General features: G+C 36.5%; 1 protein-coding gene across 1 annotated transcript; it reads left to right on the forward strand.

The window, feature by feature from the left end:
• The first annotated feature begins 36,286 nt into the window (after nucleotides 1-36,286).
• On the forward strand, nucleotides 36,287-41,681 carry LOC118063390 (probable disease resistance protein At4g27220). The gene is made up of 4 exons (XM_035077406.2): nucleotides 36,287-36,472; nucleotides 36,810-40,865; nucleotides 40,982-41,325; nucleotides 41,466-41,681. Exons 2-4 carry the CDS (start codon nucleotides 36,824-36,826, stop codon nucleotides 41,514-41,516), a joined length of 4,437 nt encoding a protein of 1,478 aa, XP_034933297.1. The 5' UTR covers nucleotides 36,287-36,472; nucleotides 36,810-36,823; the 3' UTR covers nucleotides 41,517-41,681.
• Nucleotides 41,682-68,882: the final 27,201 nt, after the last annotated feature.

Raw genomic sequence — 68,882 nt, forward strand, 5'->3', positions numbered from 1 at the left:
CTTTTTCAGGTGGGAGAGGGCAGATTTGTGGCTGTTACTGGGGAGAAGAGAAACGAAAATGGCCGGGGGGGGCTGTTTTCTTTGTTTGTTTCTCAAAAGGAAGAAGGAGATGGGGCTACGGTGTGGAGGATTGAAGGGGCGGCCGAGAGGGAAGAAGACCGGCGATGGGGCTTGGCCAGCCGGCTGGAGAAGAGGAAGAAGAAAAATAAACCAGGGGGTTTGGGGGCTGTTTTTTGCCGTGTGTGGGGGAAGGAAGAAGAGAAAAATAAACAATCAAAGGGGCTGGGGGCTCCGGCGGCTGCCTTTGGGTAGAGATAAGTTTAGGGTTTTTGTGTTTCTCCCCTCTTTACAAAATTGTCCCCCCTCCTTGAATGTGTTGAGGAAACCAGTATTTATAGGCAAAATGTTGCTAGGTTTTTCAACTTGGTCCCTCAACTTTTTTTTTTTTTTGTAAATTTTGATTTTTCTTATTTTTTTGTATTTTTTGAAAACGAGCAATATCAACGTCGACTTAATGAGGAAAATCAATGCTTTTAAAAATGACGCGTGAAAAGTCGAACGCGTTTAAAAATCTTTTGAAAATTTAAATTCTTTTTTTTTAGACGACGCTGAAAATGCTAAAATGACGAGAATATATATAAAAAAACATATTTTTTGGATTTTCATTGTTTTTCTCTATTTTTGGATTTTTTGAAAAATTTATCAAAAACATGGGTCAAAAATTGGGTAGCAACAGCATACACAAACCCTATAGTGCTTTTCCTACTATCAATAGCACTGGCAAAATGACATTCACATAACCTTGAAGCTTCAAGTTTGAATTTGTGAAACAAAGAGGTATATCTGAAGAACCTTTCAGATATCTTAAAATCCATTTGATCACTTCCCGGTGTTGTTTGCCAGGATTACTCATGTATCTGCTCAAAGCTCCCACTGCATATGCAATGCCTGATCTTGTACAAACCATGGCATACATAAGACTTCTGATTGCTGATGCACAAGGAATTATGCTCATGTTTATCAAGGTTTTATATCATCATTTTGCACTTGAAGTATCAATAACTCCTTAACTTAAGCATGTTTTATAATAACATATCTAATAATATAAGATACCTTTAATTTATGGTAAATGTTTATCTTAAGTTGTAACCCATTTTTGGGTCCCACATAAAAAATAATAAAAATAAAAAATTCAAAAAAAATATATTATAAAAAAAAAAAAAACGCAAAACGGTGCCGTTTGGAAAACGGCACCATCGTCTTCTTCCCCTGGACACGCAGAGAACAGGGGAGAAGAATCATTTTTTTTTCTTCTCTTTTCGCCTAATTTCTTTCCCGGCTTTAGCGCAATAAGACGCCCACAATTCACCCACTTGCCTGGCGTTGTTATCCGTTGAAGGTAGTGGAGGGGGCGGCCAACAGTAGCCGCCCCAACACGTTCTCCCTCCCCTGTTTCCTATAAATACAGGGGAGGGCTGCTAAAAAAAAGAGAAAAAAAAAGACCCAAAGAGAAGATAAGGGAGAGCAAAGAGAGGGGAAAAGAGAGAGAAAGGGAGAACATAGAAGAAGAAGAAGAAGAAGGAGCAGCAGAGGAGAAAAAACGAAAAAAACAGAGGAGAGAGAGAAGGAAAACGCAGAGCCACCGCCGGCCACCCCACTGTCGCGCCACTTCCTGTCGCCACCAGCAGCTCCGCCATCGACGACAGCCACCACAGGTCAGCCCTCAACCCCTTATCTCGTTTTACTATTCATCTTTCTTGCTTGCAGAACGTGCACTGTGCACGTTCTGCATGCAAGAATTAATTACCCGGTTACTGTGCATGTGCACAGTAACTTGGCAAATTAATTCACGGGTTACTGTGTGCACAGTAACCCCGGTTACTATGCACGCTAATTAATTCTCTGGTTACTGTGCACACAGTAACCCGGTTACTATGTGCACAGTGACCAGCCCATGCATTTGGGCCATGTTCGGCCCAGCCCCATGTAAAAAGGGCCAGGTTTTGGCCCAGCCCATGCAATTGGGCCTGATCCGGCCCATAAAAAAAGAAAAAAAAGAAAAAAATATTATTGTTTTAAAAAATATTTATGATGTTCCCATTTTTTTATTTATGTTATTTTATTAATATCAGGTAGTATTTTTATGTCGTAAAAATACAAATCGGGTATTAAAATACCCGGTTTTTTGTCACAAACTTCCAAAAATACAAAAAAAATTTAAAAAAAATGTTTTTGTGCATACGGCCAAGTGTCTCAAAGCTAAAAACGTATATTGTATTTTTCATACACCAAAAAAACAATATTTTAGCATGCATTTGGCTTTAATAACCAGTTTATTAAAGTCAAGAGAATATTGGCCAAAATTTCAAAAAAACAACAAAAATTTTATTTTGTTTGTCTCTTAGTATCCGGGGTATGACATTACACGTAATGCATATTCTGGATATTTAATTCTTTTTTGGACAATAGAACCTCGGGTATGACATTACATGTAATGCGTATTTCGAACAATTAAAAACCACAACACGACCTTAGATTTTATCAGACATTAAAACAATGCAGCCTACCTTAGGTAGGGCGTAGTTGGGGTGCTAATACCTTCCCTTTACGCAACCAGTCTCCGTACCCGATCTCTAAAGACCAGTTAGGGTTCCTAGTAACCAGAATACTAGGTGGCGACTCCCAGTCCATATTTTCACATATAGAGACAAGAATTTCCTTGTCTCTCCCTATTTGCCAGGAATAAATATTCCGATTTTTTCCTTGAGGGTGGACGATCGCCGCGCCGCCGCACACGTGCGACAGAATGGCGACTCCACTGGGGATCTTATGGACTAAGCTTTGTTTTTGTCTGATTTATTGTGTTTTTTGTTGTGGTTTGCGTGTTTATTTTTAAATATGCATTTCCTTTATTTATTTCTCACGCGCTTTAATTTTGTACATATTTGTTCATGCATTGTATAGAACTGCCTCATGTATCACATGCTTTATATTTGTCAAGCACACACAAGCTTCTAAGTTAAGTGGGGAATTAACGATCTGCCTTATGACTATTGGTCGGGTTCAGATGCGTGAAACACCCAACTCATATCTGAGTGCCTGCTTGGTAATGGTGGGCATACGTGCCTTAACTGTTCTTTGCAACGCCCCCATACTGCCTTTACGAAGGACGTCACTGGGCAGATATGAGACCCTTTTGAGACCAGGTAGAAAACCTATTCATGAATAGACCCTGTCTTTAGTTTGTATGCGCTATCTTTCTTTACAGAACATGTCATACAAAAATAATAAAAAAAAAAACCATGTCACCCCTTGAAGGGCAAGTGCATCATATAAATTACATGTTCATACATTTAACATGCATACATGCCAGATTGAAATATAGGTCCCCAAAAAAGTCTACAACACCCGACTTCGAGCAAGAAACATGGAAGATGAAGAGCGTGCTCAACGTGAGGCCTATTTGCACGACGAGTTGGAGTCTCTGAAAATAAGTGTGGCTCACCTCACTAGCTTACTTAAGCAAACATTAAGAAATACCTCTGATGAAGGTCCTTCTAATCAACCGATCACCTTTGATCCAGCTCCTACTACAGTTCAGCCTGAGGAAAGAATGAGCGAACATGGTCAAGAACCTCAGCAAAATCCAACATTTGTGCAGTCAACGACACCTGCACCATCCCCAACAGTCGTGAAGGCATCTGCTAATGAGTCCCACAAGGTTAAGTTATCTGATAGCATTGATCAAGCTAAGATAGAGGCGCTGGAAGCCAGACTTAAAGCCATTGAAGGGATAGACTTATATGACCCGGTCCGGGCAGCAGAGATGTGTTTGGTCCCAAATGTGGTTGTCCCAAAGAAATTTCGTGTTCCTGAATTCATCAAATACAGTGGAACACAATGCCCCATGACTCATCTCAAGTCCTACTGCAATAAAATGGCTGAGGTAGTACATGATGAAAAACTACTAATGCACTTTTTCCAAGACAGTTTAAGTGGGGCAACTTTGAGTTGGTACATGAGATTGGATAACACAAAAATTCGCAACTGGAAAAATCTTGTGGATGCTTTCGTCAAGCAATACAAGTACAACATGGACATTACGCCCGACAGAACCAGTTTGTCCAATATAGAGAAAAAGGATAAAGAAAGCATAAGGGAATATGCTCAAAGATTGGCGAGAATTAGCTGCTCAAGTACATCCCCCACTTCTGGACAAAAGAGATGGTCTCTTTATTTTCCAATTACACTCAAAGCACCATATTATGAACATATGATGGGTAGTTCAGCCCAACAATTCACTGATGCTGTGATAGTGTCGTGAACGCATAGAAGCAAGGTGTCAAAGAGTGGTAGAATTGCTGCTCCAACCGAGAAAAGAGGCGTCGAAAGAAAAAGATGTTCACCATGTTGAAGATGGCTACAAGGGTAAAACAAATACATCCCAAAATTACCATACTCCATCCCAAATTGCCAACATCAAAAAACCTGAACCCCAAAACTTTCAAGCCAAAAGCCAAATTGGAAATTTCCAAAGGTTTCAAGAACAACTACCTCCACTACCGTTACCCCTGAATGAGATGTATCAAAAGCTATTGAGCATCGGGCAAATAGCTCCAGAACCTCTGACACCTCTGCAGCCACCTTATCCTAATTGGTACAAGCCAGAACTCAATTGTGAATACCATGCCGGTATTACTGGGCATAGCATCTATACCTGCAACGCCTTCAAGAGAAAGCTTCTGCAATTAATCAAGGCTGGGTGGATAGAGTTGGAAGACACCCCGAATAGGAATACAAACCCGTTGCCTAATCATGCTTGAAGCATATTAGGATGGAATATTTGGGGAATTGGAAAGCATCAATGGTCCAGCATGATAGCTTGAATTTTGTAGAACTCAAATTTTGACCGTGGTGTTGTTCCGCATTGTCTTTGAGTTCCTTGCACAGAACTTTGGAGAGGAGGCTAGCCTAAGAGCAAATTCGCCAAAATAGAGGAATGAAGCCTGCTTTGTTATTGCCTTTTATTAATGCTTTTGAACAAGACTTTCCCTGTTAATGAGCTTCTCTTGTGAAATAAGATCATGTGTTTTCTTGTGTTCACATCACACTCTTCTTTGTTGTTATTCCATGTAAATAACATTTGAGCACAACTTTTCTCACAACACTACAACATGAAGAATCCTTTGGTGTTCCTTTCTTCCAAACCCATACATTAATCTCATATGTTTTCAAGCATATTTTTTTGGGACCTCCAAAGTGAGTACAAAAACAAAAATCGTGTTAATATTTGTCCAAAACAAATGCATTTTGAAAATTCAAGTGATTCCTTAAATAGGTACACATATACCTAGAAAACTTGAAACAAAAAAGACAACAAAGACAAACAACACTATGAGGTGACTCAAAAGCTGAGTTTTATTTGACTGAATAAATCATTTGGCATACGCGCATGAAAGCAAGACCTATCGATCCTCAATGCATGAGTTTGAGATGAGGAAAGGCCATCTTTGATAATCCTTTCACAAGGCTAAAAAATATCCGTTGCAATCCCATTTTGAGCCTAGTAATGTTTTTTGGAAATAACCTTGACTAGGATCACACCCCACACTGGGGGGCAAAATAAGAGAGTTTTTTTGTTTTTTACCATCCAGACAAAGCAGTGAAGATGGGTGCTGGAATTGATCATGTAATGTTTACTCTTTCATTATCATCTAAATGAAGTAGTGATTGGTTAAGAAAAGAAAAGAAGAAGATCTAAAGGATCTAAAAGATTTGAGCTTCTCATACAAACAACTGATATGATTGTGCTCAACCAAACAAAAAACAAAGCCCAAAACCGACACTGGGGGGGGCAGGATAAATCATTTTGAAAAAAACAAACAATTCAAAAGACAAAAGGTCAGGAAACAAGCACAAGTGATCCCTAGTCTTGAAATCCCTTAAACACCTTTGAGCCTGCAACATATCCATTTTCTTCATAACCAATAGCCAAAAGCCTACATTACATACCTGATAAAAGCCCTTTCTGATCAAAGGCAAGTAATCTGAATCGGTATGCAGTGCTTTCTCGTGCGAGTCAAATCATTATTCATGCAAATAAAAAAATGCTTTGAATTATTTCGGTTCTCAATAACCCTCAAATTGAAATTTCAACCTTTTATGACCAACCAGATGTCACTTCATCTTTAAACCAAAAGCAAAAAGCTTTCATCACTTCAAGAAACCGGTCCATAGGAATCACTTCAATTTTTGAGAACAAGTTTATTTTGAACCAATATCAAAATCATTTTTGTGATTGGAATAACTTGGAAGTTCCAAAAATTTTGCATGAAAACATTTCATTGTACAAAAAAACCCAAACCTACTTTCACATATCCTCACCCCAAACTAAACCCAAGTTGAACACTTGGGGGCATGATTAAGCTGGGGGGCAATCAAAAACACATGGTAGGGCTGGCTCCATGATTCCCTGTTCTAAGGAAAATATCAGGCAAATTGGTAACTCTTGAGATAAAGGGTGAAGGACAAAGATGTATGATGACATCAAACCCTTCCCAGAGGTCAAGATCACAATATGTAACCCGAGTAAGCAGAAGTGGAAAAAGCCATCGAAGTTTACTACCAACATTACAACTTTTGAGAGAAAAAAAGACACCATGAAGAAATGGGGGCCTATATTTCTCAGGTAAGTATACATGCATATCAATCATAATGCATTTTGCTTTTTAAACATTGACAATCATTGTTTCAACATCAACTTTTGGGTAATGCGTTTTATAACCCTACTTCCCTTTGAGTGCGCCTTTGAGCCCTCACCTCCATTTTGAGTGCGCCTTTGAGCCCTCATCCCTTGGTAGTGCGTTTTCTAACCCTACCTCCCTTTGAGTGCGCCTTTGAGCCCTCACCTCCAGTTTGAGCGCGCCTTTGAGCCCTCATCCTTGGGTAGTGCGTTTCTAACCCTACCTCCCTTTGAGTGCGCCTTTGAGCCCTCACCTCCATTTTGAGTGCGCCTTTGAGCCCTCATCCCTTGGTAGTGCGTTTTCTAACCCTACCTCCCTTTGAGTGCGCCTTTGAGCCCTCACCTCCATTTTGAGTGCGCCTTTGAGCCCTCATCCCTTGGTAGTGCGTTTTCTAACCCTACCTCCCTTTTGAGTGCGCCTTTGAGCCCTCACCTCCATTTTGAGTGCGCCTTTGAGCCCTCATCCCTTTGGTAGTGCGTTTTCTAACCCTACCTCCGTTTGAGTGCACCTTTGAGCCCTCACCTTCATTTTGAGTGCGCCTTTGAGCCCTCATCCTTTGGTAGTGCGTTTTCTAACCCTACCTCCTTTTGAGTGCGCCTTTGAGCCCTCACCTCCATTTTGAGTGCGCCTTTGAGCCCTCATCCCTTCGGTAGTGCGTTTTCTAACCCTACCTCCTTTTGAGTGCGCCTTTGAGCCCTCACCTCCATTTTGAATGCGCCTTTGAGCCCTTGCCAACATTTTTCTAGGTAGGTCACCCATTACAACGCGACCATTTCTCCATGTTTTTTTACCTGGGTAGGTCACCCATAAGAATGAGACCACTCTTCCTCCTTTCCACTTGGGTAGGTCACCATTATAATGAGACCACTTTTTACACATTCCTTGGTTATGGTTAAAGGGGATCGACGAAAGGATCTCAGTTTAACCTAATTGGAAAGGATTTTGGTTCTGGTTGAAGGGGATCGACGAAGGGATTTTAGTTCAGCCCAACCACACAGACCTTGGTTATGGTTAAAGGGGATCGATGAAGGGATCTCAGTTTAACCTAATTGAAAAGGATTTTGGTTCTGGTTGAAGGGGATCGACGAAGGGATTTTAGTTCAGCCCAACCACACACACCTTGGTTATGGTTAAAGGGGATCGATGAAGGGATCTCAGTTTAACCTAATTGAAAACGATTTTGGTTCTGGTTGAAGGGGATCGACAAAGGGATTTTAGTTCAGCCCAACCACACACACCTTGGTTATGGTTAAAGGGGATCAACGAAGGGATCTCAGTTTAACCTAATTGAAAAGGATTTTGGTTCTGGTTGAAGGGGATCGACAAAGGGATTTTAGTTCAGCCCAACCACACACACCTTGGTTATGGTTAAAGGGGATCGATGAAGGGATCTCAGTTTAACCTAATTGAAAAGGATTTTGGTTCTGGTTGAAGGGGATCGACGAAGGGATTTCAGTTCAGCCCAACCACACACATACACAAGGATTTTGGTTCTGGTTAGAGGGGATTGCCGAACGGAATCTCAGTCTATCCCAACCACACACAGGATTTTGGTTCTGGTTAGAGGGGATTGCCGAAAGGAATCTCAGTCTATCCCAACCACACACAAGATTTTGGTTCTGGTTAGAGGGGATTGCCGAAAGGAAATCTCAGTCTATCCCAACCACACAGGATTTTTGGTTCTGGTTAGAGGGATTGCCGAAAGGAATCTCAGTCTATCCCAACCACACACAGGATTTTGGTTCTGGTTAGAGGGGATTGCCGAAAGGAATCTCAGTCTATCCTAACCACACACACATAATATTTAGGTTCTGGTTAAAGGGGATTGGCGAAAGGAATCTCAGTTTAGCCCAACCACACACAGGACTTTAGGTCTAGTTGAAGTTTTAGGTCAATCAATTTTTGAGACGACCCGTTTTGGAAAACCAATTTTATTTTATCTTTACAACACTTACTATGCACAAATCTTTGCTCCGTAAGCATTGTAAAGAGGGGGGCAACTGTTGTAACCCATTTTTGGGTCCCCACAAAAAAATAATAAATACAAAAAAAAAAAAAAAAACAGAGAAAGCTCAAAACGGTGCTGTTTTGAAACGGCACCATTGTCTTCTTCCCCTGGACGCGCAGAGAACAGGGGAGAATAATTTTTTTTTTTTTTTCTCTTTTCGCCTGATTTCTTTCCCGGCTTTAGCGCAATAAGACGCCCACAATTCACCCACTTGCCTGGCGTTGTTATCCGTTGAAGGTAGTGGAGGGGGCGGCCAACAGTAGCCGCCCCAACACGTTCTCCCTCCCCTGTTTTCCTATAAATACAGGGGAGGGCTGCTAAAAAAAAGAGAAAAAAAAAGACCCAAAGAGAAGATAAGGGAGAGCAAAGAGAGGGGAAAAGAGAGAGAAGGGAGAACATAGAAGAAGAAGAAGAAGAAGGAGCAGCAGAGGAGAAAAACGAAAAAACAGAGGAGAGAGAGAAGGAAAACGCAGAGCCACCGCCGGCCACCCCACTGTCGGCGCCACTTCCTGTCGCCACCAGCAGCTCCGCCATCGACGACAGCCACCACAGGTCAGCCCTCAACCCCTTATCTCGTTTTACTATTCATCTTCTTGCTTGCAGAACGTGCACTGTGCACGTTCTGCATGCAAGAATTAATTACCCGGTTACTGTGCATGTGCACAGTAACTTGGCAAATTAATTCACGGGTTACTGTGTGCACAGTAACCCCGGTTACTATGCACGCTAATTAATTCTCTGGTTACTGTGCACACAGTAACCCGGTTACTATGTGCACAGTGACCAGCCCATGCATTTGGGCCATGTTCGGCCCAAGCCATGTAAAAGGGCCAGGTTTGGCCCAGCCCATGCAATTGGGCCTGATCCGGCCCATAAAAAAAGAAAAAAAAGAAAAAATATTATTGTTTTAAAAAATATTTATGATGTTCCCATTTTTTATTTATGTTATTTTTATTAATATCAGGTAGTATTTTTATGTCGTAAAAAATACAAATCGGGTATTAAAATACCGGTTTTTGTCACAAACTTTCCAAAAATACAAAAAAAATTTAAAAAAATGTTTTTGTGCATACGGCCAAGTGTCTCAAAGCTAAAAACGTATATTGTATTTTTCATACACCAAAAAAAACAATATTTTAGCATGCATTTTGGCTTTAATAACCAGTTTATTAAAGTCAAGAGAATATTGGCCAAAATTTCAAAAACAACAAAAATTTTATTTTGTTTGTCTCTTAGTATCCGGGGTATGACATTACACGTAATGCATATTCTGGATATTTAATTCTTTTTTGGACAATAGAACCTCGGGTATGACATTACATGTAATGCGTATTTCGAACAATTAAAAACCACAACACGACCTTAGATTTTATCAGACATTAAAACAATGCAGCCTACCTTAGGTAGGGCGTAGTTGGGGTGCTAATACCTTCCCTTTACGCAACCAGTCTCCGTACCCGATCTCTAAAGACCAGTTAGGGTTCCTAGTAACCAGAATACTAGGTGGCGACTCCCAGTCCATATTTTCACATATAGAGACAAGAATTTCCTTGTCTCTCCCTATTTGCCAGGAATAAATATTCCGATTTTTTCCTTGAGGGTGGACGATCGCCGCGCCGCCGCACACGTGCGACATCTTAAATGCAGGCTTAACACATAAATGAAAGGATTGATTGATGAGTTTAAGTATTGAAAGTGAAAGGACAAAGAGATGGCCAAACTTAGAAAGGAGATCCTGGTGCAGTCCAAACCGGAACATTGCTCGGTAATTGGATCATATCTGGAGCTCTAGATCTCGGAGTTAGGTCCACTTTATATGGATGGAAAGGTAAAACATAGGCCTACAACTTTCATGTGGAACCCAAGAATTAAAAAGGCCTTTTTGAAGTCCAAATTGTTGGAACAACAAAGAAGTCTGAATCTGTCCTGCAGCCTAGACACTGTTCAGTGTTCAGCCCATATCTTGAGTTTTAGAAGTTCAAATGACCTCATCTTTTTTTTGTTGGAAAGCTGAGACAATTTCCTAGAAGTTTTATGGAAATTCTATTCAAATTATGATGTCAGCAATGATGTTTTGTTCAGACAAGAAGATAAGAATTGTTACCAAGTCAAGATGTGGCCACCCACTCATCAATTAGTCAACAAATCAATAGTTCCAAATTTTGGCCTATAAAAGGAGGCATTTACCATGTATTGAGGCATCTTGGTTTCTAGATCAAGATCATGCTCTTGCTTTCTCTCTTTGTATTGCTTATGTTTTGCTTTTATTAATATCAAGTTTATACACTTCATTTCCTTTTCTTTATTTAGTTAACTTCTTTCTCATTTATGTTCTTATCTTGTTCATTTATGTTTCTTTCTTTCATTATGTTTAGCTAAGTTAATTATGTCAAGGTGAAAAGGGTACACTAATGGTGTAAGAATAAGTATAATATAAACTTAACATGGACCTTAATGTTGGAAACTAACATGTTTTATATTTGTTATCTTGTTCACTTTTAATACTTTGCTTATTAAATGGTTAATCTAGATTTATGTTGCATAACACTTGGTACAACAAATACTTGGCACTTTCATAGCCCATATTGTATGGTATAACCGACACTTGAGCTATGAAAGGAACTTGATTTGTTGTTAACATAAGTTATAATTATGAATGCCTAACAACATTTACAAGTATTATCATTATTCGAATAAGATAACTAATGTAATAAAGTTAACAATTTACAATCCGATTGGAACCTCCTTTGTGTGTGGTTTCCAGTTGAGTAATAAAAAGAGTTTATATTATACTTGTTTGAAGTACCATTAGTGGATCCTCTAACCTTGATAATTATTTTATGCTTGTTTAATCCTTACATCAATATCACATCCCAAAGCTCTCTTTATCTTATTATTGTTGTTGTTGTGTTGTTGTTGTTTATAGTTTATATAGTTAACCTCCCTGTGGTTCGACCCCGGTCTTGCCGGGTTATTTATTACTTCGACGCTCCTGCACTTGGGAGAAGACATCAATCTTTTGGTCGTGTCATTTAACATACTCTTCTTGTGAAAGCTTTAGGGTACCATGCATTAGCTCTGTCCCTGGTGATTCTCATATTAAGGATTTGTTTTGCTGCTCCCAAATCCTTTATTTCAATGCTTCTTAATTTAACTTATTGATCTCATAGATACTAGATCCCGCAATTAGCACATCATCCATATATAGCAATAAGATGATACAGGAGTCGTCAAAATTCTTCATATAACAACAATGGTCTGCTTGCAGTCGCATGAACCCATTATTGCACATAAAGTTGTCAATCTTCTTATACCATTGCTTAGGAGATTGTTTCAAGCCTTACAAACTCCTTGTCAGCTTACAAACCATATTCTCCTTTTCTTTTTCTAAAAAACCCACAGGCTGCTTCATGTAAATGTCTTCCTCTAAGTCTCTATGAAGGAAAGCAGTCTTCACATCTAACTGCTCAAGATGTAGATCTTCTGCAGCTATAATTCCCAGGACCAATCTAATTGTTGTAAGTTTCACCACAAGAGAAAAGATATATGTGTAGTCAATACCTTATTTTTGTTAAAAATACCTTCACGACTAGTCTTACTTTGTAGCATTTGCTACCGTCGTGTTCTTCTTTTATCTTATACACCTATTTATTATGCAAAGCTTTCTTTCCTATAGGTAGTTCAGATAGCTCCTATGTCTGATTCCATAACAAGGAATCCATTTCATCTTTCATAGCCGACTCCTTCCTCCTTGATTCTTCAACTTGCATGGCTTCATCATGATTTTGTGGCTCACCATTATCTATGTCAACAAGATGTAATTCAATAATGGTGAGAAACATTATGGAGGTCTGATAGTTCTGGAAGATCTTCTGACTATCGTTACTAGAGTCTATGACTCTATATATGGATCAACATTTTCTTTGTTTTGAGTCTTTTGACCATTATTTTGCACAATGCTTTCAACAATATCATCCATATCAACTACCTCAGCTGTCTTTGTTTCTGGTTTAGGCCTACCTGAATCTGCTGCACCCTTATCCCTGTACATCACCTTCTCATTGAATATGATATTTTTACTTTTGATAATTTTTTAATTTTTCTCATCCCAAACCGATATCCAAACTCATCAGTTCCATATCCAATAAAGTTACATTTTCTAGACTTTGGATCAAGCTTGCTTCTAGCTTCAGAATCTATGTGTACATAAGAAACACAACCAAATACTTTGTAGTGTGAAAGTTTTACATCCTTTCCTGTCCAAACCTCTTCTGGAATTCTAAAATTTATAGGAATAGAAGGTCATTGATTGATCAAGTAGACTGTAGTATTAACAAGTACTCCGGACCAAAATGATGGGGGTAGCCCAGCATGTAACCTCATGCTTCTTGCATTCCACTAATGACGTGGCCGATAAAGATTTGGTAGATGATATGGTAGATGGTGTGTCCTGACATGTGGCGGGTGATGCGTCAGGTGACATGACAATGATGTGGTCACTGATTGGGATAAAGATGTTTTTGCATATTTAGTGGAAGGAGAAAGACAAAGGGTTTGTTTGTTGGAGTTCTTGGTCTGATTCAGTCCTATCTAATGTACCCATGAGTGTTCTCATGTAATTTATTGTCTATTGAATCTGCCTGGTAATCAATAAATGAAAGAACACTAAATTTTGGAATATCCTAGCAAATATCTTTTGACTTACTAATACTCCACTGATAAATAATGGAAGTGTTGAACAATGGTCAGAAATGAAGAACTCCACTGACAAATATCATCAATCCATTTGTTTCTGTGAAAGTTCTATCTCAACACATTCATATGTATTGCCTCTGGTGATCGCCTTACATGCATTCCTTGCTAGTAATTACAAGAAGGCATATTCCTTCTCCAATTCATTACTGCATTGCTAATTTATTGTGTCATAATTTCTGCAGCTTCCATGACAGAGCCAGAATCTTCTCGATCTAGACCAAAAGGGGCCTATGATGTGTAGATTTTCAGATTATTAAAAGAAAAGTTTGCAGAGAAGAAGATGAGAAGAATTCTTGAATTTCCTTTGTATTTTTCTTACCGTTCCATTAGTGTAGAACTCTGCTTTTATACACATTTTTTTTTATGTAATCAATAACAGAATTCTAGACTTTAGGAATCAATTCATCTCAACCATTCATTGATTGAGGGCTACAATTCTTACACATGTAAGAAACGGTTTGTAACAGAAAAAACAGTTATAACAGCTGTAAGTACTTTAACTGTTTTTTAACTGCTGTAACTGCTTTGTAACAGACTCTTCTTCTATTAATTCATTATTTGTCCATTCTTCATTCTTCTTGTTATCACCACAGGATTTACTTCTGAAGCTTTAACAATAAGTAATCAGCTTAACTTCCAACAGCCTCTCCTAAGCTGCTTACTGGTTTAACTCTAAGATTCAATCTTAATTGCTTGAATCTGTCTTTAGGCAATGCCTTTGTGAAAATGTCTGCAAGTTGTTCTTCACTTTTGCAGAATTTCATATTTATTACTCCCTCTTGCAGAGCCTCTCTTATGAAATGATACTTCCTGTTTATGTGTCTAGTTCTTTGATGAAAAACAGGATTTTTAGCCATTGAAATTGCTGACATGTTGTCACAGAACAAGGTTGTTGCTTTGGCTTGCATTTCACCAAAATCATCAAGAACAAATCTTAACCAAATTGCCTGAGTTGTTGCTTCAGATGCTGAGACATACTCAGCTTCTGCAGTTGATAATGCCACTGTGTTCTGTTTCACAAAAGCCCAAGAGAATGCTCCACTTCCAAAACTGAATGCATAACTAGAGGTGCTCCTACTGTCATCTTCACTTCCTGCCCAATCTGCATCACAAAATCCAATAAGAGTTGCTGATTGATCCCTTACATATTCAATCCCATAGCTTAGAGTTCCTTGCACATATCTTAGGACTCTCTTTGCAGCTCCCATGTGAATTTTGGTAGCTCCAGTCATGAACCGTGATAGTAAGCTTGCAGCATACATCAGATCAGGTCTTGTTGCTGTCAAATATATTTTCCTATAAAGGCCTTCATCAGCCAACTCACTCCCATCCACCTTCTTCAGTTTCTCACCAGTGACCAAAGGAATAGAGACTGGTTTACAGTCCTCAAGCCCAAACTTCTTAAGCAAGGACTTTGCATACTTGCTTTGATGGATGAATACTCTTTGATCAGTTTGCAGTATTCCCATGCCCAAAAAATGATGAAGAAGTCCAAGATCAGACATCTCATATCTCTGCATCATTTCTCTTTTGAATTCACTAAGCATTCTTTCACTACTGCCAGTATATACAATATCATCAACATAGATTGAAACAATGATTAAGTTAACTTCTCGATCAGACCTTGTATACAAAGTAGCCTCACTTGTGCTCCTTTTGAATTTGCACATAGAGAGGTATGCATCAATTTCACTGTACCAGGCCCTCGGTGCCTGCTTTAGTCCATATAATGCCTTCCTCAGTTTGTAAACTTTGTGTCCTGCATTCTTTACAAGAAAACCTTCAGGCTGCTCAACATACACTTCTTCTTTCAGTACACCATTTAGGAATGCTGACTTGACATCCAATTGAAACAACTTCCACCCCTTTTGTGCTGCAAGTGCAATCAGGGTTTGAATTGTGTCTAACCTTGCTACTGGTGCAAAGGTTTCATTGTAATCAATTCCAAATTTCTGTGCATATCCCTTTGCTACAAGTCGAGCCTTGTGTTTTTGAATTGTTTCATCAAGATGCAGCTTAGTTTTGTACACCCATTTCACTCCTATCACAGGTTTATCAATAGGTCTCTCCACCAATTCCCAAGTATTGTTCTTCTCTATCACTTCCAATTCTTCCTTCATAGCCTCCTGCCAGGCTTTTTCTCCAGAAGCTTCTTGATAATTATCGAGTTCTATGATGCACATGTGACACCTTGCATATATCTCTTCCAAGGTTTTCAATTTTACTAGAGTAGAGCTAGGTGAAGATTGTTGACTGCTATTACTGTCAATATTCTCAGCTAACTCTCCAACTGTAGAATTTTGATTGCATTTTTCAACATCATCGGGTTGGACTGCAGCAAAGTGTTCCTCAGAATTTTCACCTCCAACTTCACCTTCTTCAAGATTGAAAGACAAGTGACTTGGGCTCATCAAATTTCTTTCACAACTCCATACTCTATATTCACTGAAAATCATACTTCTTGAGAGAACAATCTTCTCAGTTTTCAAGTCATATATTCTATACCCTTTCTCACAGCTGCCATATCCAACAAACACTCCCTTTCCAGTTTTGCTATCCCATTTCTGCCTTAGTGATGGTGGGATATGAGTATAGCACAAGCAACCGAAGACTTTTAGATGCTTGACTCCTGGCTTTCTACCCGTGAAGGCTTCAAATGGAGTCTTTTCGATAACTGATGTTGTATAACATCTATTTTGAATATACACAGTTGTATTCATAGCTTCTGCCCAGAAGATTACTGGCATTTCTTTTTCTATCAGCATGGACCTTGCCATTTCACAAATTGTTCTGTTTCTCCTCTCTGCAACTCCATTTTGTTAAGGAGAGTATGCAATTGTCAGCTGCCTCTCCATTCCTTGTTTTACACAAAATTCTTCAAACTCATTTGAAGTATATTCACCACCTCTGTCACTTCTCAGCTCCTTTAGTTTATATCCACTTTGCAGCTCAACGAATGCTTTGAATTTCTTGAACACATTGAGTGCATCAGATTTGTTTCTGAGGAAGTATACTCAACACATTCTTGAGTAATCATCAATGAATGTGATGAAGTATTTGTTCCCTTCCACAGATTCATTCTGCATTGGTCCACACAAATCAGTGTGGATGAGTTCCAGTGGATAGCTTGCTCTCCACGCTTGCTCTTTGTTGAATTTCTCCCTGTGATGTTTGCCTGATGCACAGCCTGCACAAACATCTTCTACTTTAGTCAGAACAGGAAGCCCACATACCATCTCTTTCTGCTGCATCTTCTTCATGCTGGCAAAATTCAAGTGTCCCAATCTTCTATGCCATACCCAGGAATCCTCAGTCACTGAAGCTTTCCTTGCTACGGGTGTGATGGACTCAAGTGAAAGTGGGAAGCATCGATTTCCTCCCATGATCACTATTGCTATAACATTGTTGAGACTTTCATCATAAAATATTACTGCTTTGTTACCTCCAAACAGAATGTAATAACCATGCTCCATCATCTGGCCTACACTTAGTAAGTTTTCATCCAATCCAGGAACAAGCAATACCTCTTTTATGTATCTTTTCCCATGCTGAGTTTCCACAACCAATGTACCTTTTCCAGTTGCTTTCACAAGGTCTTCTGATCCCATCTTTACTTTGCAGGTTACTGTTCTATCAATGTTGATTAGTTCAGATTCTTGAGAAGTCATGTGGTTGCTGCAGGCACTATCCACAAACCATACCTTTTTGTCTTGCAGAATGGCAAGCATAGAATATGGTTCCAGTGGTGACTCTTTCTTCTTTAGCATAATTTGCAACTTGTTTGTGACTGTGACTTTCACAATCTCTTGCAATATGACCAAACCGGTTGCATCTTCCACATCTTGGCTTTCCTTTGTGTCTGCATAATCCAAAGTGTTGCTTCTAGCAGACTTGGCATTGTGGCTTTACACCCACTTGACTACTTCCATAAGCAGTGTTGTTCCAGCTTGAATTATTGTAGTTGGTTCCGTTCCTGATTGGAAATGAATTTGGTCCTCTCATGTCCTGTGATTGCCATCTTTGAGGGGGTCTGCCTTGGAAACCCTTGTGTGAGCTGTAGGCTTGATTGTTTCCAATCTTTAAACTGCTAAATGCTTTCTCTGTTCCTGTTAGCTTATCCCTTTCATCATTGTTGTAACCCAATTTTGGATTCACCAAGTTTTTCTCGAATGTTATTTTATTTCTATTATTATTTATAAAAATCCAAAAAAATAAAAAAGTTTAAAATACAAAAAAATATTTTTTTTCTCGAGTCAACCGCATCTTTCCATCAAGACCGAGTTTACCGGGTCGATACGGGTCTAACCATGTCGGCCGGGATGAAAAATGAGTTTCAGGTCAATACGGGTCAAACCATGTCGACCAGGGTAAAAAATGAGTTTTCGGGCTGTTTCGGGTCAAAACTGTCATTTTCGGCCAAGACCGAGTTTACCGGGTCGATACGGGTCTAACCATGTCGACCAGGATGAAAAATGAGTTTCAGGTCATTTTGGGTCAAAACTGTTATTTTGTGGTCAAAACCCGGTTCATTGGGTTGATACCCATTGAAAGTTTTTTTTTTAATGTTTCGACATAATTTTCGGTAATTAAAATTGATTTTTAGCGGTTGAGTCGGGCTTTTTTCTAATACTGATTTGAGTTTTTAATTTTATCTATATAAATATTTATTATTATATATAATAAAAACAAAAAAACTTTTTTGTCATATTAGGCATATTAGGTAATATTAGGCATATTAGGTAATGTTAGGCAAATACTTTTTTTTTTTTTCTTACAATTAGGCAATAATTTAGGCAGAAATCAACTCTTCACTGGCTATAAATAGCCGGTGACAATCGCGAGTGAAAAAAAAAAGAAAAGAAAAAAAGAGGGGGACGGGAGGACAAATACAGAGAAGAAGAGAAAGAATTGTTACTGTACTCATTTTTTTTAGCTTTTATTCACACGAGTAGGATATTGTTTTAAAAAAAAACAATTTAAAAAATACCAAATATATCCCAACTCATCTCAGCCATTGAAATAATCCAAGACTTAATCCCGTTAAGCCACGTCATCCGGTATATCGAGATTTCGGTGCACCGCGTCACACCGGATCTAAACCCAGACTCATCCAGACCGTCCGATCGACCTCAGATCAAGCCAATAACAGCCATCCGATCTATTCATCCGAGATCCAACGGCGTATAGAGTTTGGCGGTACAGGTGTATCGTGCACGCGTTCACACCATAGCGTGACTCAGAGCTTCTCTCTCTTCTCGCCGGCGACTCCCTCTCTCTCATCCGATCTCCACTTTCCGGCCATATCAATCCTCCGCACCACAACAGAAAGGTTGATACACTGGTTTAAAGCAAAACCCCGGCGGTTTCAACCGTTTTCCCCACCTCATCTGGCCGGAAAAAGGTCGCGATCCTCGCCGCCACCGAAGCTTCAAATCGACAATTCTCTCTCTTCAGCCATCAACGACCGTCGAGACCACCACCATCAGAATCCTCTACCTCAGATCTACCAGGATCGACGGTTCGTTTTCCAGAAAGCTCGTCGGAAAATTTTGCCAGTGCCAACAGTAGCCGCGCGTGAGCCACACGCGCCGCCAGTGGCATTTTCGTAAATTCCTGAGAAATCCGAGGGTATTTCAGTCTTTTACCTATACAGGGGTACTCAGGTAATTTTTTTTTTGAATTCCTAACATTTTTTTTTATGTAAATATTTGTAAATTTTTATTGCATGTTGTAAAACAAAAAAAATAAAAAAACAAAAATAAGTATAAAAAGAATAACGACGCGAGTCCAACACCCATCTTATCATGTTATCGTTTTTGGGTCCAAAGCCCAATTCTCGAATATGATTATACCCATTTCTCAACGATATCAAAATAGTTTTATTTTATAAATGAATATTGTTCATCGACACGTCTCTTTTTACAGAAAAGGACCGATGTCAAAAAGTTAAAATACCAAATATGGATTATGTCCATAGTTTTTTTTGATAACTCAGACGTACTTCTCCTTTTTAGGGTTAAACCTCAAAATTTTAGACGAGTTTCCTATTTTTAGGAACTGATGTCATTTTTTTAAACACGTCTCCTACGAACGTGGTTTGTCGACACGTCTCTTTTTACAGAAAAGGACTGATGTCAAGGATTTATACCAAATATGGATTATGTCCATTTTTTTTTTCTTTTCTTTTGGTAATTCAGACGTAAATCTTTTTTTAGGGATAAACGTCGAGATTTTAGACAAGTCTCCTATTTTTAGGGGTTGATGTCATTTTTAACGTGTCTTTTATTTTTAGGGACCGTCATTAACTATTTAAAAAAAAAACAAAACAAAATTGCAAATAAGCTTGAAATATAATAGCATTTAAATCAAATAAAAAACACACAAGTAAGGGTAACCTTTCTTTTGAAAGGATGTTTTAAGGGTGGTGTCTACCTTCCCTTAATCATAACTAACCCAGTACTCGAATCTCTGGGACCAGTGTTTAATTTGGGATTTCTAGTTCCCTCATATTACTAGATGGCGACTCCAATAAAATCTATTTCCCCCAATAATAAAAAATCTTTTTTGTTAAAATAAACAAAAGAGCGGAGCCGTCGCCCGACGTCGTGTATCGACAGAATGGCGACTCCACTGGGGAATTAGGGTTGAACCAACTGCTTGTGTGTGCCTTTCATTTTTTTTGTTATTGCTATTTTTTTTTTTAGTATTTATTTTATTTGCACTATTTATTTTATGCAATATCAATTGTAAATCATTTCATTTTTTTTAATTACACTTGCATGCATGTTATTTATTTGTGTATTCACACACTTCATAGTGAACCCATAAAAGCTCTGGACCCGAGCTCGTCCTTTTTAAGATTAGAAAAGAAAGATTCAGGTGGCAAGTGTGACTTATGTCCACTGATGCTCATCTGGACTTTCGCTTGGATTGTAACTCACCCTATGCAACGGGTATTGTGGAATTTTCTTCCCATACTTATGTTGTATAAGGTTAAGAGGCCGATTACCCTTTTGGGTAATTTGGGCAATCTAAGAACCAAAGATTTAAGATTAGAATCAACTGAGCCAAATCTTATGAGCTAGATCCTATCAATTAGGATATACCTTTTAGGACACAAACAAATATCAATGCATAACATACATGCTCATATACATTTCACATTCTCATTAAATCTCCACCGATCCTTATAGGAAGTGTGAGATGGAAAAAACCATTGCTATTGAGGAATTTTTGACCGGATCAGAACTGAACCAACATGATGAAGGGGATTGTTTGCCATCAAAGTTTGAGTCTCAGTTGCCAGAACATGTTAAATTAGATGACAGGCCACTTGGTACAGGATAGTTGCTAGATTGTTGGGAAAAGTTATCCTCTCATGATCAAATCGATTTTCAGAAGCAATATGGTGATCTATCACATTTACTGAAAATTAGAGTCCAACATGCTTGTTTTCAAGCCATGATAGGGTTCTGGGATCCAGAATATCGGTGCTTCACTTTTGATACCGTGGATATGACTCCTACCATCGAGGAGTATGATTCCCTGTTAGATTGTCCCAAGTCAGAAAAGGTGTACTTTTACACACATACAGAGCATGCACCTTCTAATTTTGCTTGGATTGCTCAGATAGACTGTCAACTAGCAAAATCACAGGCGACTAAATGAGGAAATATCCAGGGTTGGTTTTGGAATATACTAGAAGCCATATTCAACAAGAGACTACACGATGAAAACAACGAAATTCGACTGAGAATTTTGGCCCTAGGCATATATGGTTTGGTTCTTTTCTCATCTGCCGAGGGGATGATCGATTTTGAGGCTGTTAATGTTTTTAAAAGTGTGGTGACCCTTAAAATCAACCCGGCTGCAGCAATATTGGCAGAAACCTTCTCATCCTTGAATTATTGTAGAAAAGCTGGAAGGGGTCCTTTAAGATGTTGTTTGTCTGGACTGTGAGTCATATGATTGAGGGGAAGATTTCAGGTTTGATTGGTACCCCATGGCATCTTTATTCTAAGTTGGAGAATTTTGCTGAAAAACATTTGCATGAAGTAGGAAGATCCACATGGGAATCAATGTTTTGAAATTTAAGTAAATCTCAGTTTCATTGGAGGAGTCGATACTCTTACTTCAACTCTTATCTGGCATACTGTGGTGAGTACCCATGGGTTCCGTTGATAGGAGCCCGTTGCTGTATTAGTTATTGTCCCAACATGGTTTTGCGACAGTTTGGATTTGAGCAGTTTATTCCAAGGACTACCGAACTGGCAACATTTCATGAAGATTTCAAGACCTCGAAGAAATTATTAGAGTCAGTGAAGAAGGCATGGAAATATCCTGGTAGGGTTGCTTATGCTAAGAGAGTAGAAGGAAAAACAACTAAAGGGTATCCGATATGGCAAAAGATGAGAGGGAAAGGGTACAAAGTTCCTCCTTTTGAAGGGCCACCCAGGTCTTTGATTCAGTCTGCTGAAGACATATACGAAGAAGTCTGCGCCCAACAAGAATCTTACAACCTAAGTTTGAATGTTGAAGTGGAAGAGTTAGGGGCTAAAAGAAGAAGGTTAGAATCTAATCTAATCACTCAAGAAAAAGCTTTGGCTATCACAAGAAAAGAAAAGGATGATTTGTCAGCCCAACTACAACAACAACAACAGCTTAAGTTCCAACAACTACAAGAAAAATATGTACTTTTGTCAGAGGAGAAGAAAAGGCAAGATGTTAGCATAAAGAGATGGGTTGGAAGAGCATCAAAAGCTGAGAAAATGGTATTGAAGTTGGAAGATACAAATGAATCACTCCAGGAGCAATGCCGAAGTCAAGATATAATAATTGCCAATCTAGATGAGCGGGTGGATCATTTGATTTCTATTGAGCAAACCTTATCATTAGAAAAAGAAAATGCAGAAAGAGAAGCAGAATGTTGGGCTTCTGAAGCTATGCGCTATCATGTACAAGCAGATGATGCCAAGAATTATGCTTTGGGCTTAAGAGGCATAGCCCAACAAATAGCAGACGGTGAGCCAATGTCTAGAAATGAATTCCATCGGTTTTTTGGTTTGATCAGAGATGGAATTAATGAGATCTCAGCATATGATGGTCCAAGGATTTGGAAAGATTGAGTCTGTTGTGATTGTAATATTGTAAAATAATGAAAGAGAATTTTATGAGAAATGCTTATTTTGATTCTTATTTATGGCATCAAATTTCTCCCCTAAATCGGTTCAAGTCCCTGTAGGTTTGGAGTCCTCAGTGAGAACTTTCTTAAGAGAATCTGATCTGGTCTGTTCCTCGTCATGAGTTAAAGTGAAATTTGGAAACAAAATAACAATCATGCATACACCATATGACATTTTGCATCCATATGTGCATTTCATTTAGTTTACTTGCATTCATTCAGGTTAAAATATAGATCCCCCAAAAGGCCGTAAAATTCATTACACTCGACAACGAAAGAAGATAATGGAGAACGAAGAAAGGGCACACCTGGAGGCTCATTATCAAAGAGAGTTGGAGAACATGAAAAATGATATAGCACGACTTACAAGTCTACTCGAGTAGGCCCTAGTATCCAAGTCCGGGGAAGGCACCTCTACTCAGCCGGCAGTTGTAACTCCATCTATATCTATGCCATCAACTCCCTTTGTATTCCCGCCTCAAAATTTAGGGGCAAATCCCTCTGCATTTGAACAACAGTTCACTGCCAATGTTCCACCAGCACAAGTGCCAGTTAATGTAAACCTGGCAACTGATGACCCACAAAGGATGAAATTCTCTGAAAATGTCGATTATGATAAATTGACCGCTCTGGAAGAGAGATTGAAGGCAGTAGAAGGGGCAGACTTATATGATCCTGTTTATGCTGCAGAAATGTGTTTAGTTCCAAATGTACTTGTACCCAGAAAATTTAGGGTACCAGAATTCATCAAGTATACTGGAACTGAATGCCCAGTCACTCATCTTAAATCTTATTGCAATAAGATGGCTGAAGTAGTGAATGATGAAAAAGAAATAGTCACTCTTTTTTCTAACACTTTTAAATCTCCCTATTTTGAACACCTGGTGGGTAGTTCAGCTCAACATTTCTATGATGCTGTAACTATCGCTGAGAGAATAGAACAAGCGATAAGAGCGGGGAGAATGTCAGAGCCTACTGAGAAGAAAGGCTTTACTGGGAAAAAGAAGGATTCCGAGATAAACAACGTGGAAGGAGTATATAAGGGTAAGAAAACAAATTACCACCATTATAACTTCCAAACGCCTACCCAACAAGTTGCAAGTGTCAACTTCACTAAACCTTTCCCTACCAACCAACAAAGCCAACCAAATAACCAACAAAGTAACCAGATTGTTAATCCTCCAAGAAGGATCTTTCAAAGAACCCAGGAACGATTGCCACCATTACCACTTCCCTTGGGAGAAATGTACTCAAAGTTATTGAGTATTGGGCAAGTAGCCCATGTTCCCTTAACTCCACTACAACCTCCATATCCAATGTCGCACCCCAAAAAAAATCCGGCGAGCGGCATCAGCTGGCGATTATTCGTTCCTGTTTTGCTGATTTGGTTCGTTGGAGTCGCCACCTAGTAATTTATTGAGGGCTACTAGGAAACCTGATGTACTGGTCTTATCAGAGATCACAGGTAAGGGACTGGTTGTGGTTAGGGAATGTGTTAGCACCCCTAACGCACCCTACCTGAGGTAAGCTACTTTGCAGACTTGATGTGTTAAAAAAGTTTTAAAAATTCTGTTCTTTCATCAAATTTTAGAAAATACAACTTACATGTAAGTTCATGATTCTTTATCCGTGATCAAATCAAAATATTAAATTCTTCTTTATTCTTGCAATTTTATCATAATAAGAAAAAAAAACATTCATCAACAAAAACACACAATTCTAAGGCTTTGATAAATCAGTTATTACTTTTCCAGACTATATGTACATACATGTTCTACATTTCCATGGAAAATTCCCTCTGGTAACAGGGCTGGGCTGATGCTCCGGCCCAAAATGCAACAAGGCTGGACTCAGCCCAGCCCATGGGCTGGGCTGATGTTCCAGCCCGCTCAAAACAAAAAAAACATTTAAATTCTTTTTTTTTTATTCAATAACATATATAAAAAAACAATGCAAACACACACAAACATTTCCTTTCTTTTTTTATTTATCACTTCCTCTTTTCTTTTCTTTTTCTTTTACTTTTACATCCACATTTACATAAAATACAAACTATAAAAAAAAACTCAAAATTACACAAATATTACATTAAACAATTTTACAATTACAAAAATTAATCCAAAACTATTCAGAACAGTGGCCAACAGATTTCTGGAGTGCGGAACAATGTCCAGCAGATTTTTTTTTGCTCGGGAACAGTGGCGGCGCGTCTCCCCACGCGCCGACTTAGAAAAAATAGCAACAAGGGGTGGCCTAGATCGACTCCTTCCCTTCGCCCTTTCCTCGCCGGTGTTGACCTGAAAAACAATAAAAAAACGCAACCAGCAAGTCTGTTTTAGTCCAGATCCATTCTTGGATTTTTTTCTTTTTTTAGATCTGTGAACCGCTGTCTTCTTTCTTCTTCTCGGCTGGCTGTCGATCTGGTGGTAGCAAAGGCTGGACGGAGCAGAGAGATCGGGGAAGATGGTGAGGCAAACCGGCGAGATGCTCGTTCTGGCTTCTGTCCGGCGTGTGGCTTGTTGGAAGTTTCCGATCGGGAGGGTGCTGCTGTTTGGAAGGAGATGAAGATCGGGAATAAAAGCTGGCCGGCCCCGCTCCTTCGATTCTCTGGTTCGGTGGAGGCTGATGAAGGGGAGGGGAAGAGTTCTGTTTTTTTGCTTTGGCCTGGGGGAGGAAGAAGAGAAAACAAAAATTGGATCTGCAAGCGGGGGGGGCTGATCGTGGGATCGTTGCTGGGGAGAAGAGAAACGAAGATGGTCGGGGGGGTCTGTGTGCGATTGGCTGGAAAAATGGGGAGAGTTGGCGATTAAGAGGCGGAGATGGGGCTGTCTTGTGGTTGAAAGAGGAGAGAACCGGCGGTAGTGGCTGCTCCGGCTGTGGTGGCTGCTCCGGTTTTGTTGGCTGGAAAAGGAGAAGAAAATGGGGCCAGGACTGGAAGAGTGAGGGGGCTCTCGGCTGTGTTTTTTGGCCAGTTCAGGGAGAAGAAGAAAATTCAAAAGGTGAGGGACATCCGTGGGTCTCTGCCCACTGCCTTCGGGTCCCGAAAAAAATTCACCAATCCCCCTCCTCCTCTCACATCGCTGGGGATGAGAAGAAATAGGGGCTCTCCTCATGAGGAGGGGCCTCCATGTCGGCTGGAAATAAGGAAAAGAAGACCATGGGTGGGGGCTAAGTCCCTAATTTTCAGCTAAAAGAGAGGGATTAAATGGTATTGGGCCAGGGGAGCGGCTGCTTTCGGGTGAAGAGAAAAAAAGTTTTTAGGTTGCCTCCCCCTCCAATATTCAAAAACTTCCTGCAAAAATATTATTTGGGTCTCAAAATTAGTCTCTTAACTTTCTTTTTTTTTTTTTTGTAAAATTTGATTTTTCTTGTTTTTTTGTATTTTTTTGAAAACGAGCAATATCAACATCGACTCGATGAGGAAAATCAATGATTTTAAAAACGACGCGTGAAAATTCGAACGCGTTTGAAAATCTTTTGAAAAATTAAATTCTTTTTAAACGACGTTGAAAATGCTAAAAACATTGCAAATATATTAAAAACATATTTTTTTGGATTTTTGTTGTTTTTCACTATTTTTGGATTTTTCGAAAAATTTATTAAAAAGGTGGGTCAAAAATTGGATAACAACATCCAAATTGGTATAAGCCAGATCTGAAATGCGAGTATCATGCTGGCGTGGCAGGGCATAACATTGAAAGTTGTAATGCATTTAAAAACAAGCTTCTACAATTGATAAAAGCTGGATGGATAACTTTTGATGATTCACCGCCAATCCTTTGCCCAATCATGCCACAAGCAGTGGAGGAGTGAATGCTGTAGGAATGGAGGGTAAGAAGGAAAGAATTTTGAAGGTTTCCATGGAAAGACTGCATGGTATGTTGGTACAATTTGGTTATTTATCTGAGTTTGAACTAGTGATGAATTAAAATAACTACTGTAAGTTTCATGGCAAGGTGGGACATCACATTGATGAAAGAATTTCACCAAGAAGTGAAAAGGATGCTGACTTTCGGCATGTTAAGGATAGAGAGTGAAGAAGAGAGTAGTGAAGTTGGGATGATAGGCCGTCAGGAGACAAAAATGGAAGTTTGTAGACTCCAACCAACTGTGGGTGGTCCACCAAAACTAATCCTGACCAAGCCTGTATGCACAAATAGTGAAAGTTATGGCTCAATGCCTTACAATTATGGGTATTCTTTCAACATTAAGAACCCTACTCCCATCTTTCATCCTGAAATCGGTGGTTTAACTCGAAGTGGTCGGTGTTTTACACCAGAAGAATTAGAAAGGCAGAGGAAAGCCAAAGGAAAATAGATAGTTGATGCTTTTAAAGGCATGGAAGTGAACAAGCCTATAAGTGAAGACGAGTCTAATGAGTTTCTGAAGTTGATGAAGCATAGTGAGTATAGTGTGGTGGATCAATTGAAGAAAACTCCTGCTAGAATCTCTTTAATGTCACTTATCTTGAGTTCTGAGTTACACCGTAAAGCATTGCAAAAGGTGTTGAATGAAGCATATGTGCCACAGGATATTACTCAAGATACAATGGAACATTTGGTGGGAAGAATTCAAGCCTCTAATTACTTATACTTCACAGAAGATGAGCTAGACTCGAAAGGGACTGGGCATAACAAGTGTCGCACGTGTGCGGCGTCGCGGCGAAAATAAAAGTGTTTGGTTCCATTTTCTTATTTACAATGTAAATCTATCTATATCTATGTGGATACACGAAAATATTGTCTTTCATGGGTAGAAAATGGAATGGGAGTCGCCACCTAGTATATTGGTCACTAGGAACCCTAACTGGTCTCAAAGATCGGGTACGGGGACTGATTGTGTAAAGGGAAGGTATTAGCACCCCAAATACACCTTACCTAAGGTAAGCTGCATTTTTTTATTGTCTGATAAAATCTAAGGTCTTTTCGTGTGTTTCCTAATTGTTAGTCTGTCCATGGTTCAAGAAAAATCCTCCTCGGTGAAGAGGTCTTTATCTTATTTGGGTAAAATCCTAACCATTCTACGGTCTTTACAAAAAATTCTTTTAATATTAGGAATACGTTTTACGTATAAATCCGTAATCCCAAATACTAAAAGAAAACAAAAAGATTTTTTTTAGAATTTTTGAAATATTGGCCTAGTTCTCATGACTTGAATAAACTGGTTATTAAAACCAAAATGCATGCTAATACATATATTGTTTTGAAAATTTCCTTTTGTTGCGTGAAAATATGATGTTGTAATATTTATATATATATATTGGAGAGACTAGGCCGTATTTTAAAACAAAAACAATTTTTGGAAAATATTAAATTTTTTTATGCTTTGACGAAAATCTGGTATTTTAATACTGGGTTTGTATCCTTACGGTATAAAAATACAACCCAATATTAATCCACTTTAATAAAAATATGCAGAAAAATCAACAACATTTTTAGGGAGTGATTATTAGTATTTTATTTCTGTTCTCTTTGTATCTATTTTTTTTTTTAGAGTGGATCCATAGGATGTCATTGGTTACTCTCTCGACTGTGGATGCAAGATGTTATTCAGTCCCTGGTTTCTTGAGATTTTATAAGTTAATCCTTGTTTTTTAGATGTTATTTGACTGTTGATCTTGTTTTGTAAATGTCCAAATTGCCTATACTTTGAGTTTTGTTTGTAATAGGTAAACTAATTACACGTTTGATAATTACATATAATGGACTATATAATACAATTATGACTTCTTATATTCTTATGTTTGATGATGTGATTTTTAAAATTATAATGTAATAGATCATTACGATTATATAATGACTTATTACATCTCAAGCATTATATAGAAAATCATGTAATAAACTATTATATGACGAAGAGTAATGTTACAAGGACATGATTGTAAATAAACAAAATTATAAAGGCTTAAGTTCTGATTTTATAAAGTACAAGGACCAAAAAGCTTTCAAATAAAAACCAATTTATAAATAGAAATAAAATGCAAGGACTACAATAACTTAAATTATTTGATTGACACTATCAATATGCAGCCTGTTTGTGAGATAAAGATTGTTTTTTTTAAAATGTTTTTTAAATAATTGTATATAATATTAGTTAAAAAATAAAAATATTTAAAGTTTATATATTTTTGTTTTTTTAACTAATATTATGTATACATAACTCACTACTAATCGTTAAATATTTTTATTTTTCTTACTAATATCATGCATATATAATCACTACTAATAATATCATTTTTCTTCTGATAAAGATTTTGTGGCAAAATGTTTTGTTTGGTTCTCATTCCTTTTTGCATCAAACATCCAGATTGGTTCAAATGAAATGTTCTTTATTTATATTGCCAGTTTATATATAATGAGCACAAATTATCTTTTTCAATTATTATTTTTTTGTAATTAAAATTTAACATTATATATCCATCCTATCAAATTTCTCCACCATGAACATCTAAAGAAACATTATATTAATTTATCATTAAAGTAACCTCATAAAAGAATAGATCTATTCAGTGGTATAAGTCACCTTAAATCACCGACTAGTAATAAATTATTTTTTCATAGTAGAATATACAAATATAAAAGAGAAAATAAAGGAAAGATAGATAGTCCTGGATTCTTATTACATTCTTATTACCAGTTATAATCAAATGAACAGAAGCAGCTTGCTCGAGGAAGTCGGAAACTTTGGAGTGCCATTTTGAACAAGTCTCCGACTTCGCAGCGTTTCTCAAATCTCAAGCACTGGGCATATACAAAATTTTTGCCCGATTGTGGAACGAATATGAATATAAGATAATGAATACAAATTTTCACACAAGTACAGCACTCCGGTTTGAATCACTTCAGAATCAGCAGTGGAGATTTTCAGCTGTGTGCGATGTTTCATCATTGAAATATGCAACAGAACTGGATGTCATGATCAACAAACATTAAGGAATGTGATAGCATGGAGAGCTTGCTTTCATCTTCTTGGTCTTGTTGAGCTTCATCACCATTGCTATCTAATTTTTCTTCAGCTGCTTGACAATGACTAGCCATCTCCTCTACTCTTGAAAAATCTATGTAAAACCAAAAGAATGGTGGAAGAATCCTAATGCAAAGGATGTCCTTTTACACTTTGTGGTTTTGGGACCCCACTATGTTTCGCTACCACCGTCTTGGTGAGCATGTTTTAATTCCTTTCTCTGTATCTGCAACCACAACCACTCACAATTGATCTGTGTGATTCCAAAGTAGTTTGTAACCTTGCTAGTCCGAAGTAGCTTTGTTTCTGTTTTTCAAAGTATGACTCAATCTCCTGTGTTCATTTGCAAAGTCACATCGCATATTAGAAACAAGTTTATTTGCAAAATGACATAACAAAGGTTAACAGAAGTTCATTAATTTCAGCTTTTTTTGATTTGGACATTCCCCTGTTTTAATTCAACTTGAGACACTAAGTCGACCAATCCATGGAGACAAACCCTCCACCCCCCGTAAGTTTAGAAAAATCACAAGATCCAATCAATAAAAATCCTCACCTTGAAATTTCAGAAAATGATTTTCGCCCATTTGAGCATTTGTTACCAGAATATGCATTCAATTCTATCTCCAACAACATTTTTCACTTCTCCAAATACAAATAACACAAAATGCATCCATTTTTAGCCTACATCCAATCTTCATCCTCACCACCTCCAAAACCATCCATCTCTGGTCCAATCCACTTAGAACAAGCTCCATTTCCCTAGCAGCTCAAATACCATCACCAGCATGATCATACAATTCTGTTAGGATACTGGCATGCAAACCCGACAAGATAAAAGGCTTAAATGAGAAATGAGACACACAAGAATTTACGTGGTTCACCCAATTAGGCTACGTCCACGGGCAAGTATAGAAGGATTTTACTAGTAATGTGGGAATTACAACCTCTCTCTATAATATGAGAACAACTAAGAATCTCTCTATTACTAGGAGAAAACACCTCACTTACTCTCTCACAAATACCTCACAATTTAGTGGGATTACTTTCCCTCTTCACTCTCTCTTATTTCTCTCTTCACTATCTCTTATTTCTCTCTTCACTTGGCATATATAATGCTTGGATGCTTGCCTATTTATAGGCAAGCATCCATGAAGGAGCAAGTGGCCAAGTTGGCAACTTGGCCAACTATCTTCACATTCTCCCACTTGAAGACTTTGATGATTTAATCAAGTCTTCACACTTGATCATTGTGATTCTTCTATCCTTTCAATACTTGCCATCTTCATGCTGCTTACGTTTCTGCTAGGCCATAAGAGGATCTGCACCATATATACTTATCAGTGTTGACTGGTTTGGTCAAAGCATCTGCTGGGTTTTCCTTTGTATGAACCTTCTGAAAATCCACACTTCCATCTTCCACCACTTCACGAACAAAGTGATACTGAACATCTATATGTTTTGTTCTTGAATGAAACGCTGGATTTCTTGCAATATGCAAGGCACTCTGACTATCACAATACACCAGAATCTTCTCGTGTTTGTGCCCGAGCTCCTCCATAAGTTTCTTCATCCATATTGCTTCTTTACAAGCTTGTGTAGCTGCCATATACTCAGCTTCTGTTGTGGATAACGCTACAACAGTTTGAAGTTTAGAGACCCGGCTCACAGCTCCTCCTGCAATTATGAACACATAGCCTGTAGTGGATTTTCTTTTCTCAAGGTCACCAGCAAAATCTGAGTCAACATAACCTCTGACAATGAATTATGATCCTTCATAACATAATGCGGCATCTGAGGTCCCCTTGATGTATCTCAAGATCCTCTTGATAGTATTCCAATGCTCTCTACCAGGATTTGCCATGTATCGACTAGCTGCTCCCACTGCTTGTGCAATGTCTGGTCGTGTACATATCATGGCAAACATTAAACTTCCCACTGCTGATGCATACGGTACTCGAGACATCTCCATCCTCTCTGCTTCATTACTATGAGACATACTTGAGGATAATTTGAAGTTAATAGGAAGTGGGGTGGAAATTGGCTTACAATCTTGCATGTTAAAGCGTCGCAAGATCTTCTTCAAATAATTCTTCTGAGAAAGCCAAATCTTCCTCTTACTTCTGTCTCGGTGAATTTACATCCCTAGAATCTTGTTTGCTGGTCCCAAGTCCTTCATATCAAACTCCCTAGCCAACTGTGCCTTCAATTCTTGGACTCGATCTTTGTTGGGGCCTATTACCAACATGTCATCCACGTACAACAACAGAATGATGAAAACATCATTTTCTTCAAACCTCTTGTAATATGTACAATGGTCTGAACTGAGTCTGTTGTACCCAAGGCTAATTATGAAGGAATCAAATCTCTTGTACCAACACCTCGGCGCCTGTTTGAGACCGTATAGAGATTTGTTCAACCTGCAAACCAAGTTCTCCTTGCCTGTTTCAGCAAAACCCTCTAGTTGGAGCATATAAATTTCTTCTTCAAGTTCTCCATGAAGAAATGCAGTTTTCACATCTAACTGCTCTAAGTGAAGATCAAATATAGCACACATTGCCAAGACTACTCTGATTGTAGTAAGTCGTACCACTGGAGAAAATATCTCATTAAAGTCTATTCCTTCTTTCTGAGCATATCCTTTCACCACCAATCTTGCACGATACCGCTCCACTTGATCATTGCCATCACGCTTTATCTTGTAAACCCATTTGTTGCCAATGGCCTTTCTTCCTTGTGGTAGCGAAACAAGATCCCAAGTGTTATTCTTGTGCAGAGCTTCAATCTCCTCTTGCATTGCTGTCATCCACATAGATACATCTGTGCTTTTGATAGCCTCATGGAAAGTTGATGGCTCTCCATCCTCTGTTAGAAGACAGTATGCAATATTGCTCTCAGTAACATATTCTGAGTGCCAAGCCGGTGGTCTTCTTTCACGAGTTGACCGTCGAACTTCAGGAGTTTCAGACTCAATTTGTTCTTGTTCTTCATGCTCTGGTATAGCTTCAGAAGAAGTACGATTCTGAGTATTTTCCATCTGGACTTCTGTAGTCTCCTTTAAAATGCTATTATTTTCTTCCATTTGCATTTTATCTTCTGCAAATATGACATCTCTGCTGATGACTACCTTGTGGGCAGTGGGATCCCACAAGCGATACCCCTTCACTCCATCAGCATATCCCAAGAATACACATTTTCTGGATTTTGAATCCAGCTTGCTGACCTCTTGAGTATTGTACATCACGTACACAGGACTTCCAAATATATGCAATCGAGAATAATCAGCTGGCTTTCCAGTCCACATCTCCATCGGTGTCTTCAACTCAATTGCAGTAGACAGAGATCGATTTATGACATAACAGGCGGTATTGACTGCTTCTGCCCAGAATGACTTAGACCTGCAGCCTCAACATTGAATAGAGTTATGTTTCACTCATTTTGTATGTATGCCGTTGTGAACTGCCTTTTGGCACAAGGTATATTCTATTGTCAGGATCTTCTTTTCAGATTCAAGTTCTACTCGCACTTTGGGTTTTAAAAACTACGATAATCGGATAGGAGAAGTCAATGAATGATACTATCTTGCTCCTCCCAAGTACAACACATCAGAGTGAATCAGGTCTAAGATGCATTTGCTCTTACCAAAAACCTATGTTGTTGCTTGTAACAGATAAAGTAACCTTTGTAAGCTAGTCCTAATGTGGGTGTTTGCAATTGTCTGCCTTTACTGTCCTTAAACATGTCGCACTCCTGAACGAATTTCGATGGTGCCAATGTCTCTACAGCATGATTATCACCCATGAACACTGTGCCTCCAGAGATAGGTTCATATGTATGAACCAATAGGGTTATATGCCATGTTGCTCCTGAATCCATTAAGCCAGACCTCAGGAGCTCTTCTTCTATCTGTAGAATTGGTTGCTGCTTCACTCCTTCCACTCTCTCACATAAGTCACAGTTGTAGCATTTACCATTCGATTTGGAACTTTTCCGTCTTCCTCTTGGCCTCAGCTTCTATTTCTTCTTCTAGCGGCTCAACATCATTGAAGACTAAATAGTCTGATATTATTGGTCTCTTATTTTCTCTTCACTTGGCTCCGCTTTATATATAATCTCCCATATCTCCTTAGCTTCTCCGCCATGCTTGCCTATTTATAGCATTGCAAGCATCCATGAGGAGCAAGTGGCCAAGTTCTATTCAGGCCAAGTTCCAATATTGGCACATTCTTCAACTATTTATATACTTCACAAAATTAAGTTTATATACCGTTGTGTGTTAACACACCAACAGGAAGGCTCTTGATACCTGTTAAAAAACAAGATTCATGAAAATGCATCAGGCTTTTTATAATAGGAGAACAACTACTCTCTATTACTAGGAGAAAATCAACTCTCTCAAAATACCTCACAATTTAGTGGGAACTCCCTCTTCATCTCTTATTTCTCTCTTCTCACTGGCAATTATCAATCAAGCAATCCAAAACAAGTTGGCCAGAACTTGAAGGAAAAATCAAGCATTTCCACTAAAAAAAAAAAAACACACACACACACTTATTGACGAATATGCAATGGCACAACTTCCTTAGAACCAGAAAACTTCACCGGTGTAACTTACACGAATCCGCAGCATAAATATCATTAGCCTAAACACAAAACCCCCGAATCGCAAAACAACAACAACTAAAGCCCCAAAATCCTAAAACAAACACAGAAAAACAGCTACATTACCTTCCTATACTGAGTAAAGCACTTGAAATCAACAGACCAAACAGTGAAAAGCGAAGCCAGAACATGAATCGAAACGAGTCCACCAAGAACAATTAAAGCATCAACAATGTCAATGCTCGGCAGAATCGTGACCATCCAAATGGCATAAAAAATTGCAAATGGCAAAATATCCAATCACCATGGCCATTTCTTCTTCCTTATCGAATCCACTCTCTCCAATACTTTCCCTCCTACATTAAACCTCAACACCATCGCTGTCCAGGATTGGATTTAAACCTTGCTCAGTCCAGAAACTCAAAGTAGAACCCTAAAGCGTACAGCTTTGGTGGTAAATGGGTTGAGAGAGTGGTGCCTGAGAGGAGATCGGGATGTATTGCGACTCAGTGTGTTGATTTGTGACTCGGTCGGGTCAGTGAAGAAAACTCTATTAGGACACGTATTGATCGCAGTAACGAATTTGAGACAACATAAATTAAGCACCCAAAGTTTGAGTTTTTATAATTATTGTTTAGTCCTTATAGTTTGTAACGATTAATTTATTAATCTATAAAGTATATGTCATAATTAATTAGTCCTTATCATATAAGAAATTATTAAATAATGCTTGGCCAATGACCAATGTTGACCATCTTCAATTTAATATTTTTTTAACCGAAAATCTCATCAAAATTTCCAATTCAAAAAAAAAAATAAAAAAAATATATATATATATATATATATATAGTATTATTTAGAGAACTAAATTATTAACTATTTAAATTGAGACAAGATTGTTCAATTCATACGTGATGATAATAATTCTTCTAGAAATTAGAAATTTTTTTTTATATATATATTTATAGTAATAACAATAACTAGCAATGCAATACAAGTGCACCTTCATAATAAATAATGACAGTTAACTTTCTAATATAATATTTATAAAATGTAAGTATAAATAATTTGTTCATAACTTAATGTCATAGAATATTGTTTTTTATTATTATTAAGTCGCTAGTCAATCAGGTTTTTATCTTGGTTAAGCCTAAACAATTCTTTTTCTTATTTTTCTTTAATTTGAATTCATTTAAACCCCGAGTAAGTTAAGTTTCAAATCAAACATATACCCGAATAGGTTAAGAATTTTATATACTTTATGATCTCTTCCACTTGATCTCTCTTAGTATACCATTGATTTCCTAATTTTCTAAACCTTTTTGATGATTCGTGCTTCCTTTTTTTTTTTCGTTTTATTGAATCGACTCAGGATAGGTCAGCTTGATAACACTGTTTTAAAACTTGATTCAACTTGCCGATTGACCTATGATTTAGCCAGTAATTCTTGGAGTTGTTCATAACGGTTGGCCTTCAGTTTATTTGCTCTCTCGCTGTGAGGGCCCTGTCGGCAAAGATCAACACAAGGCCCGAAGTATATGGCTGTTATCTCCTAATGCTTGTTCTGATACTACTGAATGATCTATGAAATAGAAACAAAAGAATTACTGGCTTGCCTCTTTACTTTATTTAACTTAACTTTATTTGAAATATGGTAAAAATAAGTATGCTTAACGCATAAACAGTGGAATTCCTCCAGAAGTTTGGAGGAGAAGGAGCAACGTTCTTATTCTAATAATTAAACAAAGCAACATGTTTCTGTTAAAAGCTGCATCTCGTCTTTCATACATACACCAATATCTATCCTTCAGACTGACTAATGTAAATGATTTTTATAGCTGGACAGCATCAGCTGCACTAAAACTAGATATTTTGATTAACTTATGGCATAGCTAGGTGGAAAGAATTAGCTATATGGGCTGGAGGTAATAATCAAGATGTGAGGTTAGGGCCGTTGAAGTTCTTAATTATATGAAAAGCAACTTGCTATATCTTATAATATAATGTTTGGTAGGTAAACATGTTGCTTCCTTCCTTCCTTCCTTCCTAGAAACTTCTTTCTGGTCAAACAATACAGCCATTCTCCTTCCCCACTTCTTTCTGGTAGGTAAACTTGTTGCTTAATCTATACTCTTCTCTGATCCGTGCTTCTTCTTCTTCTTCTGAATACTGCCTCAGCAAACCAGCACTTGAAGAACATCGATCAATAGCTGAATCCAGGTATATTATTTTTTATTATTTTTCTGTTCTTCACATGTAAATATTATCTGATTCTTTTAAGTTAAAAACAAGTTGTAGAAATCTTATTGAGAAACTTTAGTGTCATGATCATAAATATTCTATGGTTCCCTATGTCTTTTTTATAATCCATGCCTTGTGGAGTTCATACTAGACTGACCCTAAACCTTGAATTCATTGTTTTTTCTTTTTAATTTCTCCACTGTTTTTAACTTGTTATTTCATTTTCAACTAATGTAACCTCCATTCATTTTTATTCAATATTTTTACCCTGATGGCATCATGTTGACAGATTTTTTTTCTTTTTTCATTTCTACAGAGCCACTTATCAAAATGCTTCGACAGAATGATCCAGTTTCGCATCATGTTGACATATCTTTTTGGGAATATGTTGAAAAGATGGATGATGGTCGCATGAGGTGTAAGTTTTGTAGGCATTTATTTGCCAAAGGTACTTCCATTTCGAGGATCAAATTCCATTTAGCAGGAGTGACAGGCCGTGGTGTTAAAACTTGTGGACCAGTGCCTCAAGATGTCCAAGACGCAGCCTTTGCAGCAATTGATGGCCCTCCAGAAAAGAAACTTAAAACTGTAGCAGGCTCAAGCAATAACGATGTCACTAATGAAATTTCAGCTTCAGCACAACAACAGAACAATGAAATGATGATGGCACGACAACGAGAAGATCTTTCGCTTGAAGATTGGATGGCTAGCATCCCTGTTGAAGACATGGAGCTTCTGGAGAGAGGTAGATTTCATGAGAGGCCATCATTTAATCAAGCTGATGAGCATCGAGGTGATCCATCCCAACCAACACATGATCAACTCTGTTCTCCATCAGTAAACAATGATGCCACCATGAATGATGCACAGAACGTAGTTGGAGTGAGGACAGAACCAGTGGTTCAAGTGTTGGAACAAAGCAATGCAGAACTTGACAATTTGTCTGTGGATGCTGGAAGGACACAAGTGGGAGTTCAGGGCATGGAACATGGTGGGGAGGAAGAGAGAGTTTGTTCGCATTTAGACATGGACAATAGCATGGAAAACACTGGTGAAGGATCTGTTCAGCATGTTGACAGAATTGTCTCTCCTTGTAATAGAAGAGGTGCAACAGAAAGATTAGTGCAGCCTGGCCTAGGTGGAAGCTCTTCTGGAGTAAATGTGAATCATACTGCCATTTTAACCAGTCCACAAGAACAAAACAATGAAGTCTACAATTTGACAGGAGATGGAACAAGTATACAAGCACCAGATATGTATGAAAAAAGCTGGGTGGAGATAATTAATTCGTTAATGGATGATGGTATGCAGAATGCGATTGGAGTAGCGCAGCCTGGCGCAGGAGCTAGCTCTTCTGGAGTCCTTAAATACAACACAAGTGAGACTAGAGGAGATCCATTACCTTGTGCAATTTCAGCTTCTGCTCAAGAACATAACAATAAAGTGATATATGTAGAAATGGCACAAGGAGAACCTTTTTTCACTGGGGAAATTGCATGTGATTTGCTTAGAGGAAGGACTGAACTTGTGCATAATGCACCGAAGACTAGACCACTAACTGAGCAAGCTAGTCCAGAGACTGAGCTTCCATGGGGTCGTAATTCCCCTGAACAGCTTCAGCATGATGCATTTGAGACTATACCGAGAACAGAGCAAGCGCCGCTTCTGGAGAGAGGTAGCTCTCATGACAGGCAATCAATTAATCAGGTCGATGAGCCTCGAGAAGATTCATCCCAACCAGCAGATCTATTGTGTCTTGGCCACGCAAGATATGATGGTCAACTCTGCTCTCCAGCAGTAAACAATGATGCCATTATGAATGATGTGCAGAACATGGATAGAATGAGGAAAGAACCAGTAGAGAAGGAGGAGGAGGATATGGATACCAATAGTGGAAGATCAGTGCAGCGTGCAGGAGCTAGCTCTTCTGTAGGGCTTAAACACAACACAAGTGAGACTAGAGGAGCTCCTTTACCTACTGGCTCTACAAAGCTAGTGGGTCGAGCATTTGAAGAGAATAGGAAAGTGATATGGTCCTGGTTAAGGGACGATGAAGTCTCAACCATTGGCATTTACGGGATGGGAGGAGCTGGTAAAACCACAATGCTGAAACATATCCATAATGAGCTTCTACGAATTGCAGATATTTCTCATCATGTTTTCTGGGTGACCGTGTCTCAAGATTTCAGCATTCATACATTGCAGAAGAAGATTGCAAAATGTATAAATTTATCTCTTTCCAATGAAGAGGAGGAGCTGCACATAGCTGCGGAATTGTCACGAGAACTAATAAAGAAACAAAAATGGATTCTAATTTTAGATGATTTGTGGGACTCATTTGAGCTACACGAAGTGGGAATTCCTGTCCCATTGAAAGGATGCAAGCTGATTATGACAACTCGATCAAAAGAGGTTTGTGGACGAATGGATTGCCGAAACAATATCATAGTGAATCCTCTTTCTGATGGAGAAGCTTGGACTTTGTTCAGGGAGATCCTTGGACATGACACACCTCTCTCTACAGAAGTGGAACAAATTGCAAAATCTATCACAAAGGAGTGTGATGGTTTGCCGCTAGGAATTAAAACAATGGCTGGAACCATGAAGGTGGTGGATGGCATACACGGGTGGAGTAATGCTTTAGAGCGACTGAGACAATCAAGAGTTGGGCCAAATGGCATGGAAAGGGTATTTTCATCATTGAGATTTAGTTACACCCACCTAAGCGATGTAACTATGCAACAATGTTTCTTGTATTGTGCATTATTTCCAGAAGACTCTGCTATCAATAGACTGAAATTGATACATTATTTGATTGATATGGGAGTGATAAAAGGGCTGCCGAGTAGGAAGGCAGAATTTGATGAAGGTCATTCGATGCTTGATAGACTTGAAAAAGTTTTCCTATTGAAAAGAATAAGTGATGGTGGTGCTGTAATGATGCATGATTTGATTAGGGACATGGCCATCCAAATACTGGAAGAGAACTCTCAAGCCATTGTTAAAGCTGGTGCACAATTAAAAGAATTGCCGGATACAGAGGAGTGGACAGAGAAACTTACGACCGTTTCACTAATGAACAACCAAATTGAAGAGATTTGTTCCAGCCATTCACTGAGGTGTCCAAATCTATCAACCTTATTGCTATGTAATAATCATAGGTTGCGATTCATTGCGGGTTCATTTTTCGAGCAACTGCATGGGCTCAAGGTCCTCGATCTGTCTAGAACGGCTATTGAATGTTTGCCTGATTCTGTCTCTAATTTGGTGGGTCTCACTTCATTGTTGCTCAAAGATTGTCGGAGGTTAAGCCGTGTACCATCATTGAAAAAGCTCAGGGCACTAAAGAGGTTAGATCTCTCTCGTGCTCCACTTGAAAAGATTCCTCATGGCATGAAATGTCTATCCAACCTAAGGTATCTAAGAATGAATGGATGTGGTGAAAAGAAGTTTCCTAGTGGGATATTACCTAAACTCTCTCACTTGCAAGTCTTTATACTAGAGGAATGGATTCTTAATGATGGTAGAATGGGTGTGCAAACATATGCTCCAGTAACAGTTGAAGGTAAGGAAGTAGGATGCTTGAGGAAGTTGGAAAGTTTGGAATGCTATTTTGAAGATCACTCTAACTACGTGGAGTATCTCAAATCTCGGGATCAGACCCAATCACTAAGGAAATGCAAAATTGTTATAGGACATTTCAGGGAAGACGAACTTAGGAAATTAAAGCATAGTTGTCTCGGAAGTAAAATGATTGTTGTGGGTAATTTGAATATCAATAGAGATGGAGATCTTCAGGTCATCTCCTCAAATGACATTCAACAACTAATTTGTAAATGTATCGATACGAGAAGTTTAGGTGATGTTGTGCCATTAAAGTATGCAACTGAACTGGAGTTTATCAGTATTCGTAGTTGCAATAGCATGGAGAGCTTGATTTCATCTTCTTGGTTCTGCTCTGCTCCACTACCATCTCCATTTTATAACGGTATATTTTCTGGTCTTAAGAAGTACTATTGTTGTGGTTGTAAAAGTATGAAGAATTTGTTCCCTCTTGTCTTGCTGCCAAACCTCGTAAACCTAGAAGAGATTACAGTTACTCAATGTGAGAAGATGGTGGAGATAATAGGTGGAATAAGATTAGATGAAGAAGGGGTTATGGGTGAAGAAAACAACATCAACACTGAACTCAAACTGCCAAAGTTAAGAGTTCTGACATTGCATGAATTACCGGAACTTAAAAGCATTTGTAGTGCAAAACTGATTTGCGATTCTCTCGAAGTAATTCATGTATGCAATTGCAAAAGCATGGAGATCTTGTTTCCATCTTCTTGGTTTTGCTCTGCTGCACTACCATCTCCATCTTATAATGGTATGTTTGCTGGTCTTAAAGAGTTTTATTGGTGTAAATGTATGAAGTTGTTCCCTCTTGTCTTGCTTCCAAACCTTATAAACCTAGAAGTGATTGAAGTTGAATGGTGATAACAGGTGGAACAAGATCAAATGAAGAAGGGGTTATGGGTGAAGAAAGCAGCACCAACACTAGATTTAACCTCCCAAAGTTATTATATCTGGAATTGAGTGGATTACCAGAACTCAGAAGCATTTGTTGTGCAAAATTGATTTGCAATTCTCTCGAATATATTTTTATAATAAAATGTGAGAAGCTAAAGAGGATGGGAATTTGTTTTTCGTTGCTTGAAAATGGCCAGCCATCTCCTCCCCCTTCTCTTGAAGAAATTATAGCATATCCAGAAAAATGGTGGGAGTCAGTAGTGGAGTGGGAGCATCCTAATACGAAGGATGTTCTTCGTCCATTTGTAAGGTTTAAGGTATGATATGAGTCTGCCCTTAATATAATATAATATCAAATTAAGTTTAGGTGCTTATTGGTTTTATACTCTGATTATATATAAATATAAATATAATAAAATATCGAATTAAGTTTATGTGTTTGGAAATGGTTATGCAGAATCTGGATGTTGGTCATATCGAACGTAAATTGCGGAAGCATGCTAGCTAGAGAAGTTGGATGGCGGTTCAACTGTAAATTTGTGGACTGATGGATTGCCGAAACAATATCAAAGTGGGTCCTCTTTCTGATAAAGAAGCTTGGACTTTGTTTAAGGAAATATTTAGAAGAAGCTCGGTTTTTTTTTAAATAATATTTATATAGTCTTATTTATTAAGAATAGAATAATACTTTTAGTTTAATTTATATATATTTTTATTTGTATTTAGATTAAGAACTAAGTCATCATAATAAACAGATCATTCAGAATTCTAGCTTTTTTTTTGTATTTCATCTTAATTATTTAAACACTTTTAATGCTGATATTAACTTCCTATTAATATCATTAGCCTTCCATAATCTAGTAGGCTAATCCTATTGATATCACCTTTAGAATATTGTGGCAGGACAATTCAGGGATGATGAACTTTGGGAATTCAAGTACATGATTGTTTTGGGTAATTTGAATATCAATAGAGATGGAGATTTACAGGTCATCTCCTTAAATGGAGATTATAGTTAGAGAATGTGAGAAAATGGAGGAGATAATTGATGAAACAAGATCAGATGAAGATGAAGAGGACATGGGTGGGTGAAGAAAGCAGCAGCGACACTGAATTCAAACTCCTAAAGTTAAGATCTCTGGGTTTGATAGAATTACTAGAACTAAAAAGCATTTGTAGTGCAAAACTGATTTGCAATTCTCTCCAGTACATTCAAATAATTAATAAGCTGTCAGAAGCTAAAGAGGATGCCATTTTGTCTTTCGTTACTTGAAAATGGCCATCCATCTCCTCCCCTTTCTCTTAAGAATAGATATAGAACCAGAAAAATGGTGGGAGTCAATGTTAACATGTAATTAGCTTAATTAGAGAATAAGAGTCCTAGCAGATATTCAATAAGAGTTCTGAAAGGATACACATTAATGTATTCCTTTCAGAACAGGAAATAAATTCCTTGTAGAACTGAAAAGTTGTAAACCGCCATATATATGCCTATATAAGGCATTCCTCCAAGAGAGAAGAATAATAAGAAGAACAGAAAAACAAAACCTAAACTTTAAACTTTATCATGGTATCAGAGCATAATTAATATTTTTATTCTTCTCTCTTTTTACAGCCCCCATCCAGAATTGGTCTTGAAACAAGGGACCAACCATGGATGATACAAATACCTCTATAATTCCTATAAACCATTCTCCAGTCTCTTTTGAATCACCCAACCTAAACAACTTACCCTTTGGATTCAAATTAAATGAGACAAACTTCAAAATCTGGTCACGGATGATTGAGCTTCATGCTGCTGGATTGAATAAACTTGGCTACTTAAATGGACAGAACGCTAGAATGGAAGAAGGAAATCTTGGTTACTCAAGATGGTGCATTTAAGATGCAGTGGTGCGAGGATGGCTGCTGAAAACCATGGAGCCTCATCTCATCAGCTTATTTATACACACTTTCATCAGCCAAGGGAATTTGGGACAGTGTAACTCAAACCTTCTATGATGGGGCTGATGAGTCTCAATTTTATGAGGTACGCTGCAAGGCAACAAGAACAAAAAGAATGGACGTCCAATTAATTTATACTACACAGAACTTAACAGCGTCTGGCAAGAAATTGATAAACGACAACCAATTAAGATGGTATGTACTACATACCTTAGAACCAGACAAGAAGAAATCCAAAAAGATCGGATTTATGATTTTCTCGTGGGACTAGATGAGGTATTCGACCCAGTATGCAGTGATCTTCTTCGCATGAAATCTGTTCCAAGTATTGAAGAGTGCTTCAATATTGTTTGATGAGAGGCTCAACGCCAAGTCACCATGCTTGGCACAAAGAACACAGGTGAAGGTACTTTCATGGCAATGATTTCCAAATCCACTGCCTCCTCTAACTTTCGCACCCTCAGAGCTGTTGAGGAAGCAGAAAAGGATAAATTGCACTGCAGTCATTGTAATGGAAGTCGCCATACCAGAGACACCTGTTTTGAAATTCATGGTTATCCCGAATGGTTCTTAGAAAAACAGAAGCAGAGTAAAGCACGCAACAATAAACATCCAGGCCAAGCAAAATTAGCTAATACGGTGGAGATCCTTTCTAGTGTTACTGCTATGGCAATAGGTCAAAGAGACCATATTAAACCGGGTGAAATACTCTCTCTAGCCAATACAGCTGACTCGCTTCCAACCTCAGAAAACACTGGACTGATGTTTTCTACACCCACAATTCAAGACACAGGTTGGATCATTGACTCGGGTGCCGCAGACCATATGACTTACAATAAATCATTATTTCAGTACATGACTTCCCCAACTAAGGAAAAAGTCCTGACAGCTAATGGGGAGTCTACCCCAGTTATTGGAGCAGGATCAATTGCTCTCACTCCTAACCTTTCATTACATAATTGTCTACTTGTTCCTGCACTTTCAAATCACTTATTGTCAGTTAGTCAAATTACGGAAGAATTGGATTGCATTGTCTTAATGTTCCCCACTTTTTGCTTGCTTCAGGATATTCGGACTCAAGCGATCATTGGACGTGGTACTAAGCGGAAGGGGCTTTACTATGTGGATGATATTGCGTCAGGTCACGTCCATCAAGTTCAAAGTCGCAATGTTCATGACTACAAGAATATTTGGTTGTGGCATAATCGACTGGGTCACGCATCCTTCGGCTACTTAAAAAAATTATTTCCATCCCTATTTAATGACATTTTGGATCCTAGTTCTTCCCTTAAATGTAATTTTTGCATCTTGGCCAAAAGCCACCGTACTTCGTATCCGTTAAGCCTGAATAAAAGCACAAAGCCATTTGAATTAATTCACTCTGATGTTTGGGGACTTGCCCCAATTACTACTTAATCTGGAATTCGGTGGTTTATTATATTTGTCGATGACTGCACCAAAATGACTTGGTTATATACCATGCGGCACAAGAGTGATGTGCGCAATATACTCCCAATTTTTTATCACATGGTTCGCAATCAGTTCTCCCTCCCCGTGAAAGTTATTCGATCAGACAATGGCGAAGAATACCTTAACTCTGAGCTCTTGAAATTCTTTCAAGACAATGGTATTCTCCACGAAACTACATGTCCAGGTACTCCACAACAAAATGGTGTGGCAGGACACAAAAATAGGCATATCCTTGAAACAACTAAAGCTCTGCTTATCGGTGCCCATATACCTCAACAATATTGGGTGGAAGCCGTGACCTATGCAGTGTACCTTATGAACCAAATGCCATCACAAGTCCTCTCCTTCAGAACTCCTCTACAAACTCTAACTCAACATGTTCAGATTCCATCCTTTCTATATCTAGAACCTCGGGTTTTTGGGCGTGTGGCCTATGTCCACCTACAAAAATCTCAGTGCATAAAATTGGATCCATGTGTAGTGCGCTGCGTGTTTTTTGGCTTCAATCCTCACCAAAAAGGCTACCGTTGTTACCATCCTTTAACTCACCACATGTATGTCAGCATGGATGTCACTTTCTCCGAAACAGAGTACTTTTTCAGTCTAAATCAATCCACCTCTAGTCCTCAGGGGGAGCAGCTGCAACAAGATGCCTATAACTGGATTGATCTTCCCCAACTATCTGAACAGACTAGCCTACAAGGAGAATCAAGTTCACAGGAGTCTGATCCAGGGGAAGGATCTAGTTCAAGGGAAGGAATGGAGTCATGAGAGTCCAGTTCACAGACAATTAGGAGTGCAAAGGATAAAAACACGTCAGAACAGCAAGACAAGCAGATTGAAGTAGCCCCTTCCTCTCCACAAATCCATGTCCAAGATCGGCCGAATATTCATGAGGTAAGTAACATTACAATCCCTTCCTCTTCCATGCCATTATCTGCTCCAAATTATTATCTGCCTCCTAGACAGAACTGTGGGAAACCACCCGACAGGTACTCTCCAAATGGCAAAGCAAGATATGCCATCACACAATATGTCTCTACACATAGACTGCCACTACAACATCAAGCCTTTATGAATGAGATGGAGAATATAAAAATACCTACAAATGTTGAGGAAGCCTTAAAGAACCCGAAATGGGCAGCAACAATAGAGGCTGAAATGGATGCACTACAAAGAAACGGTACATGAAGCATTGTATCACTCCTTTCAGGAAAAAAACTAGTAGGGTGCAAATGGATATTCAACCTCAAACACAGAGCAGATGGGACAATTGATCGGTATAAGCTAGTAGCAAAGGGATACACGCAATCATTCGGCATCAACTATCAAGAAACTTTTGCCCCAGTTGCAAAGATGAATACCATCAGAGTCTTATTATCTTTAGCAGCAAATTTCGATTGGCCCTTGAAGCAATTTGATGTGAAGAACGCATTTCTCCATGAGGATTTGGAAGAAGAAGTTTATATGCAGCTTCCACCTGGGCTTAATTGTCCACAATATAGCGAAAAAGTGTGTAGATTACGAAACGCATTGTATGACTTGAAAACAATCGCTAAGAGCATGGTTTGGAAGGTTCACACAAGCTATGAAACGAATTGGTTATCATCGAGGTAACTCTGATCACACTTTATTCATCAAACGTAAGAATGAGAGAGTCTGATTTGGTGGGTCTCACTGCATTGTTGCTCAAAGATTGTCCGAGGTTAAGCTGTGTACCATCATTGAAAAAGCTCAGGGCACTAAAAAGGTTAGATCTCTCTCATTCTCCACTTAAAAAGATTCCTCATGGCATGAAATGTCTATCCAACCTGAGGTATCTAAGAATGACTGGATGTGGTGAAAAGAGGTTTCCCGGTGGGATATTACCTAAACTCTCTCACCTGAAAGTCTTGATACTAGACAAACATATTCTTAAATATGGTAGAATGTTTAAACCTATATATGCTCCAGTAACAGTTGAAGGAAAGGAAGTAGGATGTTTGAGGAAGTTGGAAAGTTTGGAATGTGACACGACCAAAAGATTGATGTCTTCTCCCAAGTGCAGGAGTGTCGAAGTAATAAATAACCCGGCAAGACCGGGATCGAACCACAGAGAGGTTAATTGTATAAATTATAAATAACAAGACAACAACAACAACAACAACAACAATAATAACAATAATAGTAATAGTAATAGTAGTAGTAGTAGTAGTAGTAGTAGTAGTAGTAGTAGTAGTAGTAGTTAATAACTCAGTACGTGACATTGTTATACTTGAGAATGATCTAAAAGATCGGGTCACAGGTTTTCAGCTTATATATTGAGTTTATGAAAAGATCAAAGAGATATATTGTATAATATAAACAGAATGTAAATAATAATAATAATAATAATACTAATAATAATACTAATAATAGTAATAGTAATAGTAGTAGTAGTAGTAGTAGTAGTAGTAGTAGTAGTAGGAATAAAAGAAGAAGATGAAGAAATTAATGAGAACTTTGAGATGAAAAGATTAATGTAAAGATTACATAATGATAAAACAAATGTCAAGGTTTAGAGGATCCACCAATGGTATTTCAAATAAGTATAGTATAAACTCTTATTACTCAATTTGGAAACCACACACGAAGGAGGTTCCAATCGGATGATTTGTCATTAATAGCTCATTATAAATTATTAACATGATCATATTAATTATCTTATTTACATAACACCAAAATTTTAAATATTATCAGGAATTCATGATATTAACTGATGTTAACAACAAATCAAGTTCCTTTCATAGCCCAGGTGTAGGTAATACCATACGGTTGGGCTATGAGAGTGCCAAGCATTTGTTGTACCAAGTGTTATACAACACAAATCTAGATTAACCATTTAACAAGTAAGGTATTAAGAGTTAGTAAGATAAAAAGATAAGACATGTTAATATTAAACATTAAGGTCCATGTTGAGTTTACACCATACTTATTATTACACCATTAGTGTAACCTTTTCACCTTGACATAATAAACTTAGCTAAACATAATGAAGAAGAGAAACATAAATAAACAAAACAAGAACATAAAGAAAATACAAGTTAACTACGTAAAGGAAATGAAATGAAAAGCATAAACAAGATATTAATGAAAGCAAAACTTAAAAATTAAAAAAAATATATATAAAGAGAGAAATAAAGAGCATGAACTTGATCTGAACAACCAAGCCCCCAAATGCATGGAAAATGCCTCCTTTTATAGGCTAAAATTCAGAATTATTGATTTGATGACTAATTGTTGAGTGGGTGACCAACTTTTGACTTGGTGAAAATCCTTATCTTCTTGTCTGAATAAAACAAAAATGCTACCATCCGAACTGGGTCCTCTGGAAAACATGAAAGTTGTAGGAAATTGACTCAGCTTTTCAGGAAAAAAAATGGAGGTCATTTTGACTTCTAGAACTCCAGATATGGGCCAAACACTGAACAATGTACGGGCTGCAGGACAAATTCGGACTTTCTCCATTTGTTTGCTATAGTTTGGACTTAAAAACGGTCTTCTTAGAACTTGATGAAAACATGAAAGTTGTAGGCCTATGTCTTACGGAATCTATGTAAAAATTTGAGGTCATTTAAACATCTATAACTTGAGATATGACCCAATTACCGAACAGTGTTCCAGTTTGGACTGCACCAACATCTCTTTTCTAAGTTTGGCCCTCTCTTTGTCCTTTCAATTTCCATACTTGAACTCATCAATCAATCCTTTGATTTATGTGATAGGCCTTCATTTAAGATGAACATTTACCATATATTAGGGCATTTTATAGTATTATACTTGTTATTATAAAACATGCTTTAGTTAAGGAGTTACTGATACTTTAAGTGCAAAATGAGGATATAAAACCTTGATAAATATGCACTTTTAAGTACTAATCAGAATGCCATTTTGGAGATCACTCTAACTACGTGGAGTATCTCAAATCTCGGGATGGGACCCCATCACTAAGCACATACAAAATTGCTATAGGACAGTTCAGGGAAGACGAACTTATGGAATTAAAGTTCAGTGGTCCCGGAAGTAAAATGATTGTTTTGGGTGAATGTATCGATGCGAGAAGTTTAGGTGATGTTTTTCCATTAAAGTATGCAAATGAACTAGAGGTTATCAGGATTAGTAGTTGCAATAGTATGGAGACCTTGGTTTCATCTTCTTGGTTATGCTCTGCTCCACCACCATCTCCATCTTATAATGGTATATTTTCTAGTCTTAAGAAGTTCTATTGTTGTGGTTGTAAGAGTATGAAAAAGTTGTTCCCTCTTGTCTTGCTGCCAAACCTCGTAAATCTAGAAGAGATTAAAGTTATGCAATGTGAGAAAATAGAGCAGATAATCAGTGGAACAAGATCAAATGAAGAAGGGGTTATGGGTGAAGGAAGCAGCACCAACACTAGATTTAACCTCCCAAAGTTAAGATACTTGGAATTGAGGGGATTACCAGAACTCAGAAGCATTTGTAGTGCAAAACTGATTTGCATTTCTCTCGAAGTAATTCAAGTATGTGATTGCAAAAGCATGGAGATCTTGTTTCCATCTTCTTGGTTTTGCTCTGCTGCACTACCATCTCCATGTTATAATGGTATGTTTGCTAGTCTTAAAGAGTTTTATTGGTGTAAATGTATGAAGTTGTTCCCTTTTGTCTTGCTTCCAAACGTTATAAACCTAGAAGTGATTAAAGTTGAATAGTGATAACAGGTGAAACAAGATTAGATGAAGAAAGCAACACCAACACTGGATTAAACCTCCCAAAGTTAAGATATGTGGAATTAAGGGGACTACCAGAACTCAGAAGTGAAGAGTTTTAGAGATGATAATGGAAACCACAACAATTGCTTATGGTGCAGAATGTTGCATTATATAGAAGATTAATTAAACCTAATAATAATGACAGTATCGAATATGAATCTAATAATAACAACAGTATCAGCTCTTATCAAGGAAAGCTATTTATAAGATTCTATATATACAGAAAATCAGCTCCTCATAACGTCTTGATTTCCATGGATTGATCCTTGATGCTTGGAGTGATTTTCTCATTGATTGCTGCCGTGATTATCTCCAAAGTGTAATGTGCTATTATTACCAACATCCCCCCTCAAGTTAAGCATAGTTGGGAACACGCGAAGCTTGGATCGAAACAGAAGAAACAGAGATTTGGATGGACTTTTGGTGAAAATGTCTGCTATTTGCAAAGTGGATGGCACATGTTTAATTGTCAGGATACCATTGCAGACTAATTCTCTAACAAAGTGAACATCAATATCAATGTGTCTAGATCTTCGTTGAGACTACTGTGGATTTCTAGTCATGAAGATAGCACTGGTGTCACTGTCACAAAGTAAAGTTTTGGCTATGCTGGTAGTTGAAATACGTAAATCATGAAGAATGTTTAGCAACCATTTACCTTCAGCTGCAGTGAGTGCCAATGCTCGATATTCGGATTCTGCTGAAGATCTAGAAAACCGTGGTCTGCTTTTTAGAGGTCCATGAAATGCAAATTTGTCCCCCATAAAATTGCATATCCTGAAATGTTAAGGCGACTGGTTTTTCTGGACAACCAGCCCAATCAGCATTTGAAAAAGCTGATAGATATGGAGATGACTGGATTGAACTGATGCTGAGACGAAATGAAGAGTGCCTTTAACATATTTGAGAATTCGTTTGACGGCCTGAAATGTGATTCTCGTGGTGCATTGCATGAATTGGCTTACTGAATTCACTGCATGTGTAATATCCGGTCTTTGGTGATGGTGAGATATTGCAGCGAACCTAACAAGAGATCGATAGATTGTTTGGTAAATGAAATAGAGGACCATCAGAAGTTAAGTGATGAGAAACAATCATCGGTGTTGATATTGGCTTCGAATCTTGAAGTTCAGCCCTGATAAAGAATATCTTCTTGCATACTTGACCCTGACTTAGGAACATGCCCTGTGGAGATTGAGTAACTTCTAAACGCCAAAAAATAAATGTAGATCTCCCAAGGTCCTTCATAGAAAAACTCTTGCTGGAGCTTGTGAAATGAAAGTATCAATTGAGAGATACATTGCTTCTTCATTAGAACAATATCAATCTACGTATAACAGCAAATAAATAATTTACCGGGGAGAGATTGGCATTATCTCTGATGAAATGAACAAATAAAGCCTGTAATCAGCCTTCTGGCTGCAAATGAAACCAATTGTGAGCAAGAATATTGCTCAAACGATGTCAGAACCAGGCTCTCGGTGCCTGTTTTTCAAACCAATAGATGGCTTTTTTTAGGCGACAAACATGGTGTGGATGAGAAGTGTCAATATAACCGGGTAGGTTGTTCCATAAAAACCTCTTCCTGAAGAAGACCATGAAGGAACACCATTCTTAACGTCAAGTTGACGTATGTTCCAGCCACGAGTTAACTGCAAATAGAGAGGACAATGCGAACTGTAGAGGCTCGGGAACAAACTGACCTGAATGTGTCCGTGAAATCAATCCATAGAGTTGAGTATAAAGCTTGAGCAACTAGGCGTGTTTAAAAGACTTTGAACCTGTCAATGGAGCCATCAGAATGATATTTAATCCGAAAAATCCATTTGGAATCAACCACATTTATTGGTAAGCAGGTGGTCTAGGACCAGTTCCCATGTTTGTTATGAGTGAGAGCACGAATTTTCATCATCTATTGCATCTTGCTAGCCATTCGGGTTGTTTAGCAGGCACTTTTGATTATGGTTCCTTCATAACTAATAGTGATGATAATAAAAGAGAGGCAGGAAATTTGAACAAACATAATTATAATGTTTTGATTTGGAGATACCAGCACTTTTCCACATGAGTTATTCATGGGATGAGAGTTCAGATTTGAATAGAAGAATGTTGAGTTTTAGCCGGTGCAATAGGTATATACTTCTGAAGTAGGCTCAATTCTGAAGTAGTAGTCCACAACAGGTAATTCCTGAAAACTCTCTCAACTATTGTGTAGGAGACGCAGGTGGTAGCAAAAAATTGGGTGGAACTCTGAGGAGCAGCTCCAAACACATGATTTCATGGTATAAGAAGGAGTAATTGATGGTAAGGACCGAGAACCTGCAGAAGAATAAGTGTTAGACAAAGAGAAGTTGAGGAAACTGGGATTCATCGAAGAGATATAATCTGACAGTGAACAGGGGAGAAGGCTGCATATGAGATGAAGATGATGGAAAAGACTGTTTTCATCAAACCGAGCATGTCGAAGTGATAAAGACTGACGCGATGTGATTGGGGATCTAAGCATCATCGAAATCCTTTATAAGATGAATTGTAACCAAGAAAAAATACATGGTTAAGGCGTTCTTGGGTCTCAGAATTATGGGTTTAGTAATAACAATTAATCTCTTAAGTATGGAAAGCATCTAAGCAGCCCAAAAATGAATACCACAAATAATTCATAGGTAGGGGACTTACATACAGAATTTCAAATGGAGAGAAACTCCATTCAAGACAGGTGTGGTGCAAGCGATTGATTGTAAAAACTGTTGTACTGAAGGCTTCCACCCAAAAATTAAGAGGAACATGTGCATGAAAGAGCATTGTAAGGCCTGTCTCAGTGATATGTCGATGCTTTCTCTCGGCTCTACCATTTTGAGAGGGTGTATAGGGACAAGAACGTTGATGGTGAATACCACATTTGTCTAAGTGAGATTGAAAAATGTATTACTTGTGAAGTTCTCCTCCCCCATCAACTTTGGAATGTTTTTTATCTTTGCTGAGAATTGATTTTCAAGGCAAGTGTTTGAAACTTGATGAATGTGTGATAAAAATCAGTTTTGTTGTTCTTTAATGGATAGAACCAAGTGAAGCGATGACTTGTCATCGATAAAAATAACGTAATATCGATAGCCAGAGATTGATTGTATTTGGTGTGGTCCCAGAGTCACAATGTATTAATCTAAACTGTTGGAGAACGACTATCACTTAAGGGAAAAAGATAGTTTTATGGCTTTTAGCTTTTTTGGCAACTGACACACAAGGATGGATTTGGCAGTATGGAGGGTAAGAGATAAAAACCTTTCTTATTAGAGCATTGAAATTATTTTAGAGGATACATGGTCCTAAACGGGCATGCCAAATGTCAAAGGAATTGCATAAATTGTGTTTGTTGATGACAACAGAGAAAACATGGTGTCCACGCTTCAGTACATGTAAATCCATCTACACGAATCATCGCTTGCCCACCAGAGCCTTTGAGTTTGAAGATTCTGGTATTTTATGATTTATTGTCAGTAAAAAAAGAACAGCAAAGGAAAATCATTGGTTAATTTACTGACAGAAGAGCCAAATTTTTTGTTTAAAGTTTGGCACAACAAGGGACATCTTCTGTTTAATTGAAGAAGTTGGAGTAGGAGGAGACGGACACCCCATGTTGTGTAACGGGTAGGAAGAAGATCCATTACCAACAATAATTCTATTCCTTACCCTAGTGGTAACGGTTCCATTTTATCAAAGAGAGACACATCAGGTTGAGTATATGTGCAGAATGATCCTGAGAATGGTGCCATATCCAATTCTCTGTGGTCCATTGCTAATAGTGCAGGTTGCAAGTGCTTCAGCAATATTTGCAATCAGATTTTGTGTTCTGATTTTGGCAGTTTTGTGGTATAATGACCCTCTTCACAGACATATTTTTGGACATCAAGGTGCAGGCGCAGGCCTTCGTATACTGCTGCTGGGGTCTTCCACAGATTTCCTCCTTTTGAGTTCGACTATCCACTTATACCTGTTCTGATTAATTATATGACTTGACCTATGGCATACTCGGTTGGAGGATGTTAAGAGGAATGAACTATATAAGTAGAGGGGCACCTACTCAGTATAATCCATGATTTTGGAAAAAGATCAAGCTTTCTGCTTTAGTAACAATATCTTTGAACCTTTTGGACATGGGAGTTAAAGAGAGTTGAGTGGTGGAAACTTGAGAACTCGTGTGCCTATGACCACGCAAATACCAGTGCCACGTTGTCAGTTGTCTTTCAACTGGACATCCCATTTTCTGATATAATTGACTCACAATGAGCCTTGAATACTCTAGAGTACTCAGAGATTACTGGCGGGAGCCACGCTTCATAGATAGAGAGCTCATCTTTTTATTTGAAGTTCACGTATTTATGATAGCTTAAATTGAGCTTAGATTTATGACTGGAAGTCAGTCTCAAGAGCATTCCAAATGTCCTCTTTTTGATGTTGTAAAATCAAGAGTATAGAAAGTGCTTCTTCTGTGAGAGAAGAAAGAAGAAGACTCATGACTAGCTGATCATTTTTGTTTCCAAAGATTTGTAGGGCTTTGAATCAGTTGGTACGGAAGGTATAAGAGTTGAGGCCATCAATATAGCCATAGTGATTTTTTGACATCAGCAGGGGAAACTACCTGATAGCGCAAATAAAGAAAGTTTGTTGATAGATAACTGTCACTGTTTATCATATAGAAACCATTGGTATTGAAGGTGTGGAAACCTAGAAATTTATGATTTAAATATCTGGGGCGGCATGTATATTCACCTGCCATGTAAACGTAAGACTGAAGTGATATATAATGGAATTGGGGAATGACTCCAAAAATGAATGGTAATTTTGTTTTAGAATTCATAAAGAATATGAGAAAACTGGTAACTGTGGTTTTGAGTGAATAAAATAATGAGAGAAATGAAAAATGGGAAATATATTTCCAAAATAACTAAATGACCTTAAAGGTTTTTTAGAAGGATAATTGATATTATTATTTATGTGAAGATTTGAACAAGAAAATTTTTCTGTAGTTTGATGAAAAGTTCATAAACTGACCAATTTTACATAGAAAGCAGAGCTCTCAAGCAATCCACGCACGAGATTAGGGGATGAAATTTTGGCATGAAGTCTATTAATATGTTTTCTACATTGGTGAAAGTATGATTATCTCCAATAGGAGTTTGTTAAATGACTAACGATTTATAAAACAGAAACAATCCGGATGGTTTTCCCATGAAAAAAAAAAAAAAAAAGAAGAAGAAAAGAAATAATATATAAATACATTAAATGAGGAACATAAATGTAATTAGGAAACAATTGTGCCTTTAAAAAACAGCAAAATGGCCACCATATTAAATAAGAAAAAAAAAAAAAAAGAGCAAAGAAAAACGAAAATGGGGTGGAGAGACAATAGAGAATTCCGGTTGGAGAGAGGTGGCAGGATTGGGATGAACCCATAATTGCTTTTCGGCTGGCCATATCTCTGGGAATCCACCGTTGGGATCATGTTGAAAATTTTTCTGGGATATATTGTTCTTCTTGACACTCCTCTATTAACTGACGCGGTGGAGATTTTGAAGAGAACATAGATCATTGAGCAGCGAATCATCATCGGAAGGGTCCTGGAAAACAAATGAATATACCTTGCAGGGCAAAAGTTTTGGTCGCCGGGGGCCGATATTCTCTCTCTTGGGGCACCTTTGTTGATTGGATCGTGGATATTTTTTGGGAAGTATGTTGGTTGCGCCTAGATGTGGCCAATTCATCTCATGGCACGGTGAGAGATCGAAAACTCACTTGTCTGGAAAGGTTTGGTTGGTTGTTGAACAAGTAGCTCGTCCATTTTCAGGTTAGTTCGGTTTTTTTATTCCGATCTGTATGGAGAACCAATACCGTTGATATTCTGATTTTGGAGATATTATTGTACAGCAACACAATGATATGATAGTTCTGGACCGGGGTTGGGCTCAGGGAATAATCAAAGGTGGATGAGTTGTTCGTGCTAAATTTGAATCTTTCTAGTCTTAGTAACATTTAGGAGCTTGGATTTATTACAATGTTTTGAATGAAATTAGAATTGGTTTGTGGGTGTAGAGCTTTATGTAGCATTTCGTAATGGTAAATTGTGTTCTCTGTTATTAGTGTTGTTTATAGATTTAATTGTGTGGGTAAAATGTGTTTTGGTGGTAGAGATTTTGAGAATAGATTTGGATGAAGGGACATTGAGTTTTGTTGATATTGAATGGATATGTTTATTAGGCATTAAAAAAGGATTGGCGTCTAGTGGTTCAATTTGAAAAAGAATAATCTTGAAGAAAACTTTATCCTCTTTTAAAATGAAAGAGTACGGCCTACTCGACAATATAACATGAGATGGTGAGCTTCATTGTTTTAATTGCTAATGGATTTGAGTTCGAATGAGGTTGAATAAGATATGAATAATGAATTGGGTAAAACGTTTATCTGTGAAATAATTAAAAAGGGAAATCATCCCTCATCATGAATAAAGGCAATGCTTCGGGCCAAATGAAGAGTAAGAAATAAGGAGATAAGACTTTGTTCATTTCTATGAAAAATTAGATATGGATGATATATTGTGTATAAAGAAATTAGTGTAGAGTGTCATTGGAAGAAATTTTAAAAAGATACAAAATTCTCATACATAATATGGGGAATCCAACCAAAAAATGGAAATCTTGACTTGAGTTTATTTGGACCTAATGTTATGGGGATTTTATGGATTGTGGGTTTTGTTGAATGCCAAATGAATTGTGTTATGTTGAAATAATAGAGTTAAATGGCTGAGGAAAATTCATTTATTGGAATTTTAACGTTGTCCAAATATGGGATAATAAAGGGAGGAGGAAAAAGGTTAAATTAAGGCGTACATGGATTATGCATGAAATATGTTGCTGTAATTTACTTAAGATGAAGTAAAGTGGATTATGAAAAAGAATTGAAAAACTCATCATGAATAATAAATAAATAAAAAATAAAGGTCATTCGGCTAAGAGTTGTGTTTGATAAGGAAAATGAATTGTTTCAATGGTATGAATAAATGCAAGGGTGTGATGTTACTAAGTCTGTACATGATGGACTTGTGTAGACAAAAATAAAACTATAAATAAAATAAAATTAAGATTGTTAGGTCATGTTAAAGATATTCAGCCTGGAAAAACAAGTCATTGAAAAGAAAGGAAAATAAATAAATAAATATATTGCGAATGCATGTGTCATGCGATTCTAAAATTTAAATGAATTTAGAATGGAATTTTTCAATTATGGTGGAAGCCACATTTACGATATGTATTTTAATGATCAGGAGATAATTTAGAATCTGTTAGTAGCATGGGACTTTTGCGCGATTAAAGCATGGAGGTAGGTGTCTTAACATCCTCAAACTTTTGTTTTTACAATACTTGTTAGAGTTAAATAAATGGTATTTTCCTATAAACGTACTTGTGCTTGTGTAATTGTGAATGTTCTATGTCAAGGAAAATATAGTGGACTAGCTGGTTTGAATAGAGTTAGTGGCACTACTCTGTACTGACTGCTGAGTTAGATGTATAATAACAAAAAATGAAGTACCGACTTTAGGGTATAAATAATGGTATATTATGATTAAGTTATTGATGCTCGATTTATATATGTGTATCTGATGATGCGTTGTGTTTAAATATATATGTGAAGGAAAGCACGTGTATCGGCACCTTGTCTTTTTCGCCTTTATTAGTTGAGTAACTTATTCGGTAAACGTTTTAGAATTTAATTGTTTTCTATTTCTTCGATGATATTTGATGAGTAAAGGTACCTTATGTGCAACAGTATACCTCTATTGGTTAGGATAATGTTTTGAACGAATAGGAGTGACTTTGCGTGTGTTGTTATGTATCGAATTAATTATGTCATTATGGTCGTAGTGTTGATAACTAAGTTTGTGTGGGAATGATGCCTTAGCAACAGTTATTATAATGCATATGATGTTAAAAAGAAAAAACAGAACAAAACAAAAAGAAGAAGAACGAAAAGAAAAAAAGGGGGATTGATACGAATGGAAATTTCAAGTGACATTGATTAGCTATCCGAGTTTGGATAGTTAATGGTATCAATGAGGTTTCATTGGTATCGGCATTTCAGACAACATTGATTAGCAATTCGGGTTTGGATTGCTAATGGTATCAATGAGGTTTCATTGGTGCCGGCATTTCTTAAATTGATTAGTCGATCCCGAGCAATTGGGTGACTAATGATGTTAGTAAAGATTACTAACATGCATGGTTACTCTAGTTCAGTGAAAAAGATAGGTTTATTAACTATTCTGGGTCGAGAATAGTTAAATGATATCAATGGGTTAACATTGGTATCCGACAACCATTTCTGGTGGTGATTAGCTACTCCAGGTAAGGAGGCTGACAGTGTCCAAGGGTTCTTGACATCGACAACTTTGATGGTAAATCAGATATGAATAAGATTTTGATACTCCAGAAAAGAAATAGTTAATGATACTAATCGATTGTGTTAATATCGGTACGTGAATGTAAGTGATTAGTCTATCCAATATTAAAAGAACTAATGTACTAATGAGATTTATTAGTGTCGGCGATTAACTTTCTAGAAAATAAAAGGGAAAATAGTAATTAGTTATTCCAAAGGAATGAGATAAGCTAATGAATATCAAGAGAAAAATGTCTTGGTATAAAGAGAGGATTGATTTATAGGAGATGGTGTTCGATAAATCATTAAGTTGTGTTGAGATTTCCAAGATGAAATTATTCTCAACAAATGGGAAAGGATATTAGATGGATATTGGTAATAGATTGAAAATGCATGTTGTAAAAGAGGTTTATACCTAATCTTATGTCTCAAAAGTGAAGATTATTACCTATCATTGTTATTGTTTGTTTACTACCTTTTTATATTTATGTGTACACGTTAATTTGTATTTTCAGGTCTATCAAGGTCGCGTCCGGAATGATACTGGTTTAGTTACCTTTTGCTTTTGACGCATGTAATTATTTGTAAATAAGAAGTCTTATATCCTAAAACTTGAAAATGTAATATTAATTTGTAAATTTGAATGTATGAATTTAATGTTTGTAACTTTAAGTACCTATTTAACCATGCATGTTTAGAGTTGGAAAATCGAATCTTTAACTTGAATTACATTATATGACGTTATTGAATAACATGTGCTGTGTTGATGATGTTGAGTTGGGTTGAGATCCAGGATGATTGGATCAGGATGTGAATTAAAATTGGAAGTGTAATATGGTTTTGTCGATAACTTGGGACCTCCTATTATAGAGGAGACTCTGCCGAAATTTTAGTAGAAATTTGGTGAAACCCGTATATATAAAAAAAAATTTACCTGAAAATTTCCAATGTATCGCGAAAATCGGGGTTGTTACAGAAGGAGAGTATGGAAGAATTTTCTGAGGCCATAAGATCAAGTGGAGATTAATCCTATAGAGGCTCTGATACCATGAATAGTTTTAGAGATGATAATGGAAACCACAACAATTGCTTATGGTGCAGAATGTTGCATTATATAGAAGATTATTACAACCTAATAATAATGACAATATCGAATATAATCTAATAATAACAACAGTATCAGCTCTACAAGGAAAGCTATTTAAGATTCTATATATACAGAAAATCAGCTCCTCATAACGTCTTGATTTCCATGGATTGATCCTTGATGCTTGGAGTGATTTTCTCATTGATTGCTGCCGTGATTATCTCCAGAGTGTAATGTGCTATTATTACCAACAAGAAGCATTTGTTGTGCAAAATTGATTTGCAATTCTCTCGAACTCATTTTTATAACAAAATGTGAGAAGCTAAAGAGGATGGGAATTTGTCTTCCGTTGCTTGAATTAAATGGCCAGCCATCTCCTCCCCCATCTCTTAGAGACATCATGGTATATCCAGAAGAATGGTGGGAGTCAGTAGTGGAGTGGGAGCATCCTAAGGCTAAGGATGTCCTTCGTCCCTTTGTAAAGTTCCTGGTATGATATGAGTCTGCCCTTAATATAATATAATATAATATAATATAATATCGAATTAAGTTTAGGTGCTTACTGGTTTTATACTCTGATTATATAAATATAATAAAATATCGAATTAAGTTTAGGCGTTTGGAAATGGTTATGCAGAGTTATCCACCTTGGGAATTGGGTATGGCGAATATGGACATTTGTCGATCTGGTCTGCTAATTCCGTTTCGAGGATCAAATGGCATTTGTCTCAAGTGAGAGGGCGTGGTGTTGCAATTTGTAGTAAAATGCCTGAAGACGTTCAAGAAGCAGCTTTACAAGTCCTTTTTATCTGAAGTTGTGTGTGTATGTTTGCAAAATTACTACCAAGTCCTTTTTTATATGAAGGCTGTTGGTGTTTTTAGAAGGGTGAAATAATTATTTTATTGTTATAATCTACAATAAATTGTGTCTTTGTATACATTAAGTGACTTGTGAACTTTAGGCCTTTTTTTGTAATTTTGTTAATTGTGTCGACTTGGTATACTTTAGGCTCAAAATTTTAGTAGAGTTTTCTATGTATTTACAATATTTCAAGCTATCATAGTTCAAAATAAATATAATCCAATCTAAATTCTAACAATTCAATGCAGAACACAATAACAACATATGTTAATACCTTTACCCGTGGATTCATATTTATATAATTATATATATATAGAATTGCATTCATTAGACAATTACCACCAAGTCCCTCTTTTTGGTTGTGACATTATGGCCCCGTTTGTTTGCTGGAAAGTAAGTTTTCTTTTTGGAAAGTGAATTCCGAGAAAGTATTTTCCAATGTTTGATAGTGTAATAGAAAATAAGTTGGAAAACATTTTCCAGTGTTTGGTTATGTCATGGAAATAAAGCTGAAAAATAACTTATTAATATTTTATTTTTCTCAAATTTATGAAAATAACGAGGAATAAATCATACAAATTAAAAAGTTGAATGAGAATAAAATTGAAAAAAAATATAATTTCATAAATTATCTCAAATAAAATAAATAATAATCAAAATAATAAAGATCAAATCTAAAAAATAAAAAAAATTGAAAGATAAAGAAATTAAAATAATAATAATTAAGTTATGTCGTGGAAAATGAGTTGGAAAATAACTTATTAATATTTTATTTTTCTCAAAATTTATTAAAATAACGAGGAACAAATCTTAAAAATTAAAAAGTTGAATGAGAATAAAATTGAAAAAAAATATAATTTCATAAATTATCTCAAATAAAATAAATAATAATCAAATAATAGAGATCAAATCTAAAAAATAAAAAAAAAAAAAATTGAAAGATGAAGAAATTAAAATAATAATAATTAACATTTTCATAAAATTATTTCAAATAAAATAGTACCAATCAAAAAATGAGGACCAAATTTGATAGATAAAAACTTTAATTAAAAAATGATAAGGAAAAATCAAATAACAATTACAAAAAATAAGGATCAAAGTTAATATAAAAATAAATCAAAACAAAATATATATAACAATCAAAAGTTTGAGGACCAAATTTGATATAATCAGCAAATAATATGGCATTTCTAATTTTTTTCACAACTTCTAGAACGTGTTTTCCGTCCAAAATAAAAGGAAAACACTTTTCTGGAAACCAAGCCAAATTTTTTGTTGACCGGAAAGTGTTTTTCATTGACCAAAATAACAAACAAACACATGAAAGTTTGGAAAGTGATTTCCTGGAATCATTTTAATTTATCTTTAATTAGCCATGCATTAATTCCTGTAATAAAAAAATCCTTATTTTCAATCAAATTAATTCCATCAGTACTAATAACTTGATAAGGCTAATCAACTTATAAAAATATTTATATTAACATAACCTTGTTAATATTTCTAACTTTCATTATCTCGGAAGAAAACATGTCACTTAGTAATGCTGATGTTATCATAATCTTGTTGATGTTATTAGCCTTTAAAATCCAAATCTTTATTTAATGTTGGTATTAACATAATCTTGTTGATATTATTACTCATTTATTTTGATAATGCCGATATAATACAACCGTACTGATATTAGTACTCGTTTATTTTAAAATTATATTAATACCAAATATAATATGACTTCTAATATTTTGATAATATCGATATAATACAACCGATATTATTAGATTTTATAACTTGATATGGCTAATCAAATTGTAAAAGTATTTAGGTCCGTTTGTTTGCTGGAAAGTAATTTGTTTTGGAAAGTGGATTCCGGGGAAAGTGAATCGAGAAAGTATTTTTCGATATTTGGTAGTGTAATGGAAAATAAGTTGAAAAATATTTTCTAGTGTTTGGTTATGTCATGAAAAAATGAGCTAGAAAATAACTTATTAATATTTTATTTTTCTCAAGTTTATTAAAATAATGAGGAACAAATCTTACAAACTAAAAAGTTGATTGAGAATGAAATTGAAAAAAAAAATATAATTTCATATAAATTATCTCAAATAAAATAAATAATAATCAAAATAATAGAGATCAAATCTAAAAGATTAAAAAAAATAAAAGATGAAGAAATTAAAATAATAATAATCAACATTTCATAAATTATTTCAAATAAAATAAGTAACAATCAAAAGAATGAGAACCAAATTTGATAGATAAAAAAATTTCAATAAAAAAATGATAAGGAAAAGACAAATAGCAATTATAAAAATAAGGACCAAAGTTAATATAAAATTAAATTTTAAGAAGATGAATTGAAAAATAAATAATTTTAAAACAAAATATATATAGAAATCAAAAGTTGAGGATCAAATTTGATATAATCAACAAATAATAAACATTTCTAAATTTTTTCACAACTTTCGGAAAGTGTTTTCCGCCCAAATTTTCTAGGAAAAAACACTTTTCTGAAAAACCAAACCAAATTTTCCTTTGACTGGAAAAGTGTTTTATGTTGACCAACTTTCCTAATGGCAAACAAACACAAGAAAGTTTGGAAAATGCTTTGTTTGTTTCCAGGAATTCATTTTCCTGGAAACCATTTTCCCTAGTTTCCTTTGTTTGGTAACCATTGGAAAACTAGTCAAAGGAAAGGTGATTCCGGTCAATGAAAAGATAAATGCTTTATGGCAGGAAAACACTTTCCTTCTCTTATTCCAAGGAAAACACTTTTCCTTTGCTTACCAAAAAAACACGTGTGTTGTCTCCTTCTCTTGTAACCAATCACAGGACCACATACACCTCATCCACCACACCCTATCCAAATAAATCTGCACTTTGCCAAAAACACATGCTTTATTTTTATTTTTCTTTTTTATTAATATAAAACTCTATTTTGTCCCCTTTTGTGTGTGATGGATTCAGTTTTCATCCCTTTTTTTATTATTATAATGACTGCTTTGTTTCTTTTATTTCTTTTTATTTTTCTTTAGCCTTTTTCTTATTGGTATTTCATTTTCCTTGTTTTTTTCATTTTTTTTTTATTTCCTAGTGCTTTAAACAAATAGAATAGTGAAAAATTTTATTCATATCAAAAAAACTTATTTTAAGCTTTTAAAATTGAAAAAAATATATTAATAGGTTTTCGTAAAAATATTTCACAGACTTATTTCTCTATAATAATGATATAATATATATAGTTATATTTTATAAAATAAGCTATGTATGAATATAGGATATAATAAAAAAAAATTCATCATTATACAGTTTTAGATTTCATTTTTTTTATTGTAAGTGATTAAATATTTATATATATTAGATAAATTTGAAAAAAAAATTTTTTAATTCATTAATAAATTATTTTTCAGTTCATTTTCATAACACAACCAAACACTGGAAAGTGTTTTCCAGTTCATTTTCCATAACACTACCAAACATCGGAAAATACTTTTCCGGAATTCACTTTCCCCGGAATTCACTTTCCTGCAAACAAATGGAGCTTAAAAGGAAAAACATTTTCCTGAAAACCAAGCCAAATTTTCCGTTGACTGAAAAGTGTTTTTTGTTAACCAACTTTTCTAATTGCAAACAAACACAGAAAAGTTTGGAAAATGATTTTCCGGAAACTACTTTTCAAAAAACAAACATGGCCTTATATTAATATAGCCTTCTTCGTATTTCTAGCTTCCATTATCTCGTTGATATTATTAGCCTTCATTTAATGTTGATATCAACATCTTCCTGTTGATAACATTAGCCCTCCATAATCTGGTAGGCTAATCCTGTTGATATTACCTTTGGATGACTGTGGTAGGACAGTTCAGGGAAGATAAACTTTGGGAATTCAAGTACAGTGGTCTGTGGAAAGTAAAATGGTTGTTTTGGGTAATTTGAATATCAATAGAGATGGATATTTTTTCTTGTCATCTCTTCAAATGAAGTTTACAGTCAGAGAATGTGAGAAAATGGAGGAGATTAATGGAGATTACTGTTTACACTAATTTTATTATTTTTTCTAGATATTTTTTGGAATTATTGTTTATTTTTGAATTCATTTTTAATTTTCTGTGTTAGGATTCTGATTTTGTTTCATTGTCTAGGTTGATTTTCCTAGCCTATGAAAAAACACGTACACCTTTTTTAAATTCCGCCTACATCAAACATCCAGATTGGTTCAAATGAAATTTTCTTTATTTATATTGTCAGTTTATAATGAGCACAAATAATGTTTTTCAATTTTTTTTTTGTAATTAAAATTTAACATTATATATATCCATCCCATCAAATTTCTCCACGATGAACATCTAAAAAAACATTATATTTATTTATCATTAAAGTAACCTTATAAAAGAATAGATCTATTCAGTAAGTCACCTTAAATCGCCAACTAGTAATAAATTATTTTTTCAAAGTAGAACATGCAAATATAAAAGAGAAAATAAAGGAAAGATAGATAGTCCTGGATTCTTATTACGTCCTCCAGTTATAATTATAGGAACAGAAGCAGCTTGCCCGAGGAAGTCGGAAACTTTGGAATACCATTTTAAACAAGTCTCTGACTTCGCAGCGTTTCTCAAATCTCAAGCACTGGGCAAAATTTGTGTTCGATTGTGGAACGAATATGAATACAAATTTTCACACAAGTAAATTTAAACACTCAGGTTTGAATGACTTCGGAATCAGCAGTGGAGATTTTCAGGTTTATGCGAAGTTTCATCATTGAAGTATGCAACAGAACATGAAGTCATGATCACCATTAAGGACTGTGATAGCATGGAGAGCTTGCTTTCATCTTCTTGGTCTTGTTGAGCTTCATCACCATTGCCATCTGGTGGTATGATTTCTGGTCTGAATCGCTTTGCTTGTTATGGATATTTGCCTGAACTTGAAAGCATCTGTAGTGCAAAACTGATTTGCGATTCTCTCCAACATGCTAATTTGTCTTCAGTTGCTTGACAATGACTAGCCATCTCCTCCTTCTTTTGAAAAAATCCATGTAAAACAAAAAAAAAAAAAAAATGGTGGGAATCAGTGGAAGAAGTGGAAGCATCCTAATGCTAAGATGTCTTTTTACACACTTTGTGGTTTTGGGACCCCACTATGTTTCACTAACCTACCGTTCTTGGTGAGCATGTTTTAATTCCTTTCTCTGCATCTGCCCTTAACTTTGGATTAGTCACAATTTATCTGAAAGATTTCAAAGTAGTTTGTAACCTTGCTCGTCCAAAGTAGTTTTGTTTCTGTTTTTCTTGAATTTATCTTCTTTCAGACCTGTGTTCATTTGCAAAACGACGATAATGGCATTATAAAACATGAAATAAACAAAAGGTTAACAGAAGTTCATTTAATTTCCACGCTTTTTTGATTGGGACATTGCCCTGTTTTAATTAAACTTGAGACCCTAAGCAGCTCGAATACCATCACCGAATACCTCACCAGCATGATCATACAGTTCTTCTATCATTCTATACTCAACAATTCTTCTATCATTCTTCTACCAACTCAACAATTCTTCTATCATTCTATACTCAACAGAGAGATGGTTCCGCCGCACTAACAAGATGATAAGTGGATTGAAATGTCCACAAAAGTACAGATACGATCAAGATTCTTCCATTCGTTCCAATTTCTTTGCCAGAAGTGACGCTGTGTTAACGTATTGCATTTCGCAGTACTGGTATATGATTTGTAAGCAATGCATCTTGTATTGGAAGTTAGAGGTACTTGAAAAATGCACCTTGCTAATAAAGCTTGTGTAATTTGATGGTAGTGTTTTTGGGTTGCAATCGGAAATGGTTCTTTGCAAATTATTTGTTTCTTATTTGTGCTCTGCTCCAATGGAACGTAGAGAACATTGTTGTTTGACCTGATAAAGAGCGTGAAACTTCTGCCATAAAACAGAATAAGCATAAGAAAATCCTAAATAAAATAATCTGACAAGAAAAATGAAAGAAAAAGTAAAACTAGAATCGGATACGTCTGTGAGGTAGTATCAAATTTTGCATCCAAACAGTCTCTTGTTTAAATCTATTTTGATTTTTTAAGTAAGGACTTTTGTTTAAATCACTCAATGGAAAGTGTAAAATGGCATTGTTTCTTAGAGAAAAAACAGAATTGGATGGAAATATGGATGGAAAATCTGAAGAATGGATGAAACCGGTAATTATATAGTTGGAGGCCTTTTTTTTTATGTTTGCCCTAAAAAAAAGTAAAAAAAATAATAATAATTCAATTCATCTAATTTAACCGATTAATATTTTATCTTAACAATTGTAGGAAGTTTCTGAACAGATTTCCATGTATAAAACGAAGCAGTAGAAATTAGAAGTTGCTGATGAACCCTATCATGAATAGAGAGCATATCTTCATGGAATCGATAACATTGGCTTATTATGTTTAGCTTGATCGTTTAAAGCCTGAGTACGATCTGCTGCAAGAGTGATCATTGCCCGCTTCTGAGTCAAGTGCAAGAAATCCTTAATCATCTGGAGAGAACGATGATGTCTGAAAATCAGACTTGTTACTTTCGAAAGAAGCCAACGATAGAAACTCACAGGTATCGGAGAATTTATTCCTCAATGGTCATTCGTTTTCATCCTCTTGAGGCACCAACTCTTTCACACTTATCATCCTCTGTTTCGCTGACACTTGCTATGGATTCCATTGAACTAGGCAAGAAGATAATTTCAGAACTGCATCATAAAACTATTTCAAATAATATCTTACATCATTAATTTTTCAGTTTCGCAACACAAATTTTAAGGCAAGGAACCATTCAGTTCATAAAAAGTAAAAACAATGCGACCACCAGACTAGGAAGTTAGACGTTACCAATTACAGCCTGTGTTGTTCACGAAGTCCTGAATGAGATTATGCTCAACTACAAATATTTTTAACTTTAATGAAAAGTAAAAACAATCCTTATGAATGTATTTTTAATATTCCTGACATATACTCCACTACAAATATTTTTTAACCTTTAATGTTGATATACACTAGCAAAAATAATAATATAATATATTTATAACTCTGACATAAATGAATAAACTAATAAAAATAGATTTAAAATCTATACATGTATAAAGTTTTAAAAAAATTCATAAATTAATTATATAGTGAAATATCTAAGAAAACAATACAAGCACCTACTTATAAATTCAAAAGGTCCACAAATATTTTTAAAACTTTTTAATATCACAAAGAAACTCATTTGGTAAGATATCAAAATAAAAATAAAAATAAAAAGATAAGGTACAAGAATGTTTTTAGGCCAAACACATTTTTTTTGTGCAAGCCACATTAAGCATGATGCGGGGAGACAAGGTCGAAACGATGGTGATGGCGTGCTCTGGACAACGCTTCAGTTTTTCTTCTCTGTCTGTCTGTGTGTTCCTGGGTTTTTCTGTTCTCTCTAGTTTTCCTGCGTGTTCTTCTATTTTCTGGGAAAAGCTCCTCCCCTGTTCGCCCCCCTGTTTGCGTCCCCTGTGCACTTCTGGGTTTTTCTCCTCTGGTTATGTTTTGTTCACCCCTATTCTCCCCATATTGTATATTGAAACGACGCCGTTTTCGGGATGGGAACGGATGTTTGCAATTTGGTGCTTTAGGTTTTGACATTCTGTAATGAAGCCCCTGGATAAACATTAATTGGACCACTGCATGTTTGTGCCGTGTACGAACCTGTCCTTGGTTTCTGAAGTTTCCAATCCAGTCCTTAATTGACTCTTCAACTTGTAATTTTTTCAAATTTACCCTATAAAAAATCAAATTAAGCTCCCTACAATACCCGATATTTTCACTTTTGGTCCTTCTATTTTCATTCCTTGCAATTGTGACCTAAATCAGCCCCAAACTTTGGTAATTTGTCAATTAAGCCCCTGATTCCATTAATTAAACTAATTACAAGTTCAATTAAGTCCCAAAACTTATTAATTCTGCAATTAATTAAGCCCTTGATTTGGTTAATTAAACTAAACCAAAATTTAATTAAGTCCTCAAACTTCCAATTATATTGAATTAACCTAGATTTTAATTTATTCTTCATTCATTTCATTTTTATTTGTATTTCATCATCATTTTTGCATTTTGTTTTTTCATTTTTTTCAACATTTTTTATTTATTATTTTTCATTTTTTCATCATTTATAGAAAATATAGTAAAAATAAAAATAAAAAATAAAAAAATTTGAGTTATGACATACATCATTATTGATAAACATGAATTGTCTTTGATTAAAAATATTATTGTTGGAAAAATTATATGTTTCTTATTTAGAAATTATGTTAAGTAAAGACTAATATTATAGTACGTTAGAAGGAATTATGTTCAATTGATGATGTACAACTATCATGATTTATATTAGTTATCTTTACTTAATTATAGATATGGTGTGATTGATGTTTATGTTAGCATTGTTCTATGGGTTTTTAATATTAATATATTTAATAAACCATGAATAAGATAATATTACTCAAGTCAAGTGAGAGAATGTTAAATGTAACCACGACGATGAGTTCTTAAATGGTTTTAACAAATATTAATTGTTTGGTCAATTTTGAAGTAGTTTTTATTTAATAATCGTACACTTGATGGATATATATAATGAGAATATTCGGAAAATTGGTTTTTATCATTTTATGCATGGTTTTGGAAATCTGGCCCTGCCCGAACGGATCAAACCCGGGACCCGACCGACCCGGGGCTGAAAACTAGGCCGGGTTGAAAAAAAAAATAATAAAAAAAAACTCGATGTGACAACGGTGACCGGCAAGACCCAGCTGCAAAAATATGTTGACTTTTTTTTTTTTAAAATGATTTTTATTTTTTAAAAAAATTTGACACCGACCGACTCGATGACTTGATCAAAACTTAAAATCAGATCTTAAACCGGGCCCAACTACCATGCCGGATCTTAAAACTATGAATTTGATGTATGTTTTCTTTCATCACATCAACAAAATATACGTGAAAATAAATATTAAATGCTAGAAGAGAACATATTTTTTTGCCGTGTAGAAAATCGTGTTAATTGGGAAGTTCTAACTTCTTAATCAAAAGTAAAAACAGAAGGTTCAGCTGTTGAAGAGCCCAGTCAAAGTCTTCCTTGGGAGAAAAGCTCCGAGGCTTTGAAAAAAGGTTCGCGGAAATTTATATCCATTTGAATCACCGGCTGAGAGATGGAGAAACAGCCGAAAACGCTTTGGATAGATGATCTTATTAATTTGCCGTGTGGAAAAGCTGTCAAAACCTCCCCAACAACCCGGTTGACAAAAGAGACCTGCTTTT

The sequence above is a fragment of the Populus alba genome, chromosome 19 (genome assembly GCF_005239225.2).
Source record: "Populus alba chromosome 19, ASM523922v2, whole genome shotgun sequence".
In the NCBI taxonomy this organism is placed as follows: Eukaryota; Viridiplantae; Streptophyta; class Magnoliopsida; order Malpighiales; family Salicaceae; genus Populus; species Populus alba.

Coding starts and splice junctions, on each gene's coding strand:
- LOC118063390 (XM_035077406.2), top strand. CDS start 36,824: ATGCTTCGACAGAATGATCCAGTTTCGCATCATGTTGACATATCTTTT. Junction 40,866..40,981: donor ACCATCTCCATCTTATAATG/GTATGTTTGCTG, acceptor TGGTGATAACAG/GTGGAACAAGATCAAATGAA. Junction 41,326..41,465: donor GTCCATTTGTAAGGTTTAAG/GTATGATATGAG, acceptor ATGGTTATGCAG/AATCTGGATGTTGGTCATAT.